Source organism: Furipterus horrens, unplaced genomic scaffold (assembly GCF_987537825.1).
Source record: "Furipterus horrens unplaced genomic scaffold, mFurHor1.1.pri manual_scaffold_6, whole genome shotgun sequence".
NCBI classification, from domain to species: domain Eukaryota; kingdom Metazoa; phylum Chordata; class Mammalia; order Chiroptera; family Furipteridae; genus Furipterus; species Furipterus horrens.
In genome coordinates, this window is record NW_028327176.1 from 102,418,661 (window position 1) to 102,490,749 (window position 72,089).

The 72,089-nt window shown below is 36.5% G+C and overlaps 3 protein-coding genes and 1 pseudogene across 3 annotated transcripts; all 4 read right to left on the minus strand.

The window, feature by feature from the left end:
* Window positions 1–15,560: 15,560 nt before the first annotated feature.
* Window positions 15,561–24,545, minus strand: DEFB114 (defensin beta 114). The gene is made up of 2 exons (XM_090280470.1): window positions 24,488–24,545; window positions 15,561–15,703 (listed from the first exon to the last, which is right to left on the minus strand). The coding sequence occupies exons 1-2, from the start codon at window positions 24,543–24,545 to the stop codon at window positions 15,561–15,563; spliced, it is 201 nt and encodes a 66-aa protein (XP_090136596.1).
* Window positions 24,546–32,748: 8,203 nt separating this feature from the next.
* Window positions 32,749–33,928, minus strand: DEFB113 (defensin beta 113). Its single transcript, XM_090280801.1, has 2 exons — window positions 33,871–33,928; window positions 32,749–32,942 (listed from the first exon to the last, which is right to left on the minus strand). Exons 1-2 carry the CDS (start codon window positions 33,926–33,928, stop codon window positions 32,749–32,751), a joined length of 252 nt encoding a protein of 83 aa, XP_090136927.1.
* Window positions 33,929–49,430: 15,502 nt separating this feature from the next.
* Window positions 49,431–50,907, minus strand: LOC150007136 (keratin, type II cytoskeletal 8 pseudogene; annotated as a pseudogene).
* Window positions 50,908–63,226: 12,319 nt separating this feature from the next.
* LOC150007137 (beta-defensin 110-like) lies at window positions 63,227–63,385 on the minus strand. The gene has a single exon (XM_090280802.1). The coding sequence runs from the start codon at window positions 63,383–63,385 to the stop codon at window positions 63,227–63,229; it is 159 nt and encodes a 52-aa protein (XP_090136928.1).
* Window positions 63,386–72,089: the final 8,704 nt, after the last annotated feature.

Consider the following 72,089-nt stretch of genomic DNA (forward strand, 5'->3'; position numbering starts at 1 on the left):
AATAAATTATGCAACAGAATATAACCAAATCTATTATTCTTATTAGTAGAAAACTCACTGTTACTGTATTACACCCAATGCCCCATTATTTCTCAAGGATCTGGATGATTCTGCTTTCCTATTCTGCTTTCTGGACAGAAAGCCTATACCGAAAACAAAGCATTTGAGCAAGGCCTTAAACTGTCACCCACAGTTACAGGAATAACCAGGAACCTTACTTTTTAGTAAGATCACAAGTCTCTTTGTGAATCACTCCTGGGACCATCATAAACCCTCCCTTGGTAATTCAGTCACATCATTATCTCCAGTTGACGTCAACCAAGACTTCTGTCTCCAGAAAGATATTTCACCTATTCAAATAATATTTTCATTTTACCTTGTGGCAATGGGTCCAGAAAGAAAAATAAAATAAAGAGAACAACCAGAATCTTCATTGAAGAGAGTCAGTCAACTCAGCAGCTATGGAGTAATTTAGTACGAGGAAGGTAGACAGTGTATCTTTTTATATTTCTTTTCCTGCAATGACATGAATTTAATCATTCATGTTTATCAAAAGTTAACATTCCTGTTTAGCAGTGCCTGGAGCAAAGTGTTGGACATTGTTTTTCTTTTGTCTTGGGAATGTAAAGGGCCTACAACATCCCGGGGGTAGGTTGGGGGGGGCTGTTATACTTTTTAATGACTAGTTGCCTAAAATAGTAATGGCAATTTTATACAGGAGGTTTGAGGAGAATAAATATGGGAATTTAATCTTCTATTTTTCTGTTTCTTAAGCTAAATTACTGAATTTTAAACGTAGCAGAAATTCTTATCTTCTAATGTATTTCTGTTGCCACCAGACCATTTTTCTCCTGTGGTCTATGGTCATTAACAAAACCTTCTCCTTCCTTACTGAAATAAATAATCCTTTGTTTCTGTCATATGCAATGTAGATCTTGGAGACACAATAGGTATAAAAGAATTTGACAGTGAATTAATACACTCACACAAACATACAAATAATATTTTGTGTAATATCCTATTTGTAAGATGCCAAATGATGACATCATCAATAAATCATTTTAATAAGAAAACAAATTATTTGGATGGAGTCTGAAGGAGATACTTTAATTATGGTTATATAAAAAGAATATTTAGCAAAATATCCAAGTTAAATTTGGCTTTGCTTTGCTTTGAGTGTTTTTTTTAAATATAATTACTAGAAATGGTGGTTACCATGGTCCATTACAGAAAATTTACAGTAAAATGCCCAAGTTAAATGTATTGGATTTCTCTGCTTTTAGAGAGCAAGGCAAGTTTCTTTATTACAAAGATTAAAAAATGTAATAAACCTTGTTATGCTCAATTGCTAAACCAAGAAACCTGGAACACTGCTAGATTATTCAGTGGCTGTTATATAGGAAACTGTTGACCAGTCTGCAATAAATTTGCAAAAATGAAATTGGTTCCTCTTCCTCTTGGAGTAGGTTCAGAGTAAAGGTAGATATTTTAAAATTCAATGTGACCTTCAGTCCAAAGAGCACTATTACAAATTTGGTGCTAAGCCAAGCCTAGTATTTTGGGGGACATATTTCTCATTCTCAGCACATTGGTCACATTGCAAAGACTGCTTATGCTGCCCCAGATGTTACAGAAACAGATTAAAGGGGAGAAACTAACATGAAAATAAAGCCCTGTCTTTTTAGACATTTCACCTTGCTGTAGGCTCCTTTCATGGAATGTAGCCTCTTATGTATTTGGGAAGAGTGCTCGTATAGAAGTTATGGTAACTGATGTCTTCTCTGCATACTACTGCTGTGAAAAGTATCATTTTGGTCAATTCATCTATCGGGATTTTACATCCCTTGTTGTTGAATAATAATAGCTAACATTTGTTCATGATTTCCTGTGCAGGCACCATTTTGAACAGTTAATGTACATTAACTCCTTTAATTCTAACATCCTCTAAAGAAGGTAAAATTATTATTTACAACTTATAGATGTGGAAACTGAGACATAAGAGATCCAGTAATTTGCCCAGTTTGGTCTAGTTAATAAATAATAAATGAATCCAATGTCTCATCTTTTGACCACCTTATATACTATGTAATGAGGGTCTGATTAAATTACCCTGAAATATCCCCAATGAAACTTTCTTTTGTTCTGAATTCTTTCATCACTTATAACATACACATAGGTAAAAATATGTGTAAATGTTAAATGCTAGAAAATTGCATGTGACATTATTATTAAATAATTGAGGTAACTAATTTGCTAATATGGTTTTTAAAAATAATCTTTTTTCTACAATAAATGTGTTGAGCTTATTAAATATTCAAAAATATCATAGCACCCATTACTTAACCTGGTATTCATAAGGTAAATCACTGCACAAAAGTGCAGTAACAGTCTCTTTGTTCTTCAAAAGAAAAAACTTTAAGAACCAAAGTAAGTAAGACCCTGCATGGTATCAGAGTTACATTATTGATTTCTGACAGTAGAACAGGTAGAATAGAGGGCATCTCATAAAGACTGGCCTCAAAACCAGCATAAAGAATTATGTACCTTACCAAGCATACATACTATAAAGATATAGGAGTAAAAAGAGAATGGTATTTTTAAAAAATATAATTAAATTTGTCAATAAGCCCATATGTATAAGTTTAGTTTTTCATTAGCATCTCAAATCAATGTCAAAAATATTGCATATTCACAAATTATTATGGAATTTGCAAACTATCACAAAAAAGTCTAGAAACCCATGTCTCCTAACATGTAATAATTTGATAAATTACATTATATACTTTGAAGTAAAAATAATCAAATGTGATCGATATGTATGTGTTTGTATATGTATGTATATAAATATATATGTATATAAGATGTAAATTGTATCCAAAATGCATTAAAAATTTTTATAATCTTATCATGGGTGGGGTGGAGGGCTTTCTAAGCAAGAAAAAAGATTTAAAAGCCATGCAAAAATAATATGAATTAACTGTATAAAATTTAACAATTTCTTTCTGAATGAAAAACAACCAAAGTTTGAATAAAGTATTTACAACATTTAACAGCCATGGGTTAAAAATATATATACATAAAGAACAAGAACAAAATTATTTAAAAAATGCAAAGTCCTAAATAAAATTAAGAGATGATGATAAAAAAAGGAGTCACAAGAAAAGAAATACAACACTCTAATAAACTTATCCAAAATATTTAACTCATTGGGAATTAGAAAAATATAAATTAATACAATTGTGAAGATTTTTCATAATCACATTACATTTCTTGTTCTTTAAAGGGCAATACAGGGCACTTACTCACTTCCTCTGTACTTTGGAGTACCTTCCTAGAATTTTTTTTTTTTTTTGAGTTTTTTGGACCATTTAAAGCTGGAAGAACCATCTGAGTGAGGTTGCCGAAGCCCTGGCTGCATCTGAGTAGATCCTGGTACTGCTTCTTTTCCTTTAGGCAGTCGTTAGACTCTCCAGCCTCCCCTCATCCCTAGTGCCTAGTGCTGACCAGATGTCTGAGGGAGCTCTGGGTTTCATGCCCGAAGGTCATCCTAGGGACACCACAGTGAGGCCCTGGTTGAGCAGAAGGCCTGGCAAGTGGATTGATCCTGCTGGTTGGCACAATGCAGTAGTCGTCTCTATATTGCGGTTCACTTATCGCGGCCTCACTGTATCACGGGATTTTTAAAAATATTATATTTATTTATCAGCTAAGTGTCGCTGGTTCGATCTTCCAGTCAGGGCACATCAGAGAAGGAAAACTCTGACTCCAAAAAACCTCCGCTGCCTTGTGGCATACCTCTTCAGGGGAAAGGCTAAGGGAGTAAACCCCGACAGAAAATCCGGAGCCGGAGTCCCTAAGGCGGTTTGACGTTGTAGTCAACACCGGCAACTCCTGCGGCGCACCTGAAGCCAAGCTGTATTGACTCTGTCTTTCCCCTTGGATCCTTCAGCTGCGAAGAGAGGGGGGGTCTGCTGCATGGGCAACAGCAGACCCTCCATATCACCCTGCCCAGGCTCTGTAGCTTCAGCTTCACTGGAGAGGACACTCCAGCATCATCGCAAGATGTCGATTCAACACGGGAGGAGACAGATACCGTGTCACTCCCGAGTCGGACTGCACAGCCATTCTCGGCGGTGCAGATAGACTCTTAAGAAGCTACACCATCATCTCTCGAGACGGATGGCTGCCGATGACGACACCCAAAACGCCCTGCAAAACCTTGTTGAAGCTATGGACTCAGATAAAGACTTCTCACTAATGGTGTACTGGCCTAAGTACACAATTGCATCGTGTCTCCAAAATATTCAAAAGGCCATAAAGGAGATTAAGATTGACACTTTGAATGCCAGCTGGAAAAAACTGTGGCTAGAAGTGGTCCATTATTACAAAGGATTCTCTCCTGATGAAATCCATCACTCTGTGGTAGATAAGGCCATGAAGCCCGCAAAAATAATGGGAGGTAAGGGCTTCAGTGACATGACTACTGAAGACGTAAATACCCTGATCAATGTGCACTCTCAATCATTGATGGACGAAGACCTGGAGGAGCCGACTACACCAGCAAGTGAAGAAGGGGATGAGGAACAAGACGAACAATGGGTTGAAGAAGAGGAGGAGGTTGGCCTAACACTTGATTGTCTTGCAACCATGGGCAGAATGGCCAAAGAACTTCAAAGAGTGGCTGAAAAATGGGACCCCCATATGATTCATTCATTACAGTTTGCAAATTCAATTGACAGTGCCATGTCAGTTTACAAAAACATTCTCAAGCAGAAGAAGAAGCAGTGCCAGCAACTCCCCATAACTGTTTATCACTCGAACGAAGAGGTCTGTTATACCTATGCCTTTAGCAGAAGTAGAAGTTATGGACGAGGCCAAAGATCCTATTGTACCACCTGAAGAAATGCCTGATGAAGTGGTACCTTTAGAAGAGCTGTAATGCTCCTCTTTGCTGTGCAGTACATTCATCTCATCTTCATCACCTTCATTGTCATCAGTACTGCACAGCTAATTCATCATCTTCATTATTCAAGTTGTAGTATACTTCACTGGTGAGTACCCATATAAAATTTTACAGTACTGTATACATATGTTGTTAAAGTTACGTAGGTTTAAGAGTGTAGAATATGTTTAAGAACATAAGTAGTGTTTATAAAAGTGTGGAAAAGGTTAATAAGGAAGTGGGAATGGTTAATAATGGACTGGGAATTATTTTTTAAGTATATGGAAGGGTTTATAAAGCCTTAAAGTATATATAAATACTAAAATAAATAAAAGGTTCTTACTTCATGGATTTTCACCTATCACAGGGGGGTCTAGAATGTAATACCAGTGATAAATGAGGGAATATTGTAGCTCTCTTACAAGATGAAAAGAAATTGGGCTCTCCAAATGATGTTGTTAGCCAAATATTGGGCAATTCAAGTCTCTGCTGCCCTTGGAATTGAGCTGCATGTTTGGGCTTATGGCATAAGGGCTTCTTTTCCTTCTGTACTTCCATAGCAACACCATCTCCAATCTTCAGCACTCAAGGACAGCAAGAATGGTGGTAGACATTCTTTACTTTGTGTACCACCACCCCACCTTCCTCCTCTGTCTGCTGGTACTTAGGGTGGTCATTGTATGTACCATATTCCTCTATAGTTGGACCAGTTGTCAGGACGTTCTGGGGATGTAAGCCTATCTTCTGAGAATTTTCCAGATTTTTATTCCTCATTTTGAAAGGTTAAAGGGCCCTTTGGATTAGTCAAGGCCTTCTCTTGCTTTTTATGGATGTGGTTATATTATACTCTCCCTGATTGGTCTTAAGCTTTTCTGAATGACGGATAACACTCCTTGCTCAATTCTTGTTCTGACAATAGGCTGAGTTTTTATCATCCAGCGTATCAGTGATGTGTGAAAAGTAGAGGAATCTTGGACATTAATATACTGGTCACATTCTAGGGAAGAAATGATTGAAACCCAAAGCATTTAAGAAACAGTTAGAAGATTGTTTTGTGCATCCTATAAGCTCTACAATTTCTAACAATACATTTAACATAACCAGAAAACCAATTATCATTCATATGTTCCTTCATATTCTGAGTAAGACCTGCACTTATGGTAATCACCAAAAACACACAATAATGTTTGGGAGAATAACTGGAAGTCAGCATTCAATGGTAGCTAAATGGGTGATGCAGCACCATAAAAGATTCATTATTTAATTTATAATAAATAAATAATTAATTAATAATAAAAATAGGTTCTAAAGAATCATGGCACTATGCAGTCCTGTCTCTTGTATGTACGTGGGAGACATAAAATTCATGAAGAACAGGTATTTGACAATAAAAGATAGGAAGTGATGTTGCCTGAACACTGTGAGTAGTCTTCACATACATTGATTGGACAATAATATAGAAATTACATCTTCTCTACTCATTATTATAAATCTTCATTGATATACAACTGTACTTCACATGGACACATGGATTTTGTGTTACTTTATATCAAATAATTATGTAAACAGGCATTATGTGTGAAATATTTCCTCAGATCCTATATACCCCAGGGGCAGCACAGCTAAAATGTTTTTTTCTGTACTCAAGATACTTCTCATTAGATGCCAAAAATTGCCATATAGGAAAAAATCATTTCAAAAAACTAACACTAAATTTGTGCATTATTACTTATAAAATTCTAGTCTCCTTAATTGAGTTGGAAGTCAGTCTCTCATTTTCTTTTCTTGTTTAATGATTTTGAGTAGTACTAGAGGTTGTTTTCTTAAACATTTTGTAGAACTCACTAGTAAAGCTATCTAGTTATGGAGTTTTCTTTCTAGAATAATATTAAATATGATCCTATTTATTTAATATTTATAGGATTATTTTAATGGTTTTTAATCTCTTACTTCAGCTTCATGTTGTATTTTAAAATAAATATATTAATTTGATAAATTTTCAAATTTATTGGCATGTTGTTATTTAATTCATGTTATCTTAAATACCTGCAAAAACAGTATTAATGCCACTTTCATATTTTTGTGATAGACTGTGATTTTTTTGTCTTCTTTCATTCTTTTTTCATGTCTTACAAGAAGTAAGGGAGGATTGATGAGATGCCAGAGTAAAAGGTATGGAAGGAAGAGAGTAGACATGTACATTTCTAGGCTTATTAGTAGCTTGAGCATATTCTACCAAGATTGCTTCCAACCCACCATCAACCTGATATTTTTTCCCAGCTTTATTGAGATATATTTGAAAATTACATTATGTAAGTTTAAGGTATAAAACATGAAGATATGATACACAAATACACATTGCAAAATGATTAGAATAAGATTAGCCAACACTTCCATCACTTCATGTAATTACTTTTTTTTTTTCCTTTGGTGAGAATATTTAAGAACTGTCTTAGCAACTTTCAAGCATACAATACAGTATTATTCAGTACAGTCACCATGCTGTACATTGATTCCCCAACACATTCATTTTATAACAGGAAGTTAATACTTTTTGACCAGCATCTCTCCATTTACCTCACCCCCTAGTCCCTGGCAACTTCCATTCCACTCTGTTTATATTCAGCTTTGTTAGATTTCACACATAAATGACATCATACAGTAGTTGTCCTTCTTTACCTGACATTTCACTTAGCATAATGCCCTCAAGGTTTATCTGTGTTGCTGCAAATGACAAAATTCCCTTCTTTCTTGTGGCCAAATAATAATCCATTTTGTATTATTTATATGTATATAAATAATCCATATATTAGGGGGGACCCAAAATCGTGAAATTTATTTATAAAAAATTGTGTATTTATTCTTACATGTTTAAACTTCAGTCACCTTCAAAGTACACTTCATTTGATGCAATGCACCTATGAGATGTTGTTTCCCATTACACAGAACAGTTTTTGAACTCATTGATGTTGATACTGCTGTTTTTTTGTTTCACCTCTTCCACATCAGCAAATTGTTTTCTTTTGAGGATATTTTTTCATCTGTGGAAACATACAAAAAAAGTTGCTCCAGTCAAGATCGCATGAATAGGAAGGGTGGCGCTTGGGGGTCATTCTGTTTTTGGTAAAAAAACTCTGAACACTCAGCTCTGTCTGGGCAGGTGTGCTTGTAAATCACCCATTATGAAATGGGCAAATGCGTTGAAAGTCTTAAAAAATAAAAATCACTGAAGCCGATACAGATGGGTTCCTAGAACACTCACCTGGTGGGGAAGCCTGTACTACAAGGGGCCTGTTCTCCAGAAGATAATTGCATTTTTTGGGTGTCCCTCCTCCAATATATAATAATCCATATACATGGCAAGCACAACCTATCTTCTATGGTTTCCTATTTTCCTTTAGGGAACACCTTGCCATTTTCTTTGATTCATACCCCAGCCTTGACATAATTTTCAGATTCTCATGTACTCTCTCATCTCCTGGGCATTGGATATGCCTTCTCCCTCTTCCTGATACTTTCTCCTGAGCAACCATAAACTTGAGATAACTACTTTTCATCTTTCATGTCTCTTTGTCTCCGAGAGACCCTCTTTTTTCCACCCTATCCCTTGCTCGGGAAAGGTCTCAATTATGCACCAACTTTTTGCCCAGTTTCCTAGTTTCTAGCCCTCATGCTCCTGTTACATGTAAATAGTTGATGCCTTCACTATCTGCTAGGTTATAAGACCCACACTGTATTCTCAGCCCTAGCACAGAGCCTGACCAAAAAATAAATAAAGAATATATATCTCAATCACAACTTTTTATCTATTTTTCTTTAGATGAACACCTTGTCTGTTTCTCTATGATTAAGGTGAGTAATGCTACTATAAACATAGGAGTGCAGTTATCTCTTTGAGATTCTATTTTAATTTTCTTTGAATATACACACAGAAATGGGATTGTTGGGTCATATGGTACTTAAATTTTTAATTTTTTGAAGAACCATCATGCTATTTTTCCATAGCAGCTGCACCAATTTACATTCCCACCAGCAGTACACTAGGGTGTCTTTTTCTCCCATGTTTACCAGCACTTATTAGCTCTTCTTTTTGATAATAGTTATTTCAGTGGGTGTGAGGTGATATCATATTGTGATTTTGATTTTGATTTCTTGATGATTAGTGATGTTGTTTGTGCACCTTTTCATGTATGTGTTGGCCATTAATGTGTCTTCTTTGGGCAAATGTCTATTCAATGCTTCTGCTCATTTTTTAACTGGATTGTTTTTATTGAGTTGCATATATTATATATTTTTGATATTATTTTGTATATTAACCTTATATATTTTGTATATTAACCTTTTATCATACAGATAATTTGTAAATATTTCTTTCATTCTATAGTTTGTTTTTTCATTATTCTTTTCTTTTGTTGTGCAGATGCTTTTTGGTTTGCTTTTTTATTTTGGTTTGGTTTACTTATTTATTTTGCTTTTGTTGCTTGTGTTTTTGGTATCATATCCAAAAATTTGGTGCCAAGATCAATATAAAGGAGATTTTCCCCTATGTTTTATTCTAGAAGTTTCCTAGTTTCAGGTCTTAGGTTTAATCCACATTGAGTTAACTGATATAGTGTAATAGGAATTCAATTTCATTGTTCAGCATGTGATTTTACAGTTTTCCCAGCACAGTTTGCTGAAGAGATCATCTTTTCCCCATTGAGTATTCTTGGCTTCTTTGCCAACTATAAGTTAATCATGTATATGGGAGTTTATTTCTGGGCTCACTATTTAGTTCCATTGTTCTATGTGTCTCTCTTTTTTTTTTTTTTTTCTGATATCATACTGCTTTTTGATGTATCTCCTAACTTTTGGTATGATTTTCTGTAGTGGTTTGCTTTGATTCCTTCTCTCCTTATATTTTTGGTATCTACTATAGGTTTTTGCTTTGTAATTACTATGAGACTTACATAAAACATTTTCTGCTGATAACTCAATCATATACAAAAATTTTATTCTTTTACCCCCTCCTGCTTTTATCTTTTTGATGTCATAATTTACCTGTTTTTATATTATATATTTACTAATTAAGTATTGTAGCTATAGTTATTTTTTAATGCTTCTGTCCCTTTAATCTTTATACTAGAGGTAAATGGACTATGCACCACCATATTATGGCATTAGAGTATTCCAAATTGACTCTTTATGTAATTTTTATCAGGTGTTGTATATTTTCATATATTTCTATGTTACTAAATTGTGCCTTTGAATTCAGATTAAATAACTCCTCCCAGTATTTCTTGTAAGGCAGGTATAGTGGTGATAAACTTCCTCAGTTGTGTTCATTTCTGAAAAACAGATTTTCTGGATAGAGTATTCTGGATTGGCAATTTTTTTTTTTTCTTTAAGCATGTTAAAGGTATCATCTCATTCTCCTGGGTTTAAGTTTTTCCTGAGAAATCTGCTTATACGCTTATGGGGGTTCCCTTCTAAGACAAAGCTGTGATCAAAGAACAGCAGAGAAGGATGGTTCAAGATCCCTAGTTCTTTTCCAAACTCCATCACAACCAGGCTTTACTATTTTGTCATTCTCTCTTTCTCAGTTTTTAATGTAAAATAAGGACTTTGGAACTCAGTGATGCTTTACAGGTTGTGTTGTAAAAAAATTTAACATTGCGTTGAGAGGACTAGTCTATGCTCTCTAGCTTCTCTAATCCTTTAGAATGTCATGCCTGATAGCAGTGTCTTTTTAATCTTGAGTCACACCAGATAGCATAACAATGTGATTTAAAGTGAGGGCTTTGGGTTATGCAGTATCAGCTCAAACTCCAGAGAGGCTGGAGACTGAGAACAGCCAAATGGAAAGTGAATCATACCTACATGATGAAACCCCAATAAAATCTTTGGTCACTAGAGCTCAGATAAACTTTTCTGGTTGGTAGTACTCCACGTGTATTGTCACACGTTGTTAATAGGAAAAGTAACAATGTTCCTGACTGAGTTGAGAAAAAGAGACATAAATGGAAGCTCCACACTTGAACTTTTCCTGGACTCTGCCCCATGTGTCTTTTCTACTAGCTGATTTTAAATTATATATTGTGTTGGCCAAAAAGTTTGTGAGGTTTTTTCCATAAAATAAAAGACACAGTTTTCATTTTTCACCAATAACTTTATTGATTTGGACATTTTGAGTATGTCAGCTATGTCCTGCATGGTAGAATATTGATTGTTCTCAGTTAATGTCTTGATTTGATTGCTATCAACCTCAACTCGTTTACCTGACTATTGAGTGAGAAATATCCAGCATGAAACTTCACAAATCACTTTTGACACATTTGGTTAGTCACAACACCTTCTCTATACACTGCACAAATTTTGTGCGTGTGTTCCAGTTGTATTTTTACCTTTTTTGAAATAATAAAGCATAATATGGTAAAAATGTTGTGTATTTTCTTCCATCTTCAACATTAAAATGGCTACACAAAAATTCACCAGTTTTGATGTTTTTTTAATGCATGCTGATATGACAGCTATCACAATACAATCTAACAAAATTGTTTCAAAGGAAGTTAAAGACAACTAAGCACTACTAGAGACATCTTAAAAAGAAATATGAACTTTTTGGTCACCACAATATTTCACTATAATAAATCTTAATTATGAATATAACAGCTTTCAATGAGTTCAGTGATTCTGTCTAGAGAATAATCAAAACTGGAGGTGGTTTTGGGTCCCTGAAGTTACAATTGGTATCATAATTGAAGGTGGCCTTGGGGATTGCCCCCTAATTTTGCATCAGGAATGGGACATTTGCATTCTACACCTTTTAGAGCAGAGCTTAAACTTCATTTCTTTGGAAAATTATATCCTGATTTTATGGGGTCATTTTTTTTTTTCATTCAATATTCTATCAGTTCTTACTATGGAATGATTTGTGTCCTTCTAAAATTCTTCTGTTGAAGGCTGAACTCCCAATGTGACTATATTTTGAGATAGGGCCTTTAAGGAGGTAAATAATTTAAATGAGTTCATAAATATAGGACCCTAATCTAACAGGACTGATGTTATTGTAAGAAGAGGAAGGGACACCAGGAATGTTCACACACAAAGAAAAGGTCTTGTGAGAATATAGCAAGAAGACACATATCTGCAACCCAAGTCAAAAGGCTGCAGGAGAATCCAATCCTATCTATACCTTGATCTTGGTCTTCCAGCCTCCATATTTGTGGGGATAAATTTTATGCTGTTTAAACCTTCCACTGTGCTATTTTGTTATGGTAGTCCTAGCATACTAGTACAGGTCATATCATCATGCCAGCTCATTCTCTTTAATATTAGTATGATTAAAAGTAAATAACTACTTACATGATTCCTAACTGATGTTTTCATTTCCTTTCCATACATACTCACTTGAGTTCTTCTTGATGATAGCATTTAACTTATTGTTTGCTGTTAAATCACTAGTATTTTGTGCAGTGAAGTACACAGTAGATACTTAACAATGTTTGAATGAATGTGCCAGTGAACAAATAGAAAAATTAAACTAACAGAAGATTAAATAATAATTCCTATAGTTATTATAGTTGAGTATTTACGTATGTATTATCATTAGAGAGCACTCCCCAGCTACTTATATTTTAATGTCAGTATTTTATTTTTGCTCTGGGTCAAAAGATCCAACAATCAGTGATTGACTCCCAGATCTCACAATGAACCAGCCCTTTCTCAGGTTACACCATGTCCATACTCCCACACGATGAGAGAACAAATAAATATTGACCATTTTCACAATAAATTCACTGTCGTTAGTTTCAGGGAATCCTTACCGCTCTCTGGAAATTATACTAAATTTTCTTCACTCTTCTACTCTTTTAGAAAATTATTTCATGCTCTCTCCTCACCTTTGAAGATACCAGAGACTTTTTCCATTTTCCAAATCTTAGCTAAAGACCTCACTTTCTACTTGACTGTGAAAATTTTGACAATCATATGAGAGCTTGATCAATTTCCTAATTATCATTCCTCAGTTTTACCAGTGGGAGTACCCAGTTCTATGGTTAAGATGAACTCTCTGAGCTCCCATGGGCCCAGCAAAGGATGATATCTCCATTTTGCTTTAGATCCATTCTTATTGCCTAGTTAATTATAACTTTTCTTCTCAACTAAATCTTTTGATATTTTAAATTTTCTAATAATGAGTATTGAAAAAAATTATCTCAACCTAATTTTCACCTCTAGTTACCACATCATTTCTTTTGTTCCACTTATTGCTAACCTCTTCAAAAATATTTTCCTATATTTTTTCTTAAACTTCTAGCTTCTTAATCTCTCATGACCTAGATTTGTACCTCTTTCACATTCCTGAAATTTTTCTAATAATGGTCTGCAAGCACTTTCCCATGCTAATTAATTGGTCTTTTTTTTTTGTCTTTATTTTACTTGGCTTATTAGCAATAATGTGTACATGCTTTTAAGTGGAGTTTCAGAGTTCCACATAACTTAGTTAAATCCTAAATTTATGGTCACTTCTTATTAGTCTAATAATGGTTTCTCATCTTATCAACCTTTGAATTTTACTATACCCAGGGATATAGAAATTAATCTTAGAAATTTTATACATACCCATTCCCATGGAGATCTCAGTCGATTTCATGGTTTTAAACATCATCCAGTAGTTGGCAACTGCAGGTTTTAAATCTCCATCCTGAAACCTTTCTTTTGAACTTTAGACAAATATCCAACTGCCTATTTAACATTTCTTATTAAATGTCTAACCTAACATGCCCAAACTGAGCTCCCAACATGCACATTCTTGCTAAACTTGCACTTCCCACAGTTTTCCCTACTCATTTAATGGCAATTCTATTTTTACAATGACCTACTTGAAACCTTAGATCACCTCTGGCTTTCAAGGATGCAAGGCACATTCTCACTTTCTATTCCCAGAATGCTTTTGGGTCTAACTTTAAAATGAATTAATAATTTAGTTATTTTTCTCCATACCCACTCTGACTACCATGGAGGGGAAGTCTTCTTGGATTATTAGAATGATAGAAATGAAGAAAAAATATTTTAATGTTTTGTATGATATGCATATAAAGCCACTTTAAATAGTTAAGAGATACATGGATAAACATTAAAATTTCTATTTGGAAGACTGAAATAATATAGATTATAGGTTTTGTGTATTTATTTAATGATACTATATTTCCATTAATATTTATGGATAAACAAACTTATAGCTAGTTTAGTAACCCATCCAAGATTACATAAGTCAATAGTAAATCCTCTAGTATTACAACCAGAAATGCCTTCCTCCAGGAATCTCAAGTTTTTTAGCTTAGCACTGAAATGAATTCAAAACCATAAAATTTCAAATAAAATGTTGTTTGTTTAAGACATATAATATTTCAGATAAGTATTTTATTATTTTCCAACATTCATTGATTAATATCTGCTATAGTTACAAGCCTATATTGCCTATATTATAGGTTTGAGGAGAGATAAAGGAAAATAATCTACTACTTCTTACACTCTTACAATTTAGTTGAACTCTGGCTATGGAAGGGGCATCTACAAAATCCATAGTATACTGAAATATAATCTATTGAGCTACTACATGATGCTGTCAATACCTTGATTAGAGCTCTAGTAGTGGTTAATTTTTATTGTTCTTTGTTGCTAATTAACACACTAAATTGGGATATTGAGAAATGCTCACTCTGGACATGGATCTATCACTGACTGTAGAGAGGTTTCCCTTTACTGTTTTCCTAGTCCTGATCAATATTTCCCCACTCCCAGCAGTGACACATTTCTTCAAGGTCACTGTTCTTCATCTAATTTCTCACACTCAGATACAGATCCCACAAAGACCTTTAAGCTCTTAGATTTTTCTCCTCACATCTCTGTGATAATGTATGTGGGAATATCTTGTTACCTAGTGTGTAAATTTGTCCATGAGTTTTAGATTCATGACATTTAGTTACTCTATTTTAAGCTACTATGATGCTACCACCACCCTCAAAAATTTCGTTTCTCAAAGTTGTAATGTAAATCTTGAATTATTTTGCCTTATCTTATTGAATTCAAGTTTTTCAACGTGTTCCTCACCCCTACTTTTTCTCTCTTTTTTTCTGAAATTCTTACATTTGACGCTTATATCTGATTCATGATCATACAGAAGTAAACTTTGGCTAGCCTCCTTGCCTCTAACTTGTGCATTCTACATCAATTAAATGTATTTTTAAGATACATTTCACATAAATCTCTGGTAGCTATATATGATGCCTGTCCTGGTGCAAGCTATTTAAGATGGAAATTCCCACTAGCTTCACCGGATTGAAAAAAAAATCTTGGGCCAGTAATTTAGTTTAAAAGAACATGACAACTAACAAATACGTTTGGGAACCTGATAGAATATTGGTAAAGAGTTGATTTATCCTTTGTTTTTAACTGGGAAACAAATTTTCGTCTGCATGTTTCTTCCCTAAATTTAACAATACAGAGTGCCTACAAAGGAAGATAGCAACATTAGTTCATGTGTTTATTTATTACAGAAGTTCTAATAACATTTATATACCTCTGCATTGGTGCACACATGACTTCTTTGGTCACAGGTACATCTTCCTTCCCAAGATTAATCTTCATGCTCCCTCTCAATGCAGCAAATCTTACTTGGTGAGAGACATATATCAATTTGCTTTTCGTTTCTAAAACAGCTTCTCCTACAGTGACCAAAAGATTTTGAGCACTTATCAGGATCCACCAAGGTACATGTGGCTAGAGTAAAAGAAGAATAACTAAAATTACTGATCTCTTATTTCAGAACATATTATCTCTGGTTACAAAAAGTACTATGTGTACATTTTAACAATTTTGAAAAATATCAAAAAATAAGACATCAAAATATTACATATCCCCATATATAAACTTGAAGTTTTTTTAAAATTAATATGTAATTAAATTTTATCATATGTTACTTTTTAAACTAAGATAAAAATTTTTTTTAGATCTTCAAAATACTCCCTTAAGATTATAAGAGACAATTTGGTCATTCTTTCAACTAGGTCATAGTTAAAATTTAAAAATTTTAGAACTGTGATAAACCAATTGGTATACATGTTTTAATATTTACATGATACATATTTAGGATAGCTGTGAAAGAGATAGAGTCCAGAGTTCTTCACTTATATACTGACACCCAAAAATGTATGTAAATTTTTCCGCCAAATAAAATGAGGTTTATTCATTGCAATTTTAATTTTTATGCCTTTGATTATTTGTTTTAAACAGTTTTAAATTTTTTCTCTATTTAATTGTGCATATACTTTGCTTATTATATCATTGGTATAAGTTTTTATTATTCACAAATTTATATAGCTCTTTCATTTTTTATTTTTAAAATATTTTAGTTTTTAGAACAGTTTAGGTTTATAAAAAACTTGAGAGGGAGGTACAGAGATTCTCCATATACATTCTGCTTCCATGCATGCATAGCTTTCTCAATTATAAACATTATTCACCAAAATGCATCCCCCAAGGATGGACCTACATTGACATAACATAATTATCCAGAATGTCCATAGTTTAGATTAGGGTACATTCTAAGGCTTTTGGCAAATGTATAATTTTACACACACACACGTACACACACACAGGTGTGTGTGTGTACTTTTTTTTACAGATTATTTTTACTGTCCTAGAAATATTCTGGGATTTACCTATTCATCATTCCCCTGGACCCTGTGGCAATCATTGACTTTTGCTTAAATTGCCTTCATAGTTTTTCTTTATAGAACGTCATATAGATGAAGTCATACAGTACATAGCCTTCTCATATTGAAATTTTGTCACCCAATAAGATGCATTTAAGGTTTCCACATGCCTTTTCCTGGCATCATTACTCATTTCTTTTTGGCATTGAATAATATTTCATTGTCTAGGTGTACCACACTTTATTCATGTACTACAGGAGGTCATCATGGATGCTTCCATGTTTGGCAAATTATGATCAAAGCTTCTACAAACATCCACGTGTAGGTTTTTGCGTGGACATAAGTTTTCTAATCTTTGGGGGAAATACCAAGGAGCACAATTACTGGCTCATATGGCAATAGTATGCTTACTTTTGTATGAAACTACCAAACTGTATTCCAAATTGGCTGTACCATTTTGTAATTCCTCCAGCAATGCAGGAGAGGTCCTATTGTTTCATAGCCTCCAAGTATTTGGCGTTGTCAGTATTCTGGATTCCTTATTTAAATACAAATATATTATTTCTATTTATCTTTCATCTTTATTAAATATCTTTCCAATTACACAAGAGAACAATTTTTAACATAATTCCTGTTGAGTTCGATTTTTCAGCTGTTTTAGACTTAAATAGGCATGCTGATTTTAAAACTGCGTTAGTTTCCTTCTAACACATCAAGTTTTTTCTGAACAGCTTATCTTAATGTGACCACTCTAGGCCAGATCAAGCCTGGATTGAGGGAAGCACTAGTGCAGACCTCCCTCGAGTGGGGAGGGGTGAGAGATGAACTTGGAGACTAGCGACAGGCTCATACTTGTCTAGGCTATTCAGTTACACATGAGACAGTGTGGTGAGAGGTTGTGTGCCGCTCTATATAGTGAATCATCTTCCAAAGTGTTGTCTGAGTTCTTGTTTGTATGCAGGAGTTAGCAGAATTTATTTTTTTATTTACATACATACTTATTTTCTTTCCTTCAGATCATGTCTGCGTCTGCTATTTCTCACCCTAAGTGCCTAAACAACCCTGATTAGTTTTGTTAAATCTGTGGCAGTTTCACCATTCCCAGTCAAAGGACAAAATCAGTGAATTTGTCAGGCAAGCCTATTTTGCATATTTTAAAGTAAAACTTGGTGATCAAGATAAGTCTTGGGCCCCTCACAAGGTGTGCAAGCAGTGTGTCAAGAGTTTACAGATGTGGGTGAAGGGAACACATAATAAATCACCATTTGGTATACCTATGGCTTGGCAATAGCCCAGAGATCATTCAAGTGACTGTTACTTTTATATAGTGAAAATGTCAGAATATAACAAGAAAAATAAATGTAAAATAGAGTATCCTAGCCTACCATCAGCTATAGGCCCAGTGCCTCATTCAGCTGAAATCCTAGTGCCAGTTTCCATTGAACTGCCCTCTTTTGAAAAACAGGAGTATGGTGAAGAACTAAGTGACAGCAATGATGAAGATTTTGAAATTGAAGATGACTCAGTATATAAGGGATTTGGTCAGCATGAGTTGAATGATTTGGCATGAGATTTGGAACTCTTCAGAAAGGCTTCAGAACTCCTAGCATCAAGACTGCATGAGAAAAACTTTCATGAAAAAGGAGCAAAGGCATCCTACTTTCGACCAAGAGAAAGTACATTTCTGCAGTACTTTCAAAGTGACGGTGGCTTTGTGTATTGTCATAACATACATGGTTTCATGGAGGAATTGGGAATTCTAATCTATAACACAACTGAATGGCAACTGTTCATCGATAGCTCAAAAGCAGAGCCTGAAGTGTGGCCTCCTCCATAATGGCAATTTATCTGGTGCAGTCCCAACTGGCCATTCAGTTTGTTTTTATGAAGAATATGAAGGCATACCAAGAGTCATTGATCTGTTGGAATATCACAAGCACCATTGGATCATCTGTGTTGACCTTAAAATGGTCTGCTTCCTTCTTGGTCTGCAACTCAGATACACCAAGTATCCTTGTTTTCTGTGTATGTGGGGCAGCACAGCTCATGTGAAGCAGTGGATAGAGTGAAATTGACCTCCAAACATTTTACATGAGTCACTTTTTGACAAAAAGAACATTACATTCCCACCTCTGCACATAAAACTGGGTCCCATGAAGCAATTTGTGAAAGCTTTGCCAACTAAGGAGACTGTTCCAAGTATCTCATTTTGGCATTTCATAGCCTGTTGATTGAAAAGATAAAATATCTTAATATGTATGTTTGGTAGCAGAATTTTATTACTTGTACACAATTTGACTTACAGTAACAATATATAGCTTTTATATAAATAAAATAACTCTAAATAAACAGTATATTCATGTGGCTTTCTCTTTATTTTCCTTTGTATGTAAATTTTGTATGATTTTGGGGACAAAGGAAAGATATCTTGTGCCTTAAAAAGTTGGTGTGATAGAGAAAAACTGGGGTCATTTTTTGACTCAGATATCAAAAGTTAGTCAAAAACAAGTGTCAGATCTAACTCAATGAAAATTGTGTTCTCCAGTGTTATGCAATAACTAATGCTTAACACTCATTATATATTCAATTTTGTTTAAGTTTTTTAGTTCTTGAAATTTTAACTTTGTTCTTTGTTATAATTTTTATATCTATGATATGTTTTTAAACTTGTTTTTATTTATTTAATCAAATTCTACATAGTTACTTTAAGGTCCGTGCTTGTTAACTTCATTATATAAATCTTTTGTTAACCTGTTTTTTCTGTGTTTTTTAAAATTTTTTAATAGCATAGTCTTATTTTCATTTGTTATTGATTTTTTTTTTTTTTGTCACATACATTGTTAATCCAAAATTGAGGAAAACCCTTTGGGCTTAGAACAATATTACCTCTCTATGGAAATAATTTATTATTGCTTCTTGCTGATGGCTTGGACTACCAACCAACATGCTTAGATGATTTTAAACCATTTATAGATTTTGAAATAATTTAAAAATGGGCATTAGTGTCTAGGAGGGTTGGACTAATGCAATATTAACTTGGACCTAGTTAGTAGATTATTAGATTTATGAATTATATTTCCCTAATGGATTTAGATACATTAAAATTTTCTTTCTCTTTTTTGGTAATATTTATTTTGTTGTATTCTTTTAGAAATTATCTATTATGTGCAAATCCAAAGCATGCCAGGTTTCCTACAGTTCTTCTTCCTTCGTAGGTTCTGGATTATATTTGTTTGATATTTGTGGTATGATAAGGCTATCAGTTTTATGTTTTTCATCTTCTGCCTCTTGAAGAATGGGCAGATATTTGTAGAGAGAACTGCCTCAAAAGTTTATCTCAACCTGATTTTTTCTCTAAATTTTAATTGACATGTCAATTCTGCAATGCCTTTAGAGTTTTTTTTTCTTTTTGTCCATCTATTCTATTATTTCAAGGAGCATTGTTAGAAAATGATATAAAACTGAAACAACAAATGAATAAACAAGACAAACAAATAAACAAAAGCTCATAGACATAGACAGCAGTTTGGTGGTTACTAAGGGGAAGTAGGAAGTCAAATATATGGTGATGGAACAGGATTTGATATATTGGGTCTAAAGTGTGAATAGATGAGTGTTTGGTTATTGTCAAGATATGATATTATGGAATAGTGATATGAAAATTTAAACCTTAAAAAATGAGAACAAGTTATTCTGATGGACACAAAGCATGTAAAAAGAACATGAACCAGGCAGAAAAATAGTAGTAGTTTCATCCTAAGGTTGACAGAGAACATGATGTATTTAGGTCAAAAAACTAATAATAAAAAAATGGTTTTCATTTATTAAAACTGTGTGTATCAAGTATTGTTTTAAATATGTTGCATACATAGCTCATTTAACTATCATAAAACTTTGGAAGATGTTGTTCATATAAAAATGTGAAGCTTTAAGTGACCAACCACAAAAATAATACATACTTAACCCAGGATTTAATTTTAAATTGTTCCAAGTCTGGAATCTGCACTTTAAATATTTAATCCATGGCCTCTACATTGAAAAAGTTAGACACTGACATATGAAAAGCATTCGATAGGTGTTTGGATATTGCCTCAAGTTAGACACTGCTTACAGTAGATCTGCCTGCATCTAGGAGCCTTAATTATTTTATGACTACAGAAAAGTGTGAGGATGTGAGAAAATAAGAAGTTGACTGCATTGTTAATGAGAAGTTATAAGACAGTTCTATTAGAATAAATATGTTTACATATATGAAGAATCATTAGTAATAAATTCTTTATGATATACTTTATATATGATTTATAAATGATTTTCAAAGTTGCAAACTGAATGTAGAAAAATTTTACTTTAGGACAATTTAAATAAAATAATTTTATTCCCTCTATTTGGAAATATGTGTCAATTTTCTTGACTTGGCTATGCCTTAAAGTCAGATGATAACTAAAAATTTAAGGTTATTTTCTGTTTCCCATCTCTTTCCCCCTCTTATTCTTATCTTAGATTTTTTTTTTTTTAAATTTCTGGAGCATTGTCAGTTTGGCAAGGGTTATACTTACCTTATCCTATGTCTGGTAACTGGATCTCTACTATTGAAGAGACTTCATATCAATTAATAGTGCCATTATATAAAGGTCATAAAAGGTTTAAATGGTTCTAAAATATTAATATTTATGTTTTATTTGTTTCTTAGCTTATCTAAGAATATTTAAAATGTTTACAAATTGATAAATGTATAATTTTTAAGTCAGCTGGCTAACATATAGAAAGAATTAAGATTAATTTATAAACTATCTTAATACAAATTAATTAATACAAACCAGTCAGCGCCCCAAAAGAACCGTGGTGTTTGTTTGCCACAGGACATATTTCTGCATTTGGTTGGGAAGTTATTCACCTAATCAGTAAACTCCTGGCCAATTTTAAGAGGCTATTTATTTACATGAACTCCACTTTTCTCCCAACATTTTATCCTATTTCTCAGGTAACCAAGTTTCCTTGGTGATTGACTCACCTTAATTTTAAATTTAATAAAACCGAAAGCACCAGGACTGTTGCTGTCTTCTTTCCAACATCTCAACACAGGTGAATGTTTCTTCTCAGCTCTTTTAGACTCAACCTCGCATTTGCCATGCAATATATCATGAAGTTGCCAAAGCCACCATGTTTCTGCCACTTGAGATCCATGGCCTATTCTGAGACATCTTAAGAACTGGCTACACCTGGACATTACCTTGTATTCCTTTGCCTCTCTTACTTCTTTTCTTCTTTCTACTTCTATTCCTCTTTTCCATTTCTTGAAATATTGAAATATGATATTCAATGTGATAAACTTAATTTACATTATCTCTTAATCTTTGCACAAACTTATGAAATTAATGATACTACCATGTATTGTCCAGGTAAGATAACTAAAGCTCCCTCCACAACTGCAAAGGCACCCTAGCTTCTTAATATAAACCCTGTTTTCTTTGACAGCAAAATCACTCAACAAACCACTGTAGTATGCTGTTTTCACTATTGCTATGGATTATTTTAGGCTTTAAAATATAGACCATTCTTTTATGTTTTAACCATCATCAGCATTGATGTTTATGAATTTTCTACTACTGGTCTCTTCAGCATACTATCACTTTGTATGAACCCAACATTCATCATACATCTTCACAAAATATCCATGTAGATTGAAAACCTTTCATTGCTCTTTTTGTGATTTTAAGATTTTATCTATAGCCAAACCACACCACTGTGCAACTGATAAATATGTGCTACTCTGTAAACTCCTTCAAAGCCACCCACCTGTATTACCTGTATTACCTTTTCTGGTATATTTTGTTTTATTTTATCTTATTTTATTTTAATTTTTTGGTCTATCAGGACAAATACAGAGCATTCTATCCATTCCAGTAGGCATTATAATTTTGTATCTGTTTGAATGATCTAAAGGTAAAGGGAAGCTTGTGCTCATATTTATAGTGTTTTAAAAGCCTTACTATTTAAAAGGCTTTTCTGCAATACTGAGAAAATACAGTTTGATGGTACAGACCTTATACATCTGAAGTGCAGCTATCTTCCCATGTGACTTTACTCCTTTTGACCATATTATCTATTCAGCCTTTTCTTTAACTTCAGTGCCTTCTAGACAAAACATGATGAAGTATAAAGAACAAATATGCTAGGATCTGAAAAGCTTGGATTTGTATTAAACATATCACACATAGTCATATAGGTGTGACCTTGAAAAATTATCTCCTTTGATGTCATTTTTTACTTCGATAAAAGGAGGCAGTAGCAGCCATCGCATAGTGTTATATCTATCAGGTCAAATTAGATATTACATGAAATGTTATGAAATATTGTTTGGTACAGACTGGCCATTCATACTTACTTCTTGTCTTCTCTTTCTTTCCCTCACCTTCCAAGGACTAAATACAGGTGACTTACCCCCAATATTAAAGCCCTTCAACAGAAAATTTGGGACATTTTCCTAACCCTCTATAATTGCTGTAATTCCATCATTCTCACTATTTAAAGCATACTTATATAAACCTTCTAAATCAATCAATTCCATTGATTTTTTCACTTATCTTATAAGTATGCCCAGAGCATTATTATTTTTTATTTTTCTGTTTTCTCGGTGTCTAGCATTTGCTCAGTAGATCATTAGACACTCAGTATTAGAGGACTATTTTACTGACACACTAGCACCATGGGCCCCAACACCTTCCCTAATCATATTTGAGGTCCTCACTTACTCAGGTACATTTCATTATTAATAAGAACAGCAACAACTACAATACTAATAGTAGTACCTAAATTGATAGACTAATTTTCAGTTTGTAAAGCTACTTTCCAATTAATTGTTTTACTAAATCCTAGCAGCAGTTTGAAAATGTATACAATTAACAAGCACAAAATTTTTATTAGACTTTTTATATCTGAAATTGTGGTTAGTATTGATTCTGCTTATATTCATTCTCTCTCTCTCTCTCTCTCTCTCTCTCTCTCTCTCTCTCTCTCTCTCTGTAAGGACATTGAGAAATTACTTAAGTTCTCTGAGTGGCAAGTTGCACAAGCTGTTAAGTAGGAAGCTAGTGATAAAATTTAGATCTTCTAAATTTAATTCAATTTAGATGTACCTCTTGAATTTTCTGCTCTAAGGCCAAATTAGAATGCCTTTAGATATGCATTTTCATTTCTATTGTTAGTGAGTTTGGATTGCCTCAGAGGCTACACTTATCAAGAATATCATAGTATCATATAATCACCACATAGGGCTTCATTGTAGCTTAAATTTTTGTAATTTATTTTTGATTGATCGAGTCATTGCTACATCACTATATGCACTACCTAATTCAACAAGGATTTTTGAGGTACCACTTCTTTACTGTCCCTTATTCCTGTACCTCATTTTCCAGTATAGTCTGAGACTATATCCTAAATCATCTTATAAAGCCTATTGTTGATAGTCCAAGAGATATATACTGTTGTTCTCAGTCCAGTCATCTCCCGTGGGGAAAAGTTATTATAAAGACTTCACCTTCTGAATCTTATAGATTTAATAAATTATGATTTTCTTAATAATATGAATATCTAAAAGAAATAAATGCCCCACAACACAAGGGATCATCTCTTCTTACCACAAATTAATTTTCAAAATGAGATGATTAAAGTACATTAGTAGAACACTATTCCAAATGAGGAAACCAAGATTCAACATAACCAAGAGATTTTTTTTAATTAAAAAAATTGCATTAAGAACCTGCATTTTCCAATTCATAATCTATTTTTTTTGTTTTGTTTTAGTTAGAAGCTCTATGCTACATACAGACATGCCAAAAAAATCTTTTACCTGGTAGAATGAAGGTGACATAACACAGAAAATTAAGGAGGTAATAAAAGATCTTCATTCTGTGGAAAGAAGCTGCTGAAAAATTTGGTAACAAAATCTAGAGACTAGTGCACTTTCCGAAAAGCCAAGAGACAGTTACTATTTATAGTTTTCTAATGAAAGAAAGACTCTCTTTATCCGGAAAGTGTGTGTGTGTGTGTGTGTGTGTGTGTGTGTGTGTGTGTGTACTTATCTCTGCTCCATTGACTAGAGCTGTGGGCAGAAACACCGAAACTGAAAAACTTGAAATTAACTGATCTTTAGGGAGGAGGAATCTCTATGTAGAAATAGCTATAAACATGACATCCTTCTATCAGTGGTCATCAATTAAACATCAACACAAAAGAGCATGCATGGAATGGTTTTAAGATAAATATTTATTTGCCATTTAACATGTAAAACAACTGGACATTACCATGTCAGTTAAACCCCTGGTTACTTTTCAAAATATATTCCAGTCACTAAGCTGGTGTGTAAATTCATCAGTATGTCCATATATCCAAAATCCTTATGCATGTAGCCAGTTTCCACAAATTATTTATTGACATATTAAGCCTCATGTTTGTCACTAATTTTTATTACTTTTTTTCAGATGCAACTTGAATACTTATGGAACTCTGCTTTTTTCTAGGAAAATAGAATTTATCTTCATTTATTTTAATTATTATTGCAGTAATATACGCACACAAATGAATATTGAAAAAAAAAGAAACCTTGTAATGAATAGAAATAATTTCCTACATTAATTTTTCTATTTTAAATTGTTTTCTGGTTACTATGAACATAAAAATTAGAATTTAACTTCTATTTTGTTTTTGCTTGACAGCCACAGAGTATATTTTTTGGTTTCCAACATGAGAAATGCAGATGTGGATCACTTACACTCTCTCCTGTGCTATCCTTAAAAATTTGTGTAATGTTACTTTTTGAAAATTTCTGTAAGTTGTTCTTAAACTTTTAAATACTTCTCTATTTAAAATGAAGATATGATCTCTTTTGCAGTTCATTGCAAAATTCTTCCTCACCTTCTATATCTCATTCATTTGTTACATACATTCTTTCTGCTTGCTTGGAATATTTGCACTCTCTGTATAACTAAAATTGAGAAACTCATGCTTGAGAGTTAGACTGCAATACAATAAGCAGTATAGAGTATATTGCCTTTCTGTGTATCTTAAATGACAACACTTGCTAATCAAAGACCAATGTTTTTTGGTTTCAAAGTCAAATAGATAATCACCATTATTTTACTATTATCATTATTATTATCTTCTTTCATTATTATTTCCTTAGCTCTTTTTTTATCAAATGTTTTCTAGTATTTTAGCTTTAATTGTTTTATTTTTGACTATAACTGTTTTGAAAAATATTTTTCCTGTAGTTTTTGGTAAGTATGGGCAAATATAAATAATAGCCATTTCTTATTCTTTAGTTTCTCTCAGTATCATAGGCTATTCCTGGTGCTATTTTATTATAAGGTTTTCTGAACCTGTCCTCCTGCATTGAATATACAGTTACCTAGATCTCAGGTTTGTTTGTTTTTTTTCTTGTTCTTTTCTTTTTCTTGTTCTCAGAAAAGATTTTTTAAAAACTGGCATTTACTTGCTGAAAAATATTTTTATTATGCCTTTATATTTGATTGTTTGGATGTAAATTCTATGTGTGAAATCATTTGAAGTCATTACTCCACTAACTTCTAGCGTTGTGATGAGAAATGTAATGGTAAACATGCTCTTTTTAAATGGTTTGATATTTTTCTCTTTAGGTACGTTTAGAATATTCTCTTTTTATTTTATATCCCTAATTTTAGGATTCATACATTGGCTGGTGTGGATTTCTCTTCTATAAGTTAGGTTTTGCATTCGTGGGCTTTTATCTTTCTTCATATCAGGGAAATTTTCTTTTTATACTTTTTTTCTCTGGTAAAGTCTTTTCTTAATCATTTGTATATTTACTTTCATTCTTTTGGGATTTCTTTTAGTCAAGTGTGCAATATTCCTCTGCCATTTAATCTTCATTCTCATATTTTAATATGCATTGTTATTTATCATTTTAATTGTATCTTTCACTTTTTCTATTTTTTTAGGAAACATATTTAGACTATAAGTTCCCTTATTTGTTCTCTGATTGTTCTTCTGCTGTAGAGCAGTATTCTTGTTTTACAGATGTAAGAGCCTCTTGAATCCCTCTGCAAATATTTAAGAGAGTTTTGTTCATTTGTATCAGATTATGTTTTCCTTAAATGACCTGCTTCCTTGGATCTGTGTTCTGTTTGTTGTAATCTTGGTTATTCATGTGCTGGTTTTTACACTGTGGCAAAATCATAGGTTTTAGAATGAACAACTGGATACCTTGTGGGGATTTCCTTTGCTATTGTACAAATCTTTTATCCAAGAAAACCTCTCTTCAGTGGCAGTCTCATGATAAGATTCATGAATGTAGGTTGAATGAGCTTCTTTAATGTGAGCAGAAGGAATTAGGACTTTCAATGTCTTGAAGAAGAAACCTTGCTTTTGGTTCTGAAACAAAAGTTCCTATACCAGAAATCTTAGCTCTCTCCACATAATTTGTTCACTTGGTTTCATTTAAACAAGTTAAAAACTCCATGATGGAATAACTGTATATGTTTGTTCTACAGTGAGAGTCCCCAATGTATAGAAATGTTCTTATTACAAAGGAAGAACTTCAGAATTGAATATATATAATCCAAATGCATTTTTTCAGCATCTTTGCAGAAAAAAGTCAATTGACTAAATATATTAGAGTCTGTTTCTTAACTTTACATTATTGCATTGATCTGTCTCTTTGTCCTTGATGTCAATATGAAAATCTCTTAATTACTGTAAAACCTGAAATCAGATGGTAAGCTTTATAACTTAGTTCTAATTTCTTCAGCCTATTGTGATTATATTAGGTCTTATAATTTTCCATTTAATTTTTAAAAATTAAGATTGGCAATATCTATTTAAAATATTCAGATGGAATTTTGTTCAATATTTTGTTGAATCTATAAATCAATTTAATGAGATTTGGCATTTTGACATTTCTAATACATGAACAAGATACATCTCTCGGTTACTTAGCTCTTCTTTAATTGCTCTCAAAAATGGAGGTTTCAAAGGGATGTATTGTGTATATCTCTATATCACTGTCTCTAATTTTGTCATGATTTTGAATACTTTCATAAATAATATTTCTTAATTTAATTTTCCAAGTATTTATCATTAGTTTATAGAAGTATAATTGATTTTTATATTGGCCTTGTGTCAACAACCTTGCTAAATTCAATTATTGGTTATGTTATCTTCATTTTCAGATTGCTTAGATTCAATATATAGGCAATCATGCTGCCTCCAAATGTCTAACTTTTTAAATTAATTTGACATTCAATATTATATTAATTTCAGGTGTACAACATTGTGGTTAGAAATTTTAATAACTTATGAAGTGATCCCCAGGATAAGCCTAGTGCCCTCTATGCTGTATGTTACATTCCCATGACTATTTTGTAACCGCCAGTTTGTACTTCTTAATCCTTCCACCTTTTACCCCCAGGCTCCCTACCCCCATTCCACCTGGAAACCCTCAGTTTGTTTTCTGTGTCTATGAGTTTGTTTCTGTTTTGTTTGTTTATTTTTGTGGTATTTTAGACTTCACATACAGGTGGAATCATATGGTATTTGTTTTTCTCTGCTTATTTTACTAATGTGATTTGGGAAATGTTCTTTCATTATATTGTACAGAAGTACTTCTGTATAATGTGTATGCTTTCATTATTAAATATTTGGAAGAACTTAACAGTTTAGCTATAAGTGCCTGGTATTTTTTAATGTGGGAAGATTTTTTAAAATATAGATATAAAATTATTCAAGCTGTAAATTTTTTCTTAAATTAATCTTGGTAGTTTACATCATTTGTGGAAAATTTTCTTTTCATGACAGTTATCAAAGTACTAGTATAGTGTTGTTTATTATATTATCTCATTGTTCTTTTAATATCTTGCATCTGTAGTGATTTTTTCTGTTCCATTCCTGATATTGGTCACTTGTGCTTTCTCTCATTTTTCTTAACAATCTGTCTAGAAATTTCTGAAAAACTATTTCTTACCTTTTTAAAGAACCAGCTTTGTTTTTTATTGATTTTTTTATTGCTTATTTTATATTTAATTTGTGGCTAATCTTATTTTATCTTCTTCTTACTAAGTGAAAATAAGGTCCTCATTAAATTATGTATTTTATAAAATTAGGTTTAATTTGCCCTTTTTTATAGAGTCATAAAATGGAAGCTTAAATCATTGCTTTGAGACACTTCATATATTTTAATATAATCATTTTTATAAAGTCTTGGGCTGTAACCCAAGGGCCCTTGTCTCTGTGTGTGTCACTGTGTCTCTGTCTGCGTGCCACTGTGTCTCTGTGGCCTTCCCTGTCTCTCCCTCTCATCACTTTCATTGGGGAAAGCAAGGTGCAATATTGTGAGAGTCCTTATGGAACAAGCCAAATGATGTGGTTAAAATCTGTGACATTCTATTTAACAACTGGTAAAGAACTGAAGCTCTAAGTTTAATAGAGTTCAAAAATGAAGCCTGCAAAAGCCATATCAGTGAACATAGAAACAGATCCTTCAACTCCACTTGAGTTTTGAGGTGTCTATAGCTCACGGCACCTGCTTCTGTGCAAGCTCATCAGAGACCTTGAGACAGAAACACCAAGCTAAGCTGTTTCTGGAATTCTACCCATATGATCTATGAAATGATAAAAATTTAAGCTGTTACTTATTGGGGTAATCTGTTATACAGAAATAGATAATTAATATGATATTCTGTCTTACAGTCTCTACCTTTTGATTGCTATGTTCACAATAGTTACATTTAATGGAATTATGTGGTTGAGTTGAAACCTGCCATCTTGTTATTTTTCTGTTTGTTCTCTATGCCTTTGTTCCCTTCCTATCTGTGTATTTTTATTGTTACATTTATATACCTCATTGGCTATATCTATTCTTTGTAATTGCTCTAGGGTTTATAATACAGGTCTTTAATATACACACATAATGTAGGAGTCTTATCCTATATTTCAATTTCTCCTTTCCTGTGACCTGGGCAATTGTTCTCATTAATTTCTTTCTGGGAAAGGATATTTACATTTAGCCACAAATTTATACATTTTAGCTTAATTTATTCCTTTGTGTAGATCCAAACTTTTATTTTACATACTTATTCTTCTACTGGAAAAAAATGTGTATATTTCTTTGAGAAGGCACTACTGGAGGAAATACATATTTTGGTTTTGTTTTGTTTTGCTTGAAAGTGTCTTTATTTCACTTTTATTTTTCATATTTTTCCACTGAGTAGAATTGTAGATTAAATATTTTTTTTCATTATTAAAACATGTTGGTATATTGTCTTTTATATTACATAATTTCTGACAGGAAATTTACCTGTAATCTTTCTACTTTAATAACAACATTGTTGAGATTTAATTATTTACCAAACCAATAACTTATTTAATATGAAGAATTCAAAAGTGTTTAATGAAATCACAGAGTTGTATAACCATTACCACAATTAATTTTGAAATATTTTCAACATCCCAAAAGAAACCCTGTACCCTGTAGCTACCTCACCTCCCTTAAACTCTAGAAAACTATGAATATACATACTTCCTGTATCTATGATATGCCTAGTCTCACCATTTCATACAAATGAAATAATATAATATGTGAAATTTTTGACTGGTTCTTTTCACTTATAATATTTTAAAGGTTTATCTATTTGTAGCATGAATCAGTACTTCATTACATTTTATTGCCCAATAATATTTCATTGCATGGATGTGCCACATAATGTTTATGAATGCATCAGTTTTTGGCAATTTAGATTGTTTCCACCTTTTAGCTATTATGAAAATACAGCAGTGAACATTTGTGTACAACTTTTTGCATTGACATGGTTTCATTTCTTCTGCACATATGCCTGAGTTCGGGATTGCAGAGTCAATGAAAACTCCATTCTTAAATTTTTCAGTTACTGTCAGATTGCTTTCTGAAGTATTTGCACCAATTTACATTCTGGCCAGTAGTGTACGGAAGTTTCAATTTCTTCTTACCCTCACCAACCTTTGTTAATATTTGTTGCTTTGATTATAGCCCTCCTAGTGGGTGGAAAATGGGAACTCATTGTGGTATTGATTTGCACTTTCTTAATGACTATTGAGGTTAAACATATTTCCATGTGCTTATTGAAGATTTGTATATCTTCTTTGGAAAAATATATATCCAATTCTTTTGTTCATTTTATAACTGGGTTATGTGTTTTTTTAGTTATTAGTTGTAAATATTCATTATTTATTCACAATACCATGGTTGGGAGGCTGTTGATTTTCAAGGTTATTGCAGAGCTGGGGAGAGTTGGATATTAGTAGGGTAGAAAAAATACCCCAAAGATAGCTGGTCTAGCTTTCAGTTTTTTTTCTTGAATAAATGCTCTTTGGATTTTTACAAGTCTGTTGTAAATTTGCAGAGCTCTTAAAATTTGAATTTTGGCAATTTTTGCCAGGTTTTGTTGTTTTTATGAAGAGACATATTTTTTAAATTTCTTTACTTCATTTCAGAAGTTTTGCCTATATTTATTTATGTGTTCTTTCTTTTTCTTAAAAAAAACTTTTGTAATTGGAAATTATATATACTTCTGGTTAACACTGGTGTACAACATACTACCTGAAACTTGATGGCTTATAATAAAGTTCATTTTATTATGTCATTGTTTCTGTAGGTCAAAATTTAACATAAATCATATTGGGAATGTGTTAGCACTTTTCTTCCATGTCTGGGAACTCATCTGGAAAGACATGAAAACTGGGACTGAATTCTCATTGGCCATCTCCTTCTTCTTGCCCTTTTTTGTAGTCTAATTTTTCTCAATGTACTTTCAGTGTTATTCTTTGATATTTTATACTTTTTTTCCTTCTCAATCTCTAGTCTTCCCTTGAGTGAGTTTACCTTTTTACTTAAATTAATGGCTCTTCAAATCTATATTTGAAACACATTTTTCTTTCCTGAATTTCACTCATGTGTACAACAGGAAAATATAAATGTAACATGTCAGAAATGTTCCTTTGAAATCTGCACTTTTTGTAATATTTCCTAGTGAAAGATAGCATTATTCAGCAATTTGTTTAAAAAAAAAAACTAAACTAGCAATGATCCTTTCCTCTTACACCTCTTTCCAATGCATTAAGCATTTTTAATTTTCTCTAAATCAGAATTCTGACCTAAGTTTTTATATTATCCAGATCTGTGCTACAGCTTTAGGTTAAAAAAATCCACTCAAGGAAGACTTTAAATTCTGAATGTCAAGCATTTATTGATGGAAAGCTTTGTAATTTGTAAGAGATTTTATATTAACATTAATTCAATATTATGACAAAATTAATGTGAAATGTGAAAAACTGGAAACACAATGAGTTAATTGAATATAATGACAAAGACAGAAATATTATCTCAATAAATACTGAATTACAAGATGAATGAGTTAAGTAAAATTCTTAAAAACTAAGGGAGAAGACACTTGGATTGGCTATCTATATTCAAAATTGATTATGATAAATAGTTCTGGATGATAGAATAAGAAATGATACATTTTTATTTTTAGATATTATGTATTTTTCCAAATTTTCTTATTATTTTATCATAAGAAAAATGCCATTAAAATGTTTATAACTTGATTTTGTTCTCATCATATTTTACTCTGTTGAGTTTTGTTTGATTACTCTTTTTGACATTATAAATACTGTCTTATGATGTGATTAAGATGTATATGACTTTGTGTCCAAGAACCTAAGTACATTTTTGCTGAAACTATGGAAGGGTAGCACAAAGCATGATTGATGGTTAATACCTAAAAGAGCACATGAAAATAAGCTACTGCACAGGTCAAGTAAAGAGGCCAGAGATGAAGGGAAGTATCAAGCATGGAGAAGGTTTGCCAAGTGAGTGGAGGAGAACTGTCAGTTTAATGAAGTGGCTATTTATTACTCATCTTTATTTCACTTGTACTAACCCAGCATTGAATTCACTAGGCGCCATGCCATGGTTGTATAATCTGGAAGGCCCGGGGACATCCATCAGAAAACAGATTTATAAAAGGTAGAAAGTTTATTTTATTAATAATATTGTTACAACATAGTGTTGTATAGTGTAGTAGAATTAGAAATTACATCTGTTTAAGCTGTAGCAGTGATGTGTTCAGCATCTGGCTTTATGTATTCCCGTAAAACACAGCAGGGCCTATTATTGCACTGATTATATATGTATTCCCAGGTGTTGCAGGAAGTTTTGCAAACACCACGAACAAGGTAACATTCCGTTTCTCTCTCTGTAATTTCTCTTGCTTTTTCTCTTGTTTTCTTCTGTGAAACTAAGAAAAAGTACCCATGATCATGAATCCAAGTTTAATCCACTTGCATAGACAGATAGATAGACAGACAGATGATGGATAGATTAGTAAATAAAGTTATTTAAAGTATAGAGATAAATAATTTTGTTCTGAAACCATGCCCAGGCAACTGTATTAAAAAGCTGTAACTTTTATCCCCTATAAAGCAGTTTAAGTACATATTCATCCAAAAGTATTTCCTTTGTCATTAGCATGTTTTTGATAAGTAGAATATTCTTAAATATCTAATATGTGTATGTTTTCTCAACAGAAAGGAGAAAAGGTTGTAGAACCAATAGTTTACATGTTTTTTGTTCTAAATAATTATTTACTTCAACACCCCTCTGCCCCACCACAAATTACTAGGTTAGTTAGTTATAGAAAGCCTAATTTTGACAACAGCTACAATATCAGTTCATTATATTGCATTTAAAAAGAGAAGGCCTACTAAGGCCTCATCATCGTAAAGGACCAGGAGGAAGGCAGAAGTCAAGAGCTAGAGGCAAGGTGGAGAGATACTAAGATTCTGTTGGAGTTTTTATTCACCAACAAAACATCACTCTATTTATTTCACTGTAACTTATTTAACAATAAAGATTTTTTTTCCTCTTACAAAATCAAACGAATAAAGGCAATAGGAAGCATGTAAGGAATCATAGTCTCACCAAAAAACAAACAAACAAAACAACAAACAGGTTTAATTACACATCTTGGGAACCATTTCCTCCTCCATTATCTTATCAATTATCAGTTTCACTCATTTCTTCTTCCATGCAAAAAAGAGTGAATTGTATTATAAATTCACATGCAGTCTCCCAACAATCATTTATTTGCTTTATTTATCCAAAGTAAAGCATTTATTAAAAAAAACATTTGGCCTTCCCTCCTTTTCTATATTAACAAATGTTACCTGATGGACCACAAGACACAATGCAGGCAAAGATCAGGAAAATGCAAGGTATCTTCATTGTTGATATAGTAACTAGAGTGAAGTTGAGGCAGAGCTCAAACTATCTGCAAGTTGTGCTATTCTTTTGTAAAAGAAAGATAAACTCTTGTTTTTATAGGCTTCTCAGGGTGATTACTATTCTGATTAATGCTACCTTTCAAGAATGAGAACACGCTCCTGTAACTATTGTGAAATAGCATCAAGCAGATTAGAGGATTTTGTTCCGTTATGACCTCAGTGAGCTAAATGTGAACTCATTTTAAATTACACAAGCAAAGAATGGGGTTAAAGTCCTTTTAAACACTTGCACCAAAAGCACATAATCAGCATCAGCATCATTTTTTGACCACATGCTTTTTCAAACATATATTATGTGCCAGGCAATGTTCTAAGCATTTTATGCCAATTAACTAGTTTAATCCTCGTAACAATTTCTATGACATAGAATTTTTTACTTTTCAGTTGAGGAAATTGTGGCACAAAGAAGTTATGTGATTGCCTTAAGTAGTACAGGCAGTGACTGGTAGAGCTGAGGTGGACTCTAGTGAAACATGATGTGAGAGTCCATATTCTCAACCTCCACCTTCTTCACTCGTAAGTGAGTAATGGATGTTCATCAGCTGAAAGTATTCTCTGTATACATGGCCTGAGCCAGAACACTGTTACCAAAATTTAATTTTTCTATAAACAATGTATTTCTAGAATATAGTTCTAGTACTGTTATATTGACACACCATGTGATGAGTCAGCCATAGGATTACCTCATTCACAGGGAAAAGCAAGTGAGTTAAAACCTGAGAGGGCACTGGATTTAGATGCAGAAAACCAATCTTGAGATAGGGCTCTTCTTTTTACTAGCTGTATATTTGGGATAAATATTAAAAGCTATATCTGTAGGACCAACCATATTTACAGATTTATGGTGAGGATTAAATACATAACATATGGGAAAAATCATTAATTATTAATGACACATAGACATAAACAGTTTGGTTAGGTGTAAAAACCAATAAGATGTATCATTACAGGCTAATAATGTATGCTCTCACTCCCTCTGTCACTGGGGACAAACAAATTATAAGGGTATTCTATAATCTGAGTTTTAAAAGCTGTAATCTATTCTTCTTGTTACTTCTCTACTTCATTACTTATACAAATGTACTTACATATTGTTAGCCAAACCATGGAAAATCTTTTTTCTCAATATATTTTTCTAAAAACTGCTGGAAGTTTAATAAGACCTATTGTAAAGCAGTGCAAATAGCAAGTATAAAAAGTAGAATAGAAAATTTAAAGTTTTGGCATTATCATGATGGCAAGGATAAGAAAGTGACTTGGGACAAAATGATGCTTTTTTGCTTCATGGAAGTTGTGTCCATTTCATGTACTTAAAATAAGCCTCTCCTATCAAGTTAGAATGTCACCTAAACTCTTATTAATTGCGGGACCTTTCCCTTCATTGCGTGAATATGAACCTGGGACTGGTGACATCTGAGTCACACAGAACAAAGATGAGTGACTAATCTCTCAATTCTCCCAAGAAAATGGGCTAAGTAAACAAAACCGGATGCAGAGCAGAGAAGTTAATTTATTAATTTATTGACTAAAGAGGATATTTCAGGGCTTAATTTGGAAAAAAAAAAAAACAGATTCCAGTTTTCCTGTTAAGAAAAACTTTTTTTAAGGGGAAAAGCAGAAATGAAATTGTGGAATAAGGGATATGAATGAAATTGCAAGTAGTGACTTAAGTAAAGAAGAGAAGACGCAGAGAAATTTATTTTAAAATTATATGAACCAAATGGCAAGATGAGCAATCTCTCACATTTCTTCTTCCTAGAGTCAGGACTTTGGATTTTTAGATGAAAAACAATGTTCTTTCTTCTTAGAAAGTAGATGATTATAGCGAATAACTATACGATTCAGAGCTGCAGGTAAGAACTTCAGGATTTTATGTTCTTGGTGAGGAAAGGGTGACTAGGCTTTAGGGGTGCTGTGATGAGACACACCGACCTAGGGAGTTTTTTCATGCCACGACATAGATGTTGAGAATGCCAGGAAAGGGTATGATTTGACAGAGAGAGATGACCAAAAGTAAGTATCAAATGTAATGCTATTCTCTTACAAGAGTTTCCAGTAAAACTTGACACTTTCCACCAATTTTCTGCATAAAGTCTAGGTTTGTTAGTCTAGCACTAGGTCTTAGCCTTCACATTTCAGGAATAAAAACCTAAAACAACATACTATGTCTTTGCTTGCAAAAACCACAATGCAGTTCCATTCTTAGCTCTTCACTACCAGACACCAGGTGTTATTTCACCCTCACCCTCAACATCACATTGTAATTTCAATTCACTAATGATTGTAAAGCTTTAAGATTAAAGATTAAGAATACATTGTGAAATTAATTTTACCTACCTATGACAGATTATCTGGTACTTTTGGATATTTTGAAATTGGTAAGAATCATAAAACTTTTTACAACGAAGATTAAATTACTAAGAAAACAAACGATGTCATAGATGTCCACGGCTGTATCTTCTGTAACAATTTCTACTTTCTGCTATAAAAAGCTCTTAAGCAATCTCCAGTAGTTACTGATGGTTTGTATTTTTAGAAGCCATGAATGAGTCTGAGAGACTCAGCGTCTCTGTTACGTATAGCTGATCTGCTGCACCTTAAAAACACCTATGAAATACTTAATATGTGCAAGACATTATTCTATGTAGCTTACATGTACTAGTGTGTTTAAACCCCATGAAAGCCCTATGAGGTTGGTATAATATTGAGCCTCATTTCACCTAAGAGGAAACTGATACATAGAGATTGAAGTACAATAACTTCCCCAAAGTAAACTAGCTAACCGCTAAGTGGTAAAATGGAATTGAACATGGTCTACTTTCAGAGCCCACATTCTTAACCATTATTATTACTACATATCCAAATCACATAGAATGGTTGTCTTAGAGTTCCAAGGGAACTTCTGTACTAATGAAAACATAGTTTCCAAAATAAAAGAAATATTACAATTCACTTGTTCTCACTCTTTATTTCTACAGCTGAGAAAAACACTTTTGAAAGCAGAAACTTTGAAGAGAAATCGCTCCTGGGAGATTCTATTTTAAGGAGAATCTACAGCAACCTTGGAGAGTGATGGAAACTGACCTTTTCTTTCCTCCTGACAAATATCTTTTCTGACCCTGCCAGAGTATTCCTTAACATTCTAAGTAATGGAGGCGATTAGTGCATATTGTGTGCTCTAAATGAGGATGAGTCAGAGACAATTTCTAACGCAGAACTCTGGTATGACTCGTTGTTCTTGTTCTGTAATAAGCCATACATTAAGCTACAAATGGGTTTTAAAGGCAGAGTTAGAAACCTGAAATTTTAAACCAACCTTAAAAATAACTGGTGGGAAAATGTTCAACATCTGTTGGTTTGTGTGCTTTGTTTTGATTTTGATGACAAATTTCATAGTTTACCAAATGTATTTTTGCACTATCGTATTGTGTATTATCTTTTTTTAAAATGTGCACTTGAAAGAAATGGTTTTGAGCAAGTTGCTTATCTGAAAGTTACCTGCTTAATCAATGCTACTACTACTACTAATTTAATAATAATCATTTAAAATAATAAGAATTGTTGATTTAAATCATTCAGTTTCAGTAATTACCCTGTCCAGTGTGTAGGAAGACTTTGAAGAATTTTTTTTTTGTTCCTACTCTAATAATAATAGTCACCCTTGATTCATTAAACATTTTAGAATCCAATGGAATAATTTTTTAAAAAATACACACTCCTGGGCACCACCCACAAATAGTCTCATTCTGTTATTCAGTGGTATGGCTGAGAAAATTGCACTTTTTAATAAATTCCACAAATCTTTCTGATGCTTAACCAGCTCTGATACCACTGATCAGACCTCCCTCTCTGCTTTTGTCTGACGTGCGCTTATATACAACACACCATCTGCCATTTGTACAGTTAGTCTCATCACTTTCTTTCCTCTAATTAAGTGTGCCCGGAATGCAGAATGAATCATATTTTTCTCACCACTGAGCCTAGCAGAATATGAATACCGTTGGAAGCATAATTCCAAGTTCCCTCTTACAGCAGTGTAATAGTCTGGACAGACTGACCTGAGTGTGAATGTTACTTTACTACTATTTGGCTGTGTGGGCCTCCAGCAAACTGTGTTTCCATTATGAGTCTCAGTTTTCTTAAGGGTATGGGGAATAAAATTAATCATCTTGTATAAAAAATATGAAGATTAAATGATACAAGCTGAGCATTTGCTCTGACCTAAACTAATGCTTCTTTCCTTCAATTTCCTACCTCTCATATTTGCTATGTTCCAGGATTCACCCTTTGGTATTTCACATGCTTCATGAGTCAGAATACCACCTCTGGATGAAAAATAGTATAAATTATGTAATATAATATGTTATAATTTAATATAATACAATATAAATCATTATGCATATATGTACATATATTAGTATACAAAGGTATACAAATTTTTGTAGACAGATACACTTAGAGATGAAAACAAAAATAAAGTAGAAACAAAACAACTAAAAATTAAATAATAAAATCTGAGAATACTGGTATTTTCCATGGTCCTTATAGAAATATGTCCCTCAATGATGTCACAGGTAAAGCCCAATTTTTTCTCACTTCTCTATCACTTAAAGGCCCTACTGAAAAGCCCTTATTTTGTTAAAAATTACAAAACATCTGAGAAAATAGTTTCTAATATGAGATCACACCAAAATTTATTTTAGGAGCTAAAATCAAACTGTAGAATATTGAAAGTTGTCAACTGCATGCTCACATTCCTTTGAAAGTGGTCCACGGCTTCTCAAAAATGAAGAAACAAGATTTATAAAGTATTTCAAAAGTCCATTTAACAGTTCCCTACTTCTAAGCATCCATATCCTTGACAAATCACCTCTATCTAATACCCCTTGACAAGACAGAATAACTTTAGGATATAAAATGTGCCTATTCTTTGACATTAGAAAAACCTGGAGTTGAACCTTAGGCAAGCTTTTTCTATCAAAATGATCTTTTTTGAGACCTGTTTTCCTTATCTACAAAGTAGTGATTTTAATATTAAACTTATTAGGCTGTACTGAATATTAAATGAGATAACACACAAAACTGACAAAGAAGACACTCATTAATAACTTCAAAAGTCACTTAGTTCTTACTATGTATTGGCACAACATAAGGCTCTAGGATAAAGCAGTAGGCAAGGTAGCCTGGTCACAGCCCTGCCTGGAGCTTAATTTTCAGATATGGATTGCTTTTCGTAAAATTCAATAGTGTTAGGAAAGAGAGGGGTATCAAGAAATGATCAAGAATGAATTCTACCATCCTAATAAGGGGATGGACAATGAAGGGTGTCCCGTGGGGAGAGGCCTATGTATTCTTGAGTAACAAAGTGTGTGAGGAGCAAAGAGAAGCCAGTGATCTGACACAGTGGTAGAGGGGAGCTCAGGCTGTGGCAGGGTTCCTCCTCATTGGGCTTTTGATGTCATGGTGAAGCAGTGGATTTGATTATGTTTGATGGAAGCAGTTTAAGAGTTTATGAATTCCGGAGACTTCCGGCCAAGATGGAGGCTTAGACGGACACGCTAGGTCTCCCTCTACAACTATAGAGGAATACAACTACTTCAAAACAAAGGATAACTAGAAATTCCAGAAAATAAAACTACACGGAAGTCCAACATATGAAGTTATAAACCAGCGGTGCCATTTGGGCAGGTAAGAGTTAAAGAGGGCAGCGCTGTTTGCGGTCGCACCCGGAGCGGCGGGCGGCGAGGAATCCCGGCTGCGCAAGCCCCTGGCGGTGCGCGACTCCGGCGCTGGGGAGAGCGGCCGCCGCATGCCTTGAACAGTGAGGCCCAGGGGGGCGGGAGGACGGATCCCGGTCTCCTAGCGGAATAACTGTGTGAATCCATCTTGGACCCCCGCCCCCAAAGAAAGCACCACAGGGCTGCGAAATAGGTCGCGGACAGGCAGGCGCCGGCCGGTCGCTGATTTGTGACGCGTACACAGGCACTGCCCCCGACAGCCGGCCCAAGATAACAAAACGCATCTGTCAAAATGAGGCAGACAACTATAGAAATCCCGGTGACACAGCTCACCAGGCAGCAGATAGAGAACCTGACAGATGAACAGGTAAGAAACCTGTCAGAGGCTCAGTTCTGGGCCATTGTTATCAGGTGGCTTACAGAATTCACAAAAGAGCAGGAAAAAGATATGAAAGAAGTGAAAAAATTTCATAACGAAAGGAACAAAACCGCATACGAGACAGAAGGAAAGGAAATAAAATCCAGAGTTCATTACAACAAACTGGAATATGGAGAAGGAACAAGCAGTCAACTAATGCAGAGAGAGGAAATGGGAAGCAACAATGAAAGGATCAGAAACCTCTGGGACAGCTATAAAAGGCCCAACATAAGAATCATTGGTTTGCCAGAGAATGAGGAAGATGAACTAGAACTTGAAAAATTGAGTGAAAATATAATAAAGGAGAACTTCCCAGACTTGGGGAAGGAAATAGACCTGCAGGTCCAGGAAGCAAGGAGAGTTCCCAAGAGACTGGACCCAGGGAGAACCACTCCAAGACACACTATAATCAAAATGTCAAAAATTAAAGATAAAGAGAGAATCTTAAAAGCAGCAAGAGAGAAGAAAAGAATTATGTACAAAGGGGTCCCAATTAGACTATCAGCTGACTTCTCAAGGGAAACCCTACAGGCAAGAAGAGACTGGCAAGAAATATTCAAAGTAATGAAAATCCAAAACCTACAACCACGAATACTCTATCCAGCGAAATTGTCATTCAGAATAGAAGGACAGAGAAAGTGTTTCCAGGAAAAAATAAAACTGAAAGAGTTCATTAGATCCAAACCACTGTTATATGAGATGTTAAAGGGACTGGTTTAAAAAAAAACAGAAGCTAGGGAGATGAAACAAAGGCAAACTAAATAGGCAACGAGAGTGGAAGAGGAACTGTGGGTACGGGAAGCATATTGGGGGGAGGTCAACAGGGAGGGGGAATGGGGAAAGGGAGGGAGATGATATAGGAATTGGGGATCAAGGTAGGAGGGAATGGAATAGACGGAGAGAGGTTGGGAGGAACTGTATGCACAACTAATGGACATAATCTAAAAGGGGGGGACAACTGGAGGGAGGGGGGCCACCGGGTGGAGGGGAGCAGAGGGAAGGGAAATTGGCACAAATGTAATAATTTAATCAATAAAACACATTAAATCTGAAAAAAAAAGAGTTTATGAATTCCCTCTGGCTCCTGGTAGGAGAACAGTTCGGAAGAGAGTAGGAGGAGCAGAGTCTGGGAGGGAGGTTATTTCGGAGACAGCTACAGTGGTCTATGAGGAAAGATAAGGTGTCTCTTTGAGCTGCCAATCCATTGTTCTCCTCTGTTTCCTCTCCCCATGGTTTCGCTAGTTCTTACTTTGAACCTGCCTAAACTCCTACCTCTCTGTCTGACTGCAGATGAGAAGGGCCTGTTCCCTATTGTCCCCAATGTTCTGATACACTGTTAGGTCATTGATCATTGATATGTGTCTGTCCTCTCTGCCTTGCTTCCTGTCAGCCTTGGGTTGGACTCTCTGTGCTTTCTTAATGAACAGTCTGATAATACGATTACTGAGCCATATGGGAATTTAAAGTAGAGTTTTTCTTTTATCTCAATGCTTGTGCACTTTAGAGGACATATACACCCCCCTCCCCCGACCACCAATAATGTTGCCCTCTAATGCACAGAAAATAAAACCAGCAATTTCCACAAGGAAAATTTCAGGTTAGTTAAGAGATGAAAATAAATGCCTGAGAAAGGAAAGGGGAGCAAAAAGAGATGAGGAAGGAGGCAGAGAAGGGAAAGAATCACACTGATTAGTAGATGGATGCAGCACTCGTCGTCGTCGGCAGCCGTCCGTCTCGAGAGACGATGGCGTAGCTTCCCGAGAGTCTATCTGCACCGCCGAGAATGGCTGTGCAGTCCGATTCGGGAGTGACAATCCCTGCCGCACTTGGTACAGGTGAAGGCAGATGGCCGTTGTTGCTGCTGCTGACGCTGCTTCCGCCTCGATCTTTTCTGGACCGCCTCCTCGTTGCGCGCAGCCTCCGCGCGTGACGTACCTTGCCTGACCGCGAGCCTCCAGGCTAGGCGGTCGTCTGCTTGAACTTCCCATGTGTTGAGATTGATGGAGCATTGTGTCATGTCCTTTTTGCAGATGTCTTTGAACCGCAGTTTTGGGCGCCCTGTCATCCTCTTGCCTTCTGCTAGCTCGCCGTAGAGGAGGTCTTTGGGGATACGGCCTGCATCCATTCTTTTGACATGGCCGAGCCACCTGAGGCGTCTCTCGCTAAGAACTGCATGCAAACTGCTCATATTGGCTCGCTTCAGCACCTCGGTGTTGGGGACCTTATCCTGCCAGGCGACATGCAGGACGCGTCGCAGGCACCTCATGTGGAAGCTGTTGAGTTTCCTTTCGTGCCTTGCATAGGTGGTCCACGTCTCGCTGCCATAGAGGAGAGTGCTGAGTACGCAGGCTTGGTAGATGCGCAGTCTGGTTTTCTCAGTGAGGCTGGAATTGTTCCACGCTCGCCGGTTCAGTCTGGCCATAACTGTGGCTGCCCTGGCGATTCTCCGGTTGACCTCCAAGTCGACTGACAGAGAGCTCGAGATGGTGGATCCGAGGTAAGTGAAATCGTTGACAACCTCCAGGGTGTATCCGTCGATGGTGATGCATGGGGGAGTCCCCGTGCCTTGAGCCATAACATTCGTCTTCGTCAGGCTGATGGCTAGTCCGAACTCCTTGCATGCGTGGGAAAGGCAAGTGACTAGCTGCTGGAGTCCCTCTTCGGAGTGTGATGTCAAAGCTGCGTCGTCGGCGAAGAGCATCTCACGGATGAGCACCTCTTTGACTTTGGTCTTGGCTCGTAGACGGGCCAGGTTGTAGAGCTTGCCATCGGATCTGGTGTGAATGAAGACACCCTCGCTGCAGTCCTTAAAGGCGTATTGGAGGAGCATGGAGAAGAAGATTCCGAACAGCGTAGGCGCGAGGACGCAGCCCTGCTTTACTCCGCTGCTGACTGGGAAGGCCTCAGAGGTTGCGCCGTTGTAGGACACCGTGCTGTGCATGTTGTCGTGAAAGGACATGACCACAGCAAGCAGATGTGGTGGACAGCCAATCTTCCGTAGCAAGCTGAAGAGTCCACTTCGACTGACCAGATCAAACGCCTTCGTGAGGTCGATAAAGGCGAGGTAGAGTGGTTTATGCTGCTCGTGACACTTCTCCTGCAGCTGGCGTAGGGAGAAGATCATGTCCACTGTTGATCGGCCAACTCTGAAGCCACACTGGGACTCTGGGTAGACGCGGGAAGCAAGGGTCTGCAGGCGGGCAAGAGCGACCCGGGCAAATACTTTGCCGATGACGCTGAGGAGAGAGATGCCCCGGTAGTTGTTGCAGTCGCTGCGGTCTCCTTTGTTCTTGTACATGGTGATAATGTTGGCGTCTCTCATATCCTGGGGGATGTAACCCTCCTTCCAGCAGAGACAGAGTAGATGGTGGAGCGGCTGTAGCAGGACTGGTTTCCCGCTCTTTAGGATTTCTGGAGGGATTCCGTCGCTTCCTGGTGCTTTCCCGCAAGCGAGGCGGTCGATGGCTTTGCCGAGCTCTGCCGCAGTAGGTGGGGTGTCTAGCTCCTCCATGACTGGTAGGTCTGGGATGGCTTTAAGAGCAGTGTCTGTTACGGTGTTCTTCGTTGCGTACAGCTCGAGGTAGTGCTCGGTCCACTGCCGCATTTGCTGTTCCTGGTCAGTGATGACCTCACCTGTCTTGGACTTAAGGGGGGCGATCTTGGAGGGGATTGGGCCTGTTGCCTTCTTGATACCCTCATACATTCCTCGTGCGTTGCCTATATCGGCGGCTTCCTGGATGCTTCTGCACAGGTTTAGCCAATAGGTGTTGGCACAGTGGCGGGCGGTCTTCTGGACTTTGTTCCTGGCAGCCCGTAGAGCTTGAAGTGTACTGGGAGTGGGCGTGGCCTTGTAAGCCAGTAGGGCCTTCCTCTTAGCCTCGATCACGGGTTCCATTTCTTCCCAGTGAGCCTCGTACCAGTCAGCGTTCTTCCGCTCTTTCTTCCCGTAAGCAATAATGGCGGAGTTGTATATGGCGTCGCGGAGACGTGGCCAATTGGATTCGATAATGTCATCTGCCGCCACTCCCTTGCCGAGTGCATCTTCCATCCTGTTGATGAATTGCTGGGTCTTAACTGGGTTGCTGGCACAACTGGTGTTGATGCGTGGGCGACCCTTCATCTTGGAGTGGTGCAACCTCTTCGGCATTATGCGCACCTTGCTTACCACGAGGGCATGGTCCGTGTCGCAGTCTGCACTGTGGTAGCTGCGGGTGAGGAGGGTGCTGCCAATATCCGTTCTTCTGGTGATGACGAGGTCAAGCTGGTGCCAATGACGGGAGCGGGGGTGCCTCCATGACACCTGGTGGATCTCTTTGCACTTGAAGAATGTGTTTGTCACGCACAGGCCGTGGTGACACAAAAGCTCAAGCAGTCGCTGACCATTCTCATTGATCTTTCCTCTCCCAAAGTTTCCAAGGCAGGTGGGCCAGGCCATATGGTCGGCTCCTACTCTTGCGTTGAAGTCTCCAAGGAGATAGAGAGCGTTACTTCTGGGAATCTTGGATAACGCTTCGTCCAGTGCATGGTAGAACTGTTCTTTCTCTTCGGTGGTGGCGCAGAGGGTTGGGGCATACGCACTAAGAATGCTGACTGGGCCGAAAGTTGTTGACAATCGGAGGGTAAGTAATCTCTCTGTGCCTCCTGTGGGTGGCTCTATGGAGTTAACAAGCGTGTTCTTCACAGCGAACCCAACACCGTGCTGTCTTGGTTGGTCCGGAGACTTCCCTTGCCAGTAGAAGGTGTAGTTGGTTTCTCTGATAGTTCCGTTGTCGGCCAACCGGGTCTCCTGTAGAGCCGCAATGTCGATGTTTAGTCGTGCCAGTTCCCTATCGATGATAGCGGTTTTCCTGGCACCCTTGATCCACGGAAGGTCTGCAGTAAGTCCGGGGCACATGGTCCTGATGTTCCAGCTAGCGAGGCGAAGAGCCGGAGGCTTCTTTCTTGTTGTTTGCTTGGAATTAACTGGTGCGGGTGTTTTGTGGCCCACTTTTCGAGAGGCGCCTCTCTGATCCCCACGCACCCAGTGGGGCAGGCGAGCCATGGCGAGACGGTAGCTGTCCAGTGAGGTGCGATGACCTCTCCCACCGTCAGAGGAGACCCCTGGCGCTCGTTTCCTTCGCCAATCGGATGAGCTTATAACCGGTATCTGTCTCCTCCCGTGTTGAGTCGACATCTTGCGATGACGCTGGAGTGTCCTCTCAAGTGAAACTGAAGCTACAGAGCCTGGGCAGGGTGATATGGAGGGTCTGCTGTTGCCCATGCAGCAGACCCCCCCTCTCTTCGCAGCTGAAGGGTCCAAGGGAAAGACAAAGTCAATACAGCTTGGCTTCAGGTGCGCCGCAGGAGTTGCCGGTGTTGACTACAATGTCAAACTGCCTTAGGGACTCCGGCTCCGGATTTTCTGTCGGGGTTTACTCCCTTAGCCTTTCCCCTGAAGAGGTATGCCGCAAGGCAGCGGAGGTTTTTTGGGGTCAGAGTTTTCCTTCTCTGATTTTAGAGAAGGAGGGCAGTCAGCCGCCTGCTCAGGTGTGTGGTCCAGGGGGAGAGAGAGGGCCTACGTGATGCGCTGTGTTTCCAAGGAGGGTTTTTTTTGTTTTTTTTTTTTTAACATGATGAACTCCGAGGAAGAATGTTTGGTATGTGGGCCAGGGACCAAATCTGTCAACTGCTTTGAAGACAGTTAGGTTTCCAAAATGAACACGAACAAAAGCAAAGAACCCCGGGTAGAGCCAAAACAGAGATAACGCGCCTCATTAAATGCGGGCTCCCGCGTGGGCTGCGTGGACACTCGCACCCGAAGGGCTTCCCGGCGGAGACACTGGGAGCCTGCCTTCTGCAGCCAGGCTTCCGGGACGCAGTGTCGTCTGAGCCGAGATCAGCAACCCCGTGACCTGCAGGGCTCCGGGCCGCTGCACCGAGGCGATAAATAACTTGGGTATTCTACTCAGATTTTGATTCTGGTTATTGGCTCTTGGCTCACCCAATTTGGGGACCTGCGTGGTGGCATCTAAGCAAAACCAGCTCAGCATCTCCTCCTGAGCCCCACTCCACACCAGTACCCCCTGAAGGGACAGCCTAGGATGCCAGCCTGTCTGGAATTAGAGAATCTGACGGGTTTGCCCCATGACTGTGAGTCACCTGAGAGTGCCCCTTGAAGCTTGAGGAAACAAAGGTAAATATTATTGCTTCCTCCTTTTCTGAAAATCTAAGTGTGACACGTGTTCCCTAACATGCTCCTAAGGAGTCGTGGGATAGCTTGTTCTGATGAGGTTTTCTATACATGACAAATAACCTCTGTAGATGTCTGCAAATGGTTTTCCTTGTTATTTCTTGATAGATTCCCTCAGTATAACTTTAATACATTTTCTGATAGAGTTTGCTAGAATCTTGAGGCGGCTTTGAGAACAACTGGTTTTGACGAGCTCCAGCTCAGTTTTCACCTCTGCATTATCTCACAATAAAATGTCAGTGGCTAGTGGCTGGGATGTGCGTGAACCCCGGCTTGGCTGCCTTCCTGGTTTCTGACAATACACTTTAGGAAAGAAAAAAATATCTATTAAAATCCTGCTCCTGATCTATTTTCTCAATCAGAAATAGGTAGTTTTAATTTAAATATTTATGTTAGGTATTTTCTCTCAGTTCTAAAATTTACCAAATACGTGTGTGTGCCATTCTTTTCAGAGTTAAAAAAACAAACAAACAAACAAAAAAAAAACATGTTTTTAAATAGTCAATATTACGCTTATTGATACCTTTTCTCACACTCATAGTCTGGAACGTTGAAAATCCATCTTCATTTTTTGGTACTATATTATTCTTTTAGATTATTATTAGATTATTATATTAAGGACGCTGTGAGGGGACGTGCAGAACTCAGGTCGTGTCTTTGCAACTTTGATTCCCTTTTCTCAGCCTACAGTTATTTCAAAGTTAAAAGTGTTTTATGTAGTATGTAAACGTGCAGCTGAATAGGGTGGTCCTGGTTGCAGGTTATATCTTTGTTTGCTGGACTTCCATGCACTTTGATTTTCTGGAACTTATGGTTGTTTCTAGTTTTGAGGTAATTGTATTCCTTCTTAGTTGTGGAGGGAGACGCCGCATGTCTGTCTATGCCTCCATCTTGGCCAGAAGTCCTCCTAGTGAATATTTTAATTGAATTATTATATTCTTCAATTCCTGAAGTTCTGTTTTTTAAGATACTTTCATTTTGTTCATGCATCATTTTCCTGATTTTCCTTAGTTGTCTGTTTTCTCTCGAAGTTCATTGAACTTATTTAAGATGGTCGTTTTTATTTTTGTCTCATAATTATTAGGTCTTCATTTCTTTAAGGTTGTTTCTGTGCTGGCTTAGGGGAGGGGCTCTCATGGGTGAAATAATTTTTTTTAACCATTTTAATGTAGCTGGTTTTGGCTTTGCACTTTCCTGGGATATTATGACTTTTTAACTGGTTTCTGGAGTTCTCTTAAAGCGTTTTTAGACAGTATATTGTTAAGTTCGTGTCTCTGTGGAAGAACAAAGTGTGGGGCTTCCTATTTTTCTGAAGGATTGGGCTGGCCTGGCAGAGGGTCCCTGGTTTATTCTTTGGGTGTTCTAGAGGGAACAGGCTATGAGGCAGAAGCCTGTCATTCTTCCAAAGTTGTGTAGTTTTTGTATTTTATGCTGTTTTAGTTTGTAACTAGCCCTATAGAAATAAGGTGATTAAAACAGGGGGAAATGATAGCAGGGCCCAGGTGTTAGAGTTTAGCCTTAATTGATAGGCTTAAGTAATTGAAGCTGTGACTGGATAGACTTTCTTTATCACCAAACCTTTGCTTCTGGAATTTTGCCTAAAGGGTGGCGGCAGGCAGCAGGACCCCAAATTGCTTTTCGGTAGCATAACTACTATTGAATCAAGATTAAAGCATTTCCATCTCCCTAAAAATTATCCTGTGTCTTGTTGTATCATCCTTTCCTCTAGCCCCATAGCCCAAGGCAACCAGTGATCTACTTTCTGTCTCTATAATTTTGCATTTTCTAGAACTTCATGTAGACTTTTATGCTTTGCTTCTTTCACTTAGCGTAATGCTTTTTGAGATTCATTTGTGTTGTTTTGTGTATCAGTATTTTGATCTTTTTTATTGCTGTGGATGTCTGTGACGCGATATTCTAGCGTCCGCATCGTTTAGAGCTGCGACTCAGAACATGGCGCGTTCCTAGAAGCCGCTTTCGGCATCAGTGGGCGGCGGCGCGTGGACTTGCAAGCGTGGGCCGCGGGACCAACCGACGCCACTTCGTGTTGGACAGTGGAAGCTGGAGAGCCGGGCTATTCGGACTGAGCCAATTGGTTTCCATGGATCTCAATAGTGCCAGCACTGTTGTTCTTCAAGTCTTAACTCAGGCCACCAGTCAGGATACTGCTGTGTTAAAGCCAGCTGAGGAGCAGTTGAAACAGTGGGAAACACAGCCAGGTTTTTATTCAGTGTTGCTGGTAAGTTGCTTAAAAATAGTTATTATTTTTAATAAAATGAGACACTATTCTATTGTTTTAAAAACCTACTTGTGTTGGTGGTTTACTTAGTGAAACTGATCCAAATGTTTGGCTGCCATTGCACTGCCATTTACTAATTCGAGGCATGGCACTTGGAGGACATTTAAGAGATGTTTATTGTCGGGTGAGTATACCCAAGCAGGGTATTGGTAGTATCTGCTTAGAAGGTTACACTGCCAGTTTTCTATTTTAGCCTGTAAATGCTGCCCTCAAGACTGTAAAGGAGGAAAGAGGAAGGATGCAGCACTAATATGTTGCTAAAACAGTGTTTGTTGAACTCTAATGTGCATGTGAATCACCTGGGTTCTTTAAAATGCAGTTTCTAGTTTCTTAGGTATGAGGCAGGGCTGAAAGGCTTCATTTCTCATAAACTCTCTTGTGGTACAAATGCTCTCTTTCTGTGGAGTACGTTATCTAAGCTGGCATTTACTCTATCTGAGTGGTTCTGTTTATTGGTCCTCTCAACAGTGCAAGTATACAAAGAGGAGTCTCCCCAACCGTGTGGTGATGACAATACATTATAGGTGCATTATTACAATGACAATTCTTTTTTTTTTTTTGGCAGAGCCAGGTGAGACTTTATTTTGGGGAAAAAGGAAAACACTTGATTTGGCTTCTAGTCAGGGACATGGTTAAAAGGCGGTAAACTCCCCACCCCAAGTGCAAGCTGAGGACTGGGTGGGGCTGAGCTTCAGGTGGGCCTCCTGTGCCCTCCACCCCCCTGCGCAGCTGGAGGACGGGAGGGACCGCAGCAGTCATTCACTTGGGCAGGGCATCAGATGACTCAGACACCAGCTTCCCATCGCGGGTCTCGATCTTCTTCACAGCCACCATCTTGGAGGAGCTGGTGCTGGTGTGGCTGAAGGGGCCAGAGCTCCCGCCAGAGCCCACGCTGGCCTGGAAGCCCATGCCATAGTTGAGGTTGCTATAAACTGGGCTCAGCACACCTGAGTAGCTGCTGGTGGTATTGGTATGGATACTCATGTTCTGCATCCCAGACTCCAGCCGGCTCTCCTCGCCCTCCAGCAGCTTGCGGTAGGTGGCGATCTCCACGTCTAGGGCCAGCTTGACGTTCATGAGCTCCTGGTATTCATGCAGCTGCCAGGCCATGTCCTGCTTCGCAGTTCTCAGAGCAGCTTCCAGCTCAGCCACCTTGGCCTGAGCATCCTTGACAGCCAGCTCACCATGCTGCTCGGCATCAGCGATGGAGGCCTCCAGGGCAGCCCCCTGGCCTTTGAGGCCATCAATCTCAGCCTGGATGCGGCTGATGCTCCGGTTCATCTCAGAAATCTCCGTCTTCGTGCGATGCAGGTCATCCCCATGCTTCCCAGCCAATGTCTGCAGCTCTTCATACTTGATCTGGTTTATGATCTCAGCCTCAGCCCGGCTACGGTTGGCAATCTCCTCGTATTGGGCCTTGACCTCTGCGATGATGCTGTCCAGGTCCAAGGAGCGGCTGTTGTCCATGGACAGCACCATGGACATGTCGGAGATCTGGGACTGCAGCTCACAAATCTCCCCTTCATACAGCTGCCTGTAGAAGTCGATCTCATCGGTCAGTCCTTCCAGGTGGGACTCCAGCTCTACCTTGTTCATGTAAGCTACATCCACATCCTTCTTGATGAGGACAAATTCATTCTCCATCTCTGTGCACTTGTCGATCTCATCCTCGTACTTATTCTTCAAGTCCTCCACCATCCCCTGCATGTTGCCAAACTCCGCCTCCAGTCTCAGTTTCTCCTGGGACAGTGTTTCCAGCTGCCGCCGAAGGTTGTTGATGTAGTTCTCGAACATATTGTCCATGTTACTGCGAGTCATCTTCTGCTGCTGCAGAAGAGTACACTTAATCTCCAGAATCTTATTCTGCTGTTCCAGGCTCCGCACCTTATCGATGAAGGAAGCAAACTTGTTGTTGAGGGTCTTGATCTGCTCCTTCTGCTGGTTGCACATGGCCTGGATGTTGGGGTCCACCTCCAGCTTCAGGGGGCTGAGCAGGCTCTGGTTCACTTGGACGGCTTTGATGGACCCTATACTCCCTGCTCCACCGAAACCTCCAGCCAGATTTATGTTGGCGCTCAGGCCAACCCAGTAGGTGCTGCCCACCCGGGAAAAGGCTGAGGAGCTGATGCTGAGCCCACTCAAGTATGAGTGGCTACTGAAGGCCTGGGGGCCAGAGGTGGACACCTTGTAGGTCATCTTCTGGGTCATCCTTGTGGACATGGTGGAGGCTGGAGTGGAGGCAAGGAGGCCAAACCAGACAGAGGTTCAAGAAGGAGCCCAAAAGCTGCTTCCACAATGACAATTCTTTCATCCATCACCACTTTCATTGTGGTGAAAGTTGAAATAAAGGGCATGGAGTTTGGTTACAGAGTTTTCAGGAAAATGAAATTCTTCAGTTACTCTCTTCTGGTCAGTGAGGTGCGGGAAAGTTCAGAAAGAACATCAATTAGGGAAGGATGCAGATCTCTTCAGTGGTTTTTTTTTTTTTTTTTTTCTCTAAAATATACAAAGGAAAAGAAAACGAATGTTTTAGAGAAGAATATTGCCAGTAAAAATAAAGCAGTAATGTACAATAAATTTAAACTTAGATTTCAGGTTAGAGTTAAAGATGTAAAAGATAAAAAATTAGTTTTGCACATAATCTCAGGGCCAGCAGTCACTCCTTCCACACTTTCAATCTTTATGTTCTTTCTCACAAGTTTAGCCATGTCCTGCTGAATTAATCCTGGATTTTTAATCCACACTACTTTACTATTCACTTGGTTTATACATAATCATCTTGACAAAACTTCAAGAATGAACTTCTATAACTTGCAAGGAAGAATTCCAATAAATATGTTATTTGCAGATATATGTGCCAAAAAGAAGGAAAATATTAGAAATAACAACTCCCATGGCTGGTAAGATTTTCTAAATCAAGAAATAATGAGATTACATATACAAAGCCCTCTAGACTTTGGAATGAAATGCACATCCATATTTATAGCTCGCTTGTGTGGCTCATAGTTTACTGAATTTTAAAAGATCACTGAATTTGTGGCTTATTGAGCAGGACTGTAGCTGAAATACTTCACCAACACATATTTAAAAAAATGAAAAATAATCCTTCATGCTGTCAACTATGACTTAGTAGTTTTCAGGGCTGTTAAGTTTGATCATAATGATTCCCTGGAAGTCTTCTGGGCAGTGGTTTTAAGTTTTTGATCCCTGAATCTTCAGTTTTCATTAAAAAACAAAAACAAAACTTTATTACCTTTGTTTTTTAAACTGCTTTCCCAGCTTCCCCAGTTACTGTGGAAATATAATAAAAACCATGTGGGTGAAAGTTACTGAATAATTTGTCTTTGAGCCACAGACATTCTATTTTGAAAGTCACAGCCCACAAGTCTCTCCTGTCCCCTGTAGGGTCATGCTGTGGTTTCTATGTTCTGTCTGATGGCCAATATTATCCTTTGAAGTGGCCAGTGTTCACCACCTTTGAATTTACTTACAACTCTGCTGCTTGTTTATGACTCTGCTTTCCATTGCTATTTTAGTAATTTTGCACCTGTCATCTTCTCTTGGGAGGGGATCACTTCTCCCCCCACACTTATTTTGCTATCATTGCTGCTCTAACTAAAGTCTAGGTTCCTCCTTCCTGACCAATTGAATGAGTATTTTCAAGGTTCCCAATGGAAAATCCATGCTCTCTTAGCTTCTTACACATCCTTAGTGTGACAGCTATGATAGTGAAATAATATTTCAGTATTATAACATGTTATTTCCATGTCTCTGTCTTGCATAGAACTATGACTATCTCTCTCCCAGACAACGTGTAAAACCTCAAGACTTTTGCTGGGTTTGGTTGTACTTTTCCTATCTCTACCCCACACTGTGTTACCTCACCTCTTGCTTATAATGCTCTAGCTTTCAGTTTCTTTTTTTGTCTAGTATGTAAAGCTATCGTATTCTAAAAACATAACTAAATAATGAACAATTAGAAATTGCTTTTTATCTAAAACTTCTAATATTTCTAGCAATAAAGAATTTTTAATCTCTCTCTCTGCTACATTACCAGAACAAGTTATCTTTGAGATTTTGGTTTTTGATTTAGAAGTATGATTTTGCCTAATGATATGAAGTGTCAAGTATAAATATGGAAAAGAAATCTATGTAAAAATCAGGATATATACATGAAAGAGTTCTGAAAAAGATTTTAAAAAGTTGTAGATTTGGAATTTTCTTGTCATCTGATACTTGAACCAGAGGTCAAATAGTAATAATCAATATTCTTTCTTGAGTTTGTTTTTGTAATAACTAAATGTCATAATCTGAATAATTTGCACTCTAACTATCAAAGATTATATGACTTAGCCTTTGAACTGGTGTCTTTCAGCTCTGAGTGTATGATGCCTGCTATTGATTGACCAGAATTGAATGCAACATCTAATATGTCTTGGTTGTCTGCCCACACACATATACACAAACATACATAAGTATTATTTCCAATAAAAAGTGAATCACTCAATATAACTAAAAAAATGATAATTTATTTTAAGGCTAAAAGTATGTCAAATGTAAATTCAACAAAAGCTGATTTTGAGAAGAGGCAGCTGGGATGTTGGACTATAACTCACCTCAGCTGTTTTCCTTCACTGGCTGCTCACTTCTGCTAGTTCATCTGATCCATATCCCCTGTCTCACAACCAGATCTTTACTGTATATCCTTGTGTACATGTAGCATCATATCATCCAAACCTAATTTGACAGAAAATTTCAACTCATGTATTCAACATTGGTTGAAATATCTTATTTTATTTTATTTTATTTTTTTGGCCCTGGCTGGGTAGCTCATTTGGTTAGAGCTTTGTCCCAATATACTAAGGTTGCAGGTTTGATCCCTGGTCAGGGCATATATAAGAATCAATCAATGAATGCATAAATAAGTGGAGCAACAAATGAATATTTCTCTCTATCAGCTCAATAAATAAACATTTTTTTAAAAGCAATATCTTTTTCCCCCTGAAATATGTAGTGTATATCTTTAGCTGAATAAAAAATACAAAAATACACCATCACATTAGAGAAACAAAAATTATATCCAACAACAAGTAGGTGATTAAAATCTGGTTTACATAAATATTGCTGTTTTCACTGATTTCTTGATATATGAGGTCTTTCCAGAAGGTATCCAGCCATGTAATGTGAAAAATAGAGACAATTATTTAAGAGGATATAAGATACAAGAAACATTGTACATAGAACCATGGCATCTCAGTCCCTTTCAAAGTTGTCACATTGGAACCTCACGCAGTGCTCCCAATTGCCATCAGCTTCCTCATTGTATTTTTCTGAATCTCACTGATGATCTGAAATATCTTCCCTTTCAAAGGCAATTTTAGTTTTGGAAAAATTCACAAGTCACAGGGCACAAAATTTAGGCTGTAGTGGGGCTGAGTCACCTGGGTGATTTGATGACTGGCTGAAAAACTGCACAAGACAGGATGCATAAGTGGGTGCATTGTCCTGATGAAGCTGACAATCACCTGTTACCTAGAGCTATAGCTTTCTTAATCATTTGAATAGTTTCTGTGGAAGAATGGTCAAGCTTAACACAAAATCTGTTGCATATTTGTTGCTCTACTCTCTCAGTCATTTTGAATGTAACAGCCATATAGAACACATGATCACTCAACAGTGTCTACTGCCCCACTGACTATTACAGTGAAGTCGTCATTGTTCACACATGCACATTCCAATCTACTCTCTGACTGCCAGCTGCACCAGCTGTTCTTGTTACATCAGCCATGGCTGGACTTCTTTTGGACAGACTCCTGTATGCCAGGCATTGTGCTACAAACTGAAAAACTAGGTGTTGCTAGGGAACCAAAACTTAGACAAGTCAAGTAATTGCTCAACGTTACAGAGCTGACAAAAAAAAAAAAAAAAAAAAAGAAAGAAAGAAATTAGACTCAACTATCCCTGGACCATGTGACTCCAGGCAGCATAACATTAAGACCTATGTCTCAGACACTTTGGCCAGTATCTCTCTATGTGAATACATCTAAAACAAGACATAGTTAATCAAAACATATATACTTGGAGGTGAAAATATAGAAGAAGCAAAGCCACATGAGACAAAAACTAATCATGCCTGTCAAATAACTTTTCTGGGTAAAGTGCGCTTTAAGAATATGTGTATGTTGACATGAATATTGTTCCTGCCAAGGAGCTATAAACTTATTTTGGATATGAAATCATCAGGTGTTCATTTTGATGCTACTTAACATTCAAAGCCCTGCTCTAATATTAACTGTTAACATTCAAACCCCTGCTCTAATTCCAACTCTTTTTATTCTTTGCTCAGAAAAAAAAAACAAAAAACCATCTTATAACATGGCTTCCCATGTAAATTGCCCACAGAGAAAATATGCACTTATCAGGACAATACATATGATTAATATACCCAAGAATATAATTTCTTATTATAGTTATGGAATTGGTTTCCTGCAGTAAACATTGTAGACTCAAATTGCCACAGAAGAACCGTGGTGAAGCTGTGGAAGGTAGTGGTTAAAGGTCTCTGTGGAATCAACCTGCACTGCAGGCCATCATGACAACAGTCCCAGCTTAGCAGCTGAAGACAAAAAAAAAAAAAAAAAAAAAAAAAAAAAACTTGGTGTGGGTCTATGTTTTGCCTTCTGGGGTAGTAAAGCACTTTTGTCACCATGAAACTTGCCTAGGGCATTATTAGAAAAAAATCAGCAAATGTAGAGAAAGAGAAAGTAGAGATAAAAAAGAGAGGAGTTTTTGAGATCATGGCCACTGAGTTGCTACTAGGAAGAAAGAGAAATACTGTTTTCTTTTATTTTTAAAAGTTTTTACTTTCTAATTAAAGTTTACTTTTTCTTTTAATAAAATAACTATATTTACCAAAATCTGACCTGAACCTAGGCAGTCTTGTGTATTTGTAGCTGTGTATGTATGTATGTAGAGGAGTGGAAGGGTAGAAATCATGTGCTTTTTGTCACCCTACACTGCTCTTATGACAAGGGGAACATTTTTATTTTGTCTGAAATACAAATATATAAAATTATTACATTACAAATATTATATATTGGCTTGTACTGTAGTGTTTAGAGCATTTAATTCAACCTCTTCTTTACTCTTTATAAATTAGGCCTGAAGTTCCTAAACTAAATAACATAGACATGTAAACACAGATGTTTCCCTTAGAAGTAATTTTAAAAATGAAATCATGAATCTGAAAAAGGCAAAACTATGGAGGAAGTAAAATAACTAGTTGTTGCCATGGGAAGGAGGAGAGAATAGGCAGAAAACAGAGGATTTTTAGGGCATTGGAACTATATTGTATGAGAATATAATGGTAAATACTTGTCATTAAACATTTGTTAAAACAAAAAGAATGCACAACACCAAGACCAAACCATGATGTAAACTATGGATTTTGGGTTATAATAATGTGCCAATATAGATTTAGAGATTGTAGCGAATATACCACTGTGTTGGGGGATGTTGATAATGGAATTACTCTGCATGTGTAAGGTCAAGAGATATATGGGAAATTTCTGAATTTTTGCTCAGTTTTGTTGTGAACCTAAAATAGGTCTAAAAAGTAAATTTTATTTTTTAATAAATGAATCAAGTAAATATTAGTTAAAACAATTAACAGTTGTAAAGAAAATTATTATTTCTGCTTCCTTATTCAAAAATTAGAAAACTAAAGCCCAGAGAATATAAAAAATACTTTTTCCAAGCTACCATGATTAAAGTAGTACTATCTCAAAAGTCTTTTTCACTGTTACACAGCTTCATGTGATCCTCCAACAGTCTTCAAATGGAATCTCTGAGTTACAAGTTTTGCCTGAAAGTAATAAACATTTAACTCAAAGTAGCTTAAGAGTCGATGCGGACTTTAGTTGATCTCATGTGAAACCAGCTGAACCAAACAAAAGACGCAGCTAACTGTGGGACTTGCTTTAAGAAAGATTGCAATGGGATTCACCCCCAGTGATATTCTTTTCCAGGAACTCCCATGTATATACAAGGGTTGCAGAAGCAGGTTTGCTGCAGTAGGTAAGGGAAGCAGAGTTTATTCTTGTATTATTATTTATATGTATTACTATGAACCTACTTTTGCCCACCCCTATGTTTATTTGTGTGTTAGCTTCATACTGGCCTTCCTCTAACCTATCAGAAAATCAGGGGATGGGGAAGGTTGTTTGATTGACAGAAGCACCAAACCAACTTTAAAATGGCAGGGTAAATTGAGATGAAGGTGTTAACAATTTCTAGTAAATAGTGTGTGTGTGTGTGTGTGTGTGTGTGTGTGTGTGTGTTTATTACCACAGTTAGAAGCTGAACTTTTAATGTTATTGTGGTAAGGGAGCAAGAATTACAAGAAAATGCTAACCTCCTCATTAAAACCTGAGACTAGAACGATGGGAAAAATTTCCCCCAAAAAGAAAATATAACATGGACATGGCACCAGAGAACCTATAAATACAACAGATAAGTAAATATGTGTCTATATCCAGTAAGAAAGAGTCATTGTCCTCGTTTTACATATGCAGAAAAGAGAAAAATTGATTTTCATGTGCTTTTCCATATATCAGCTTTTTTCTGCCTCTGCATTACTTACTTTCTTTCATTTTTTTGGTAAAGATTTTATTTATTTATTTTTAGATAGAGTGGAAGGGAGGAAGAAAGAGGTTGAGAAACATTGATGGTCACACAACCCAGGTATGTGCCCTGCTGGGAACTGAACCGTCAGCCTTCTGGTTCACAGGCCAGCACTCAATCCACTGAGCCACATCAGCCAGGGCTGCATTACTTTCAATAACTTCTTATGAATTCTTTTATTTTCACATTTGCTTTAGGGCAGAGAGAATATAGACTAAGTACAAAGAACTGTCCCTGATTTTTAGAGTTGTGTGTGAAAGATAAAGAACAATGCTAACCTCAGACTTCTAGCTCTCTATTATGTTTCTTATCCTCTCTACTGTTCTCTCAATTAAATAAGAGTGTAGCATAAATACACCTGATAAATGAAAGTACTATAAGAAATGACTAAAGTCAATGGCTTCAGGTAAATTCTGCAACTGAAGGGAGTCTAGAACCTCCCATTGAAATGTGAATCCCATTAATTAAGCAAGTATATCAATGGTTACCATGAGGATGAAATATAAAGGATTAGGAGGGATGGAATGCAGACTGGTACAAAGAAGCTCTTAGGAGTCATTGGTAAGCTTACTATTTTGATTTTGGTGATGGTTTCATGGGTATGTAACAGAACAAAACATCAAACGTTATCATTTAAACATGAGCATTTCGTTTTGTCAAATACAACTCAATAAAGATTTAAACACTTAAAAAACACATGAAAACTTAAATTTTCAATCTAGACAAAAAGAATTTACTGCCAGTAAGACATTTAATTAAAAAGCATATATATCAAAAATCCAATGAGCTAATAATCAATGGGAGTTAACAAAGTAAAAAAAGCTCAGTACCATCAGCAATATGACATAAAGGATATAAGGACATGCAAAATGACCAAAAGAACCTTGGCTACAAGCATTTTTCATGAACTTTTTGCTGATATGTCTTAGTTATAAAGGACTAATCTGTCAAAGACAAGCATAGACTTGAACTAGAGGATTGTGCCAAAATATCAGATTCGTTTTTCCCACATGCTAGCATGTATGCTCTCACATTGATTTTAATCTTTGTAAATAGAGTTTTATAATAATTTATATAACTGTATGCTCACTTTTTCCAAAACTTCACATCTTCCAAGATATTTTATATTATTTAGCATTATCTATGACCACTCCACCTGAAAATGCTTCTTCTAATTCTAATCTTATTTCAAGTCTTTGAAAACTTTGTCATCTTATTTTCCATGTTATGCTCTTAAATATGAGTATTGTTTTAAGATAGGGTCTTTGGTTTTCATTATTTATGTATACATCCACCTATCTATTCACTCTTTCAATAAAAATGTATTAAGTGTCTATCTTCGTCAATATCTGTGCCAGGTCCTAGAAGTACCTGATAATCTAAACAGACATAGCTGTCCCTGCCCTTAAATATCATCTTCTACCTATGGCCTTCACTGGTCACTCTTAGAAAATTATTATAAAAATCCATTCCTTCTCACAACATATATGTATAACTCATAAGGCATTTTCAGCATCTTGCCATAAAGGGAATTTCTCTAAATAACATATTTAGTCTGATTGATATCAGAACAGTATTAGGAAGAATATTTCTTAAATAAACTCTTCAAGCCCACAATTCCAATTTCTGTCATTTTATTTGTCAAAGTAAAATATTGCACTAGACAGAATTGAACAGAGAAGGCTTTATTCAAGATGACTGCAATAGAAAAGAGAGACTGAGCTCAATTCCAATGAAACAAAAGGTTGGAGGTTTTTTAAACTCTAATGTGAGCAAATGGAAAAGCACTGAATGATAACAGGGGGAGGAGGTTTATCAGTGGGCTACCTTAAGCACTTTGAGTTCTCCTTGAGTTTGTTAATGCATTTCTCTGTAATTAGGCCATCAGTGTTTGATAATTGGCCCCCACTGAGGTTATGCTCTTAGCCTCCCTCAGAGACTGAAAGATAGCAGTGCTATGTCCTTTGAAATGTACATTTCAAAGGGATGGGTTTCAAGTCCTTGAGAAAAACATTTCTTGTGTTGTAAAACTGACATGAAGATGGGAGAAAATTTACATGTTTTCAAAGGAAGAGAAAAAGAATTTACAATTGCAAGTTTTCTAAAGTAAATTCAATAAGAAAAGTGAAGTCAGGGGTGTACCTGAATTTCAGTAAAAGCTAATGGGACATTTAGGTTGTATTAATCATGTTTCTTCAGTTGGCTGTTATACTATTCTTGAAATCATCAAGAAAATACTGTTATTTCAATACAACATTGTTACTGAGCGAAAACGGGTTCTTTCACATGGTGCCTTGGTGTAAAACCCAACAACTAGTGTTGAGGAAAACAGGTCTTTATTTACAATATTCCAACCTGGGGAGGGCAGTGAGCACTTCAGCTAAGAGTCCAGTTCTCCCATGGGACCCAGCACTTTGCTTACTCTGCAAAAACCAAAACCAAAGCCCAATAGTTCCCCATCCCTTATCTGTCAGCTGTCTCCTTCAGGATCTGGGGTACAATGTCATCAGCCTCCATATAACAGGCCAGCAAAGCATGTGCCATGTTTCAATGGATCATGCATTGTTCTCTCCCCTTCCCTTTCAAAGCTGCATGGATCTCTCTTTCCTTCTAAAATCACATGGTGTCCTCTTCCTACCTCCTTGCAAACGATGTGGAGTTCCCTCTCTTGCAAATGTCTGCTGCCTTATTTTTTAATTCCTGACTGTGGCCTGTGATGCACTGGGCAGGGTAACTGGTTCTGACCATTTGCAGAACCTTGTGCAGGCCCCATATGCTCTTTCCTCATCATTCCATAGTCAAAACCCTTCCCATCTCCTCAGACCTTGGAAGAACCAAAGCAATTTGCGTAACAAAGACACTAGCTACCAGCCATAGATATGCAAAGGCATCTTGAAAGCTGTCCCCTTGCCCCATTTCCAAACCTTAGGCTCTGGGGACTTTGGGGGCCCTGCTCTGTAACAACATCACAATATTTTGTATCCAAAGTATGTGTGAGAGTTAAAGGAGAGGGGTTATTAGCACAGGTCTTTTTACCAGTTCTCAATACTATGAATCTTAAAATTCTTATGAGAAAGTAGAGGGAGAGTTGGGGGGAGCTTGAGGAGAGGGAGGCAGAAGATTATTTGTATGAAAATTTATATGAAAAGAAAATTTAAAAACAGTTTATAACCAGCTTTCTTTTGTATAACTCTCCATGTAAAACTAAATCGAGCTTTTATTCAAGATTTTTCATCTTACGGAACACTACAAACTGTGAGCTAAGTACAACTGAGAAAATAGCAAAAAGACACACTAAGTTTGAAACAGAACCCATGGATGTTCAATTATGAGGGGCTTGATTGTTTTGGCTGGTTTGGCTCAGTGGATTGGGCCTCGACCTGCGAGCTAAGTGTCGCTGGTTCGATTTTCCAGTCAGGGCACATCAGAGAAGGAAAACTCTGACTCCAAAAAACCTCCGCTGCCTTGCGGCATACCTCTTCAGGGGAAAGGCTAAGGGAGTAAACCCCGACAGAAAATCCGGAGCCGGAGTCCCTAAGGCGGTTTGACGTTGTAGTCAACACCGGCAACTCCTGCGGCGCACCTGAAGCCAAGCTGTATTGACTCCGTCTTTCCCTTGGACCCTTCAGCTGCGAAGAGAGGGGGGCTCTGCTGCATGGGCAACAGCAGACCCTCCATATCACCCTGCCCAGGCTCTGTAGCTTCAGCTTCACTGGAGAGGACACTCCAGAGCCATCGCAAGATGTCGATTCAACACGGGAGGAGACAGATACCGTGTCACTCCCGAGTCGGACTGCACAACCATTCTCGGCGGTGCAGATAGACTCTTAAGAAGCTACACCATCATCTCTCGAGACGGACGGCTGCCGACGACGACAGATTGCCCGTCACCAAAAAAACATAACTCCCAATACCAGAATTTGGTGAAAAGAAAAGGAATTATTCATGTAAAGGTTATACATATTTAGATTAATGGTGGAGTTCTGCTGTTAAGTCCCACTCCCTTTAAAACACCCCAAAACATATAGTCCTGCTCTTCCTGTCAAACCAGGCCAGTTTCAGAACAGAAAAGTCAGAGATACCATTTCCTTTAGGAAAATACAAGTCCATGGCTTCGTATTTCCCTAACACAGTTTAGCTTTACCAGCAGCTCCTATTCATTCATGCCTGACTGGGGAGGTTTTGCCTGTGTCACAGTGTTTTTTAGCTCTTAGTCCAGAACTGCGTCACACCTTCTTACACACCTGACTTCATGGCCAACTTTGTTCTTTTTTAAACCACATGTCTCTCTCTAGCTTAATGCCTTCCACCTAATTTTTAAATCCCTGACGATGGCCTGTGTCATAGTGGGTACAGTGACCAGTCACAGCCATTTGTAGAATGTTGCGCAAGCCCCCATAAGCTTCCCATCACCACTCTACAGTCAAAGCCCCTCCCATATCCTTGGCACGTGCAATGGTCATAGCTATTTACATATTAAAAAACTAGATATTTTTTATGAAAATGGCTGTGCTCCACTGAGTCTCATTCCCCAAATTTTGGGGCTTCTGGCTTCTCTTACAAGTTTAGTTACTTTAGGTCAAGCAGCACCTATTGACTAACCAATATGCAATAATGAATTCTAATTTCTTTATCTAAAATATTCTTTTTATGTTTTTCTTTTGCCCATATCTTCTCCAAAGAAACAAATGTGTTACTTGATATCTCTTTTCTCCTACTTGTATATGTTTTGTCAGTAATGCCAAGGTGTCTCTAAGTATACTAAAAAAAAGGCCATGCTTTGCTTCAGAATTCAGGAGTTAGCATTTTTAGGCAATGGTCAGTATATTTTTCAGAGCATTATAATCATGTAGAGGGCACTACCTCAAAGAGTTTTTGATTTAAGTTTTAACCACAAGAATCTTATTTTTACAAGTTCTCAGGTGGTGCTAAGACTGATGCTTCAAATCGCATTTTGCTCCTGGGAACTTTATTGATGCTTTTTATATTAGGGTCAGCAAATGTTTTCTGTAGAGAGCAAATATGTCAGCCTTTACCAACCAAGGTGCAAAATTAAGGATGTTATGTATAGACTTAAATAAGAGAAAGTCATTTTCCATAAATTTTTATTTAACTTATGGAAATAATTAATAAATAATAACAATGGTTACGCATGTTCTAAATTGCTGGGACAAGAATACCTATTATTGCATTTCCTTGTGGGATTTTGTTCGAATAAAGGATTGCGTGAATTAAAAAAAGCTCTCTTTCTCTTTAGTCCTTTGCTGTGTGTGTCATGAAGAACATTTAATTGCCCTACTGAGAGCACTGTTAAACCATGTCATCTCAAATTGTCATCTCACAGGAATTGGTTAAATGCATACAAAAAAAAAAAAGCATTAGGCATGACAAGGTTGAAAGGATTCTCTTTTGAAAAGGAGAAAACATGCACTTTCTTTTAAGAAAGAATTAGGCTACATATACAGAGATTTTGATGTGGAACAGAAGGATCTATGAAATAAACCCTGATTATAATATTAAAGTTAGCAATACAGTCACATGTGTATATATGGAGGAGACTCAGCAATTCAGATAAGTAGCATGAGTGTCTGGGTGGCAAAATGACCATAATGAGGTTATAAGAGCCATTAGAGTCTGTTCTCTTTATTAATTAACATGTTCATCCATCTGAAATACAAAGAAAGTGGGCAGTCAATGAACAGAAAGAATAAAAAAGAAAGTTATTTTTGTTTATATAAATAGTGATATTTAGGACTCAAAATAACATATTCCCAGTAAACACTGAAAACATTTTCTTTTACATACCTTTGCGCTAAGAAAATGTATTTCTGTTCCAAACTTTGCTGCTCAACAGTACTTCTCTCATCCAGAGTTTATATGCAGCACTGATTTCTCCATTTAATGCAGTATCCATAATCATACTCATCATCATCACAAAATGTTTTACATATTCCTTTCACTGCTTGGCATCTCTCAAATCTATACTTTGGTTCGAAGTTACTTCTGGCTGCAATCAAGAAAGATAAAGTCATCAATCCAGTTTTTCCTTTGGGGATCTTCTTACTAAGGGGAGAAAAACCTCTGTTCTAAGTCATGAGATCATGTTTGTGGAAGAAGGAGATTCTGGGATGTCAGATTGTTTTATAGCACAATTTATCATTTGTTTCAGAAGGTGACCAAGACACAGTTTATTTCCAAAAAATGTGTAAGTCCTTATCTTATATCTCACACCAGTATTGCACTTCAGCTGGCTCCCAGGGCCTCTTGCTGTCCCATCTTTTTTTCTTAATTAAGACCAGGTTTACTCAGATGTTTTCATTATGATGATGCTCGTTGTACTTAAAACATGTGCAATTTTCATTTGCATGTGTTCTCAGTTTTTAAACCTACTCTTATCGCTTCTTTACAGAATCATTTGCTCAATGCGTTCTTCTCCATTCGATATCTCACTCTCATTTGAAATATTGTTCCATTTACTAGAACAAATGGATATGTCCCTTTTGCCAGTCTATCAGTAATGAATGAATAACCTAACATAACATAATTTAGTACTAAATTATATGTATTTTTCTTAAACATTTGTTATACTTTTATTCTTGCAGCCTAAATATAAACCTTTAAATGTTATGATTTCTTCTGATTCTTTGTCATCTCCTACCCATTATAGCCCAATAATTATAACATAGTAGGCATGAAGATAGTTCATGATAGAGTAATTTACTGAGAGCACTAAACCACTCTAATTATACTCGTACACATAGAAACACAGTTTTAAGTTAAGTATTTAGTAAAAATAAGAACCCTATGTTAGTCTTTTAGTTTGTTATGCATCATCTAAGGCAATGGAAAGAAGCATGTTCTGAGATTCTAAACTCACAGTTTTTATACATTAAACTACAGTAAATGGAAATAAATATTTTTGTTACTTTAAGATTTTATTTTTCTTAGTGATTCAATTGCAACCAATTCTTTTAAATAAAGATACTTTGAAGTTAGGGTTATTTATTTTTCCCCAAATTTCATCATAGTACTGATGTATCTTGGATAAGTCATTCCACCTATCTACAAAATAGAATAAACACAGCTATCACAAATATACTTTGAATATTAAATTTTGCATGTGTCAGGGAAAATAAATAATTTCATTAAAATGTGAAGAATGCATTAAATTGAATTTAGATTAAAATTATATAATGTCTTCTCATATAATCCAATTGCCTGCCTCAAACCTAATTGAAATTCGGAATGATTTCATTTCAATTCCATATGTCAAGTGTTTATTTGAGTACCTAATTTTCTCTAAGCATTAGGTTGAGAACTGGACAGAAACTTCAAATGTATAGAATGTAGGGTGGATTCAAATGTGCATACTTTATTATCATTAATAAAGTTTGAAGAAAGGAGGAAGTTAAGCTTAAAGTGCCAGAAATTGTCAGATGGGTTTTGACATGTGAATATATGTATCTATCTCCTGTGGGAATGGGAAATTAATTCATGATGACAGAATTCCTGGCCACTAGTGAATTCCTGGCCACTGGTGAAATTTAAAGTTATTTCAGAACCATATTTGACATGATTTAAAGTAAGGAAGAAGGTGATGTATTATTGTACTTAATTAAGAAAAAAAAAAAACTTTTGCTGGGGTAAGTACTTTTTAAGCTAATCAACATTCCTAAGACCTTACTATCTTGTCAACCCACTAAATCCATATTGATTTTCAAGATATGTTAAATTCTGAAAAGAGAAGTATGTATTTATAATAATCACTAGTAAAATTAAAAATATAATGTTCTTTTAATTTTCTCATTATTTCAAAGGATAGAAATGTTTTAAATCATGAAGAAATCTACAAAAATATATGATCTGGAAACAAACAGTGTGTGTAGCAAAATTGGTTCTATCACTTCTTCGTTACTTGCAAAAAAGGATCACCTTAGAATCACAGCTTTGTCATGTGAAAACTATGAATGAAAACACAATCTCAGTGTTTTTGTGAAAATTAGCTTTGTAATATCTTATAAACTGTATATTGCCACACAAATATCATTTATGGGTGCATAAGTATTTATGTGAGGTGATAAACACTAGTTAACATATGCCACATAAAAACAAAAATGAATGGCTGAAGGAAGGACACATAACATCTCTTTCATCTACTGATACCTATGTCAATTCTAAACATTACTAGAGAAATGAAGCCTGTCCTAATTAATTTTCATGTGAAGAGAGAAATGAAAACACTAGTTTGGGGCTCTATAAGGGGTACATATTCCAGAAAGGTTTCTGGAAGTCTAGATAAGGATGAAGTGCTACTAGTGTGGTCGAGGTATACTGTGGACAGTAACCCATGACAAGTCCTGCAAGCACATGCATGGGGACAACTCTGTTAGGAAACCGATGGTTAAACATTCAGTGACTCCCATGCATTGATTGTGTTAGCTTTTTCAGGCTTTGTGGGGAGTTCTCCATCCTTCCAGGAGAGATGTCTGGCATATATCTGATCTCCCACTCCCAGCAAATTAGTTATCTGCAGATGACTTCTTTGCCCACCTCATGATGCTCCCTGCAAATAGAGAGGCAGAGTAGAAAGTAGGAAAAGGTAGGTTTGGAACATGTCTGTTTTTACTGGGTCCAAGTTGAAATCAAAGTAGGAGCAAGGCCATGGGTCAGTGGAAGTTTGTAAAATTTGTCTGAAAGGGTATGATCTTACAGAATTAGATACTACTAGGTTTCAATTCTGTATACTCTTTTACCAGCTGTGATATATTGAACAATCCTGGCTGGTTTAGCTCAGTGGATTGAGCGTCGGCCTGCGAGCTAAGTGTCGCTGGTTCGATCTTCCAGTCAGGGTACATCAGAGAAGGAAAACTCTGACTCCAAAAAAAAAAAACCTCCGCTGCCTTGCGGCATACCTCTTCAGGGGAAAGGCTAAGGGAGTAAACCCCGACAGAAAATCCGGAGCCGGAGTCCCTAAGGCGGTTCGACGTTGTAGTCAACACCGGCAACTCCTGCGGCGCACCTGAAGCCAAGCTGTATTGACTCCGTCTTTCCCTTGGACCCTTCAGCTGCGAAGAGAGGGGGGGTCTGCTGCATGGGCAACAGCAGACCCTCCATATTACCCTGCCCAGGCTCTGTAGCTTCAGCGTCATCGCAAGATGTCGATTCAACACGGGAGGAGACAGATACCGTGTCACTCCCGAGTCGGACTGCACAGCCATTCTCGGCAGTGCAGATAGACTCTTAAGAAGCTACACCATCGTCTCTCGAGACGGACGGCTGCCGCCGCGCGCGATATATTGAACAAATGATTTAGTTCACTCTATTTAAATTTCCTCATGACATTGAGGTTTTTGTGAAATTTTAAAAGCTATAAAGAGAAAAGTATAAACTTCTCATACAGTGTTAGAAAATAAATGTCTTGAAACTTAGGTTACTTGCATATCCCTTGTTTTTACTTTCCCTTTGTATTCATACTTAAAACTGACCCCAGGTGGAGCATTGGTATTAGTGCTTATGATCTGCTCTATTGAAAGCACAAACTTCTAGTCTTAAAGCACTAGATCAGGTCTGCTGTTTGCCTTGTTCACTGCTATACTTTAACATGTAGCAAAATGCTTGAACCCACATACTCAACAAAATGACTGAGTAGATGAAGATGTTATCATGGATAAGAATCTAAGTTTACATTGTCATCAGTATTTGTGATTTATAGATTTGTGGCAGATTTTTACAAATAACCCTTCACTAACTCATTGATTTTTTCTTCATTTTTACTTTTAAATAAAGAGAATGCCTTCTCTTGTGATCCCTACCTATGCCTTAGTAAGCAACTACATTGTAGTCAGCCCTGTGCTGAGTACAATGCAAAAATGAATAAAAAAACTAAGTGCCTTACCCCCAAAAGGCAGACAATGTTTGTTGGGAGGTGATGATGTAGCAATGGAAACAATACAGTATCACTTGTGAAGACAGTTCTGATATATAAATAAAATGTCTTCAGAGAACATAAAAAAGAGCTATAAATGCTTCCTGGGAAAGTCTATTTTACTATTATTACTACTCTTACTACAGCTACTGCTACCACAGCCATCATTAAGAGCTATGCTTTATTAAGTGTCCATTAGGTTTCAGATTCTTTACTGAGAAAATCATTGTCTGATTTAATTCTTTAACAATCTTTTAAGATAGGTATAATCATTCTCATTTCACCCATTGGAACAACTGAAGTCAAGAACTCAGAACAAGATTTCAGAGGGAATAGAATAGGAGAGAGGATTCACAGTTAGTCATGGTGGACTCTGAATTTCTTCCCCATGTGTTCTATCACCTCAGTGAACACATGATTTTGGTTGTGTCTCAAAAAGCCAATGGCATATTTTCAAGAAATTGAAGAGAAGCCTGAACATTGATATGGCATTTTAAAAGAATTTGTGAACAATGAAGAATGCTGTGACTTTTAGCATGACTAAGAAGATATGGACATGGTTTTCAGAAAATATCAAAGTCAAATTAGGCACACATGGTGAAAGACCTATAAAGCTGAGGAGTTAAATACTGTCATGAATGGAGCGAAGAAACTATAGAAATTTTAAGCACCATTTTCTCAAAAATCTTGTAGCAGAAAGGCTATGTGGTGTGTTGTTAGAACATTCTAAATATGAAATAATAGGAAACATAATTAAGTTAATGGAATTTCAAAAAAAAAGAGGAGAAAGTGAACTTAGGATATAGTTATGACTTAGAAGCAGCCCAGTTAGCTTTTGATTTGGGGGAAGAGTGCTGGGAAGTAAACAATGTCAAGTGTTTTAGCCCTTAATACTCTGTGTTTGGTAATAACAATCAGTGAAACAGAGAATAAAAAGAAGGGGAGAGACTTGAGCCTTTGTGAGTAAAATGAGTTCTATTTTGGATATATCGGGATTACAGAATTTGGAGGCCAGCCAGATAAGTAAGTTCCATAACTAGTAATAAATTCAGCTTTGTGGTTTGGAAAGTAGATTTAGAAAAAAATATTTGCTGATAGCAGAAGTTATTGTACTAAAAAAAAAAAAATCTCAGGAAAGCGTATAAAACAAGAATAAAATGAATTCAGGGACAAAATGTGACAAGTCCCTGCATTGAAGAGACTATCAGAAATGGAGAAGTCAACTAATAATAATAGTCAAATAATGACAACTAAAGCAGTGTTCAGAAGAACTAACATAGGCCTCGGGGTTTGATTTTAGAAAAATATTTATAACATCAGCAAGATTTTGTTAATTACTGTGAACATATTGGGGATAAGAGTATATAAGAGTCGATAAAGTGGAGACAATTTGTCTAGGCTGCTTTTCAAGATGTTTGGTAAAGAATAGAGTAAGACAGATCAGGAAGTAGTTTAAAGAAAAAAAACAACCAATTCTACTTATAATACACTCAGAACCACTCCATTCTTCATTATTCTTCTTATTATCACCCTGGACTGTGCTACCCTTACATATTAACTATATTGTTTCAATACAATACCTCCTAACTCATGAAAGCACTTCAGAGAAATCTTTTTAAAACAAAATTCAAATCATGTTTTCCCTTTGACTAAAACCCATTGGATTTATCTCTGAATAAAAGGCAAGACCTTTCATAGTTCCTAAAAAGCTCTGGGTAATGTCAACATGTTCCATTTCTGACTAACTGTCCTCCCAAGTTACTCTGTTCCAACTACTCTTGCCTTACACGTGTCCCTCACAGATCTCAGGTGTGCTCCTATGACAACTTCTTTGCCTCTTATTATTTTGCTCAAAAGGCACCTTCTCAATAAGAGCCCCTTGAAAAACTCCGTTTAAAATTGTTAAGGTCCACCATCATTTTTGAGTCCTTTAAGTCTATTTGATTTATTATTTTCTAACTTAATTTGCTTACTTAGTATGTTTATGTTTGTATTTATTGCCACATCTAGAATATGAGCTCCACAAAGATAGAAAATTTTGCCAGCTTTGTTTATTGATTTGTCCTGACCTTATATTATGGCTAACCCATGGTAGGTTCTCAATGAGTACTTACTGAATTCATGAATAAATGAGAGGGGGAGGGGACGTGGAATGTAGTGTCTAACTCATGTACTATCAGTGTTATGAATTGACATTGATCATCTTGGGGGCAGATCCTATGTCTTATTCATTTTTTAACTCTATCAAATTGGATAGTATTTAAAACTCAGTTTGTGAGCAATAACTATAAGTTTCTTAAAACAGGAGCTATAATTTTTTTTAATCTCCAAATTCAAAACCCATGATATTATACCTGGGAAGAAGCACCATTAATCAAATATTGTATGAAAAAATAAATTCCCAATTGGAATTAGATATTGTCCTTGCCCCAGGACATTAAGGGAAAATAAATCCTGAAATGGGTTGGGTTTGAATATTTGGAATCAGGTTGAATTCTAATTATTTTCCTTTTAGTCCTGTGCTGGGTTTGATGGTGACATATCTCATTTCAACATAATGCTTGTAACTGGTTCAGATGTGTATCATGTAAATAACAACAAAAATACTGTTTCCAACAACTGGTGGTGTTAGTTCCTCAAGGTTAATGCTAATTAAGACTTACAGAGAACTGAAAGTGAAAGAAAATACATAGTGTCATGGAAATTTAGATTCTGGGGCAAAGGAGAGAAAAATACAAAATATCAGGTTTTTAGAGTTAATGAGTTTAATATTATCTAACTATTTTGTCAATTATTCCAATGAAAATTACAGTATACAGGCAAGAAGATTGCCAGAAATCTCCCCACTTAAAAGTATTTGCCTTTTTTTCTTAAAAAAAATTTTTTTTTGTTAATTAATGCTGAGGGCAATATGAATAATTAGTGACACCATTTTCTCTTTAAGGGACAGACTGCAGAATGTCATCAAAGGGGCCTCTAGAGTTTTCAGTGGATATCATCACACTAAGCTGTTAAAAGATTTCTCCAGGGAACGATATTAATTTCATAGTTGATGCTCATCAATTCACATTTTCTTTCAAGTTTGTCACATTTTTCCCTTGGACAGAAAGCAGAGGATTGTGGCTTAAATATACACTGAATTATACAAGGAGAGGCCAGCACAGAAATTCAGATGGTTTTAGTTTTGTCTGTCAAACACTGAAGGATGGTGGGTCTGTTAGTACAGACTAGTTCATGTACAGAGATGTCTTTAGTGTCTTCTAAAACACCTCTCACCATTTGCCACTACTCAGTGGCCAATGAAAAACTCAATTTTTATTTGTCTCATATTAATAGTATACTAGGTTTCTCAATTCTACTTTGTAGGTCTTGATGTAATAATGACCCAGTGTCTGCTTATGTGGGATAAAAAATAGTCAAACTTTTGTAGCAAGCACTTAATTTTACTAATCTCCTTCTCAACATGGCTGATATATTTATTGACCAAAAGTTAGGCTAATTTTTTTTCTGGAGTCACTAATATAATGTCTCTGGTCCATATATACTAATATGTAATCATTTCAAATAGAAATTTGTTCTCATAAGACAAAAAAAATTATTGGCTACCTGAAAACATTTTTGTTTTCATTTTTATTTTTTAATTTCTGTGAGAATAAGTGCTTAAATATAAACCAGGGGTTCTAACCCCAACCCCTCACAGAGGATGTTTGGCAATGTCGGTAGACACTTTTATAGTCACCATCAGTGGAAGGAGTGTTATTGGCATCTGGTGGGTAAAGGCTAGGGATGCAGAGAAACATCCTGCAGCTGAAGAAAGAATGCACAACCACAACAAAGAACTGTCTGGACCAAAATATCAATAGTGCCGAGGCTGAGAAACCCTGTTTAAATGAATATTGTAAAAATAATTTTGGAGATATTTATGTTACAAGAGAACACATTAAACAAAGTCTATTTTTAGTTATCAAGATAGGTGAAAGATAATGTATGTAAGGCTCCAATGTATGCTTAGCAAATAATTATTTCATAATGGGAACTCATATGTTTATTAAAAGTTGAAAAATTAGGACTTCCGGCCAAGATGGAGGCTTAGACGGACACGCTAGGTCTCCCTCTACAACTAGAGAGGAATACAACTACTTCAAAACAAAGGATAACTAGAAATTCCAGAAAATAAAACTACACGGAAGCCCAACATATGAAGTTATAAACCAGCGGTGCCATTTGGGCAGGTAAGAGTTAAAGAAGGCAAAGCTGTTTGTGGAGCGGCGGGCAGGGCGGCGAAAAATCCCGGAGGCAATCAAGCCCCTGGCGTGTGCGGGACCCCGGCGCTGGGGAGAGCGGCCGCCGCATCGCCTTGAACAGTGAGGCCCAGGGGGGCGGGAGGACGGATCCCGGTCTCCTAGCTGAATAACTGTGTGAATCCATCTTGGACCCCCGCCCCCAAAGAAAGCACCACAGGGCTGCGAAATAGGTCGCGGACAGGCGCCGGTCGCTGAATTGTGACGCGTACACAGGCACTGCCCCCAACAGCCGGCCCAGGAAAACAAAACGCATCTGTCAAAATGTGGCAGACAAATATAGAGATCCCGGTGGCACAACTCACCAGACAGCAGATAGAGAACCTGACAGATGAACAGATAAGAAACCTGTCAGAGGCTCAGTTCTGGGCCATTGTTATCAGGTGGCTTACAGAATTCACAAAAGAGCAGGAAAAAGATATGAAAGAAGCGAAAAACTTTCATAACGAAAGGAACAAAACCACATACGAGACAGATGGTGAGGAATCCAGAGTTCATTTCAACAAACTG

Bases quoted from the DNA above. Each gene is read 5' to 3' on its own strand.
- LOC150007137 (XM_090280802.1), bottom strand. From the start codon at position 63,385: ATGACTTTATCTTTCTTGATTGCAGCCAGAAGTAACTTCGAACCAAAG.
- DEFB114 (XM_090280470.1), bottom strand. From the start codon at position 24,545: ATGAAGATCTTTTATTACCTCCTTAATTTTCTGTGTTATGTCACCTTC. The intron at 15,704-24,487 runs GTAAAAGATTTT...CTTTTACTCTAG, and splicing joins TGTCACCTTCATTCTACCAG to CCACATGTACCTTGGTGGAT.
- DEFB113 (XM_090280801.1), bottom strand. From the start codon at position 33,928: ATGAAGATACCTTGCATTTTCCTGATCTTTGCCTGCATTGTGTCTTGT. The intron at 32,943-33,870 runs GTAACATTTGTT...ACTTTTTCTTAG, and splicing joins TGTGTCTTGTGGTCCATCAG to TTTCACAGAAGAAAACAAGA.